This window comes from Bos indicus x Bos taurus, chromosome 6 (genome assembly GCF_003369695.1).
Source record: "Bos indicus x Bos taurus breed Angus x Brahman F1 hybrid chromosome 6, Bos_hybrid_MaternalHap_v2.0, whole genome shotgun sequence".
Classification (NCBI taxonomy): Eukaryota; Metazoa; Chordata; class Mammalia; order Artiodactyla; family Bovidae; genus Bos; species Bos indicus x Bos taurus.
The window spans coordinates 114783473-114850869 of NC_040081.1; the positions used below are offsets into that span (position 1 = coordinate 114783473).

The 67397-nt window shown below is 62.6% G+C and overlaps 2 protein-coding genes across 4 annotated transcripts; one reads left to right on the forward strand and one right to left on the reverse strand.

The window, feature by feature from the left end:
• The first annotated feature begins 6038 nt into the window (after window positions 1-6038).
• Window positions 6039-19862, forward strand: LRPAP1 (LDL receptor related protein associated protein 1). Of its 2 annotated transcripts, none has more exons than XM_027545160.1 (8): window positions 6039-6305; window positions 11812-11956; window positions 13858-13982; window positions 14929-15049; window positions 15450-15608; window positions 16390-16472; window positions 17212-17388; window positions 19387-19862. In XM_027545160.1, the coding sequence occupies exons 1-8, from the start codon at window positions 6090-6092 to the stop codon at window positions 19447-19449; spliced, it is 1089 nt and encodes a 362-aa protein (XP_027400961.1). In that variant the 5' UTR covers window positions 6039-6089; the 3' UTR covers window positions 19450-19862. The 2 variants fall into 2 exon arrangements, with proteins under 2 accessions (XP_027400961.1, XP_027400960.1); XM_027545159.1 differs by having other exon boundaries at window positions 6046-6305; window positions 15447-15608.
• Window positions 19863-26340: 6478 nt separating this feature from the next.
• On the reverse strand, window positions 26341-60554 carry DOK7 (docking protein 7). Of its 2 annotated transcripts, none has more exons than XM_027545163.1 (11): window positions 60381-60554; window positions 60242-60287; window positions 50923-51153; window positions 48726-48926; window positions 36655-36774; window positions 34826-34942; window positions 33336-34015; window positions 30011-30053; window positions 27215-27343; window positions 26769-26985; window positions 26341-26668 (listed from the first exon to the last, which is right to left on the reverse strand). In XM_027545163.1, the coding sequence occupies exons 1-10, from the start codon at window positions 60408-60410 to the stop codon at window positions 26849-26851; spliced, it is 1734 nt and encodes a 577-aa protein (XP_027400964.1). In that variant the 5' UTR covers window positions 60411-60554; the 3' UTR covers window positions 26341-26668; window positions 26769-26848. The 2 variants fall into 2 exon arrangements, with proteins under 2 accessions (XP_027400964.1, XP_027400962.1); XM_027545161.1 differs by having other exon boundaries at window positions 60357-60554.
• Window positions 60555-67397: the final 6843 nt, after the last annotated feature.

A 67397-nucleotide genomic window follows, 5' to 3' on the forward strand; every position in this document is an offset into this window, starting at 1 on the left:
TCTTTGCGACCCCTGGACTGTAGCCCACCAGGTTCCCCCGGCCATGGGATTTCCCAAGCAAGAATACTGGAGTGGGTTGCCATTTCCCACTGTAGGGGATCTTCCCAACCCAGGGATGGCACCTGCATCTCTTATGTCTCCTGCATTGGCAGGGAGGTTCTTGACCATCTGAGCTACCAGGGAAGCCTCCTAAAGGCATCCTCAGGAGTCAATCCCAGGCAGAGCAGAGACTCCAACCTGAAAGGCAAAGCCACAGGGTCTTTAGAAGCTAATGTGGAATGTACTCATCTCCTTGATGCTGGAAAGGCTTTACACAAAAGCAGTAACAAGCGAAGGAAAATATTGATCGTTACAGTTATATTAAGCTGCCTGTTCATCAAAAGAGGCCATCAAAAGAGTGAAAGCGAGCCCAAGGATGGGAGGAGATAGTCACAACACACACAACTGATGAAGCATAAGTGTCTGGGTTACACAAAGAGCTTCAGGAACTTCACGAAGAACATTGGAGAGGCTCGCGCCAGAGCCCCCGTCAGCTCAGGGGGTGTGTGAGCTGGGCCCAGAGCCAATTTCCCTGCACCTCGGCAGGCATCATCGCGAAGTTGAGTCACACGGAAAGTGCCTGCGTGCAGGTCTCTTTGGGGAAGGATGGAGGCGGGGGAGGACGAACTCTTACAAAAACGTCAACTTTTTAAAACGCGTTTTCAGTAATTGCTGTTCTGTGCCAAGCTCGGCCTGGTAGGAGTTCCGTTTCGGAGTCACTAAGTAGCAGGTCATAACGAACAGCTTAATCATCCTCGTGCAGCAATGTGGTGCTGAGCGATGATCCAGGGCCAGGTGAGGTGCTTCCCCGGGGCTGCCAGGGCAGGAGGCCACGGGCAGGGCAAAGGGTACAGGAACGGGGGGCGGGGGAGCAGGGCACACCTGGGCTGGAGAAGCTCCAGGCCAGCCCCCAAGCCCTGAACCAGGAAGCTGCAGTCTGGAGAAACACTGCAGGGGCAGGCGGCATGCGGACGGAGCTGTCTGGAGCCTGGAAAAGGAGGTTAGAGCCGCTTCTCTACCTCACCCCCACCCCAGCCCCTTCATCAGGCCCTGATGGCTGATGTCGCTCCCAGTCCCGCTGCGGACCTGAAGTCTGTATGAGATGCTCACCGTCTTTCCCTCTGCCCATCACCATCAAGGGCTTTGTGGCATCTTGTTGTTGAGAAAAGACAGCATATTCTAGGACCAGGCTGGGAACAAAGGAAGAATTCATTACGCATCCCTCCATTCGTCCATCATCCAGCAAATCACAGCTTGATTCCAGGCACCTCAAGCCCCTTCTGGAACATCACAGGCTACAATTTACTACAAAGTAACTAAAGTCGCTCAGTCCTGTCCACGACCCCACGGACTGTAGCCCACCAGGCTCCTCTGTCCATGGGATTCTCCAGGGAACGATACTGGAATGGGTTGCCATTCCCTTGTCCAGGAGATCTTCCTGACCCAGGGATTGAACCCTGGTCTCTTGCATTGCAGGCAGATTCTTTACCTGGAGCCACAGTAGGTGCTGTTCAGTTCAGTTCAGTTGCTCAGTTGTGTCTGACTCTGCCACCATATGGACCGCAGCACGCCAGGCTTCCCTGTCCATCACCAACTCCCGGAGCTTGCTCAAACTCGTGTCCCTTGAGTCGGTGATGCCATCCAACCATCTCATCCTGTCTCTGGAGGTGCTGTACAGCCATAAAAAAGAATGAAATGATGCCTCTTGCAGCAAGATGGATGGACCTAGAGATTATCATGCTAAGTAACTCAGACAAAGACAAGTATCATATAATATCGCTTACCTGTGAAATCTTAAAAAAATGATACTAATGAACTTATTTACAAAACAGAAATAGACTCACAGACATGGAAAATGGAACTTATGGTTACCAAAGGGGAAAAGGCGGGGAGGGACAGACTGGAAGCTCAGGATTACTAGTTACACACAAGAAGACTGGAAGCTCAGGATTATTAGTTACACACAAGAAGACATAAATAGATGAACAACAAAGACCTATGTGTAGCACAGGGAACCATATTCAGTGTCTTGTAATAACCTGTTATGGAAAAATTTGAAAAAGTATAGATACACACACACACATATGTATATCTAACTAAAATACTTTGCTGTGCGCCTGAAACTAGCACAACACTGTAAACCCACTATGCCTCAATTCTTTCTCTTTTAAACAATCACATGAAGAAGCATTTATTTGCGGTTTAACATATAATCATACAAATAAAGTTTGTATAAACACAAATCAACACAGACAGCAACAGACAAAGCTCAGTTCCGTCCACTGTGTCTCTACTTGCTCCTCGTCTGTATTTGTAATAAAGCAAAATCCTCTTCTTTCCTTTGTTTTTGTAACCACAGGAAGTTCAATAGTTTCAATCTCTCCAAAGTCTCCAAAATATTCTTTCGTTTGTTCCTCCGAAGTATCTGGGCTCAATCCACCCACGAAAATCTATTTTTGGAGGGGTTCCTTCCCCTTTAAAGCTTTGGACCTTCTCAGTTCAGTTCAGTTGAGTTCAGTTGCTCAGTCGTGTCTGACTCTTTGCGACCCCATGAATCGCAGCACGCCAGGCCTCCCTGTCCATCACCAACTCCCGGAGTTCACTCAGACTCATGTCCATCGAGTCAGTGATGCCATCCAGCCATCTCATCCTCTGTAGTCCCCTTCTCCTCCTGCCCCCAATCCCTCCCAGCATCAGAGTCTTTTCCAATGAGTCAACTCTTCGCATGAGGTGGCCAAAGTACTGGGCTTTCACCTTCAGCATCATTCCCTCCAAAGAAATCCCAGGTCTGATCTCCTTCAGAATGGACTGGTTGGATCTCCTTGCAGTCCAAGGGACTCTCAAGAGTTTTCTCCAACACCACAGTTCAAAAGCATCAATTCTTCAGCGCTCAGCTTTCTTCACAGTCCGACTTTCACATCCATACATGACCACTGGAAAAACCATAGCCTTGACTAGACAGACCTTTGTTGGCAAAGTAATGTCTCTGCTTTTGAATACGCTATCTAGGTTGGTCATCTAGGGTCTATCAATTTGCCATCCGGTTTGTGTTATTTCAGTTCCCAAACCTTATCAACACTAGCAGCATCCTTGAAAAGCACAAATCCAAATCCTCGTGATCTTCTACTAACAGGATCTGTTTTAACCGTGCAGTCCACCACGTCCCCAAATTGAGACAAATATTCAGTCAGATCTTTCTTGCTTGTATCCCAGCTCCAGCCTCCAATAAACATCTCACCGTCATCCTGCTGGTCCCTGCTCGCGTTGATCTTGGAGCCCTCTGCGAATTCCTCTATGTTGCTGTACTGTTCACGACTTCCGTAGCGGCGGAGCTGTCGGCAGAGGGTGCTGGCTCCCAGTCTGCGTCCAGCAGCAGCGGCGGAGCATTGTATGGAGCCGGATTTAAAACGGCAGCGGAAGAGCCTCAATTCTTCTTTTAAAAAAAGTAACTAAATACCAGTTCCTCCCAAGGTGCCCAGGTTTTCTCCACTCCCTTTTCCTTCACGGACCCTCCACTTGGAATGCCCTCCTGTAACCCCCAGAAACTGGGTTCATTTCTTAGTGGGCATCGAGCCAAACCAATCAAATCAAAAAGTGGGAGAACGATTTATTATCTGCAGCAAGTAAGGAGAATTTTGGGGGTGCTTCCCAAAGCAGTGTCTCCCAGGACAGCAAAATGGGGGAAGTTTCAAGCTGCGGGAGCACACATCCTCGTGAAAGGGCTTGTGCAGAGAGGAATTGAGCACAGAACTGGGGCAGGCGTCATCCTAGGCTGACAGAAGCCAGGGTCTTGGTTGACTGAAGCCAGCAAAGATCAACATCGTCAGTGGTCTGGCTGCAGTTAGTCTGGCGGCCAGTTGTCCAAGGGGGTTTGGACCCTGTTTGACAGCTCAGAGAATACGTATCAGACTATTCTTTATCTCGGAAACAGAACTGGCAGTCTCTATGACTGATGTAAGGCTTCCGTTGGGGCTCAGCAGTAAAGAATCTGCCTGATATCTTGAAGACTGCCTGCTATGCAGGAGATCTGGGTTCATTCCCTAAGTTAGGAAGGTCCTCTGGAGAAGGAAATGGAAACCCACTCCAGTATCCTTGCCTGGGAAATCCCATGAACAGAGGAGCCTGGCAGGCTACAGCCCATGGGGTCACAGAGTCAGACACGACGTACAGACTGAACTACCAGGACTGACGTATCATCTCCGGTTAAACTGTTAAATTATCTCCCTGGCCTGGTAATAGCTGTTCGCTCTCACGTGCTTTTGTTTCCTTAACATCATTCACTCCCGAGGCCTGCCCTTCCTCACAGGTACGCGTCGTGGCCAGGTTGAGATGACAATATGACCTGGGCCGACAGCGGCTTCTCTCAGGTCAAGAAACCTATGCTTGGCTCTCTTCCCTTGGGCACTCCCTCTCAGGCACGGCCCACCATCCTCACCACACGTGGCTTGCCCAGCTCCTTCTTGAAGCACCAAAGCACCCCCGTGGGTGCCTCTACCTGACCCCAGAAGCTGCTCGAGGCCACTGTCTGGCTCCCACTCTTTCCCTGTTCCCCCGTCTCCCCACTGGGAGAGCGGCCCTAACACGTTGGCTGTATTCAGGTTTGCTTGTTTACTAAAATGCAGCAGGTGGGGAGAGAGAACAGGTACACAAACATCTCTAATAACAGAACAAGTGCAGGGGGAGAAGAGGATGCAATTTAAAGTTGGTGTTGAGGTGCAGGCACTCGCTAGATGGCGGGCGGGGGGAGCTTTGGGGAGGTGGGAACCCCTGTGGCTCCCTGGGAAGGAGTGGGCTTGGGAGGGGGGATCTAGGCTTCCTGACAGAGACATGTACAGTGGGGTGCCAGCCAAGGCCAATTTCCAGAGTTCATAAGGACAGGGAAGGCTCAACACCGAGGCAGGGGACACAGAAACAAGCTAAGTTGTCAGCCAGACACAGTCCCGAGTTTTCAACTGTTTCCTCTTTCCATGCAGCTGAGGGGAAAATGCCCTTGTGGGGGTCAATCCAGGATGGGAAATCAGATCTCTGACCCACCTATAGCCCCCAGCAGTCTCCCGTCCCAGCTAGGGCCACCCTAGCTGCACTGGTGCTGAAGCTGAAACTTCAATACTTTGTCCACCTGATGTGAAGAACTGACTCATTTTAAAAGACCCTGATGCTGGGAAACAGTGGAAACAATGGAAACAGTGACAGACTTTATTTTTTGGGGCTCCAAAACCACTGCAGATGGTGACTGCAGTCATGAAATTAAAAGACACTTGCTCCTTGGAAGAAAAGCTATGACCAAACTAGACAGCATATTAAAAAGCAAGAGACATTACTCTGCCAACAAAGATCCGTCTACTCAAAGCTATGGCTTTTCCAGTAGTCATGTATGGATGAGAGAGCTGGACCATAATGAAGGCTAAGCACTGAAGAACTGATGCTTGTGAACTGTGGTGTTGGAGAAGACTCTTGAGAGTCCCTTGGACTGCAAGGAGATCCAACCAGTCCATCCTGAAGGAAATCAGTCCTGAATATTCATTGGAAGGACTGATGCTGATGTTGAAGTTCCAATACTTTGGCCACCTGATGCGAAGAACGGACTCACTGGAAAAGACCCTGATGCTGGATAAGATTGAAGGCGGGAGGAGAAGAGGACAACAGAGGATAAGATGGTTGGATGGCATCACCGACTCAATGATGAGTTTGAGTGAGCTCCGGGAGTTGGTGATGTACAGGGAGGCCTGGCGTGCTGCAGTCCGTGGGGTGGCAAGTTAGTCGGACAGGACTAAGACTGAACTGAACTGAGCCACACTTAGCCCTGGAGGCGCCGGGAGAAACCAGGCCGTGGCTGCGGTTGCCTAGGAAATGCCCCAGCGCCGTGCCTCCGCAGGGCGCCCCGGGCCTTGTAGTCCGCCCGCTGGCTCCTTTCGGGTCGGCTGCGCGGGGAGGGACTACAACTCCCAGGAAGCAGCGCGGCGGGGCCTGGTGGGCGGGGCGAGCCCGGTGGGCGGGGCGGGGCCTTTTCCTTCCCGCAGCTCCCGGGGCTCCGCGTCTGGAGGCGGAAGATGGCGTCGCGGAGGGTCCTGTCTGGGCTGCGCGCGGTCCGGCAGCCGCCGCCGCCGCTGCTGCTGCTGCTTCTGCTCCTCGGGCCGTGGGCCGCGGCGGGCCATGCCGGCAAGTACTCGCGGGAGAAGAACGAGCCCGCGCCGCCCTCGAAGCGCGAGCCCGCGGCGGAGTTCCGCATGGAGAAGCTGAACCAGCTGTGGGAGAAGGCCCAGCGGGTGAGCGGCGACCGGGTCCCTCCACCTCGGGGCTCCGCGAGCCGGGACGTCCTCTGATCCTGGGGTCCGCGGAGCGCAGGCCCGGGTCTCTTCAGTCTCGAGGGTCCACGGGGCGTCCTCTGATCCTGGGGTCCTCGGAGCGCAGGCCCGGGTCTCTTCTGTCTCGGGGGTCTGCAGGGTGTCTTAATCCTGAGGTCCGCAGAACGCGGGCCCGGGTCTCTTCAGTCTCAGGGGTCTGCGGGGCGTCCTCTGATCCTGGGGTCTGCAGAGCCCAGGCCGGGGTCTCTTTAGTCTCGGGGGTCTGCTGGCCGGGGCCTCAAGCGTTTGACAGCCTCAGACCCGCCGGCACATACAGGTGCGAGTCCCTCTTACTGCGTGCCCTCTACCCTTCATCAGGGAACAGGGACCCTGGCCTGGTGATAACAGGTGAAGACAGGAGGCCTTGGCCTGGGCAGAGGGGCTGCCCCGTCAGTTTGAGGCCGAGATTCCCTTTCAGGTTTGCAGGTTTTTGCCTTTTCAACATTCTGTTTGCCTATATGGAGAAACAAGAAAACGGGTGATGCTGGTCATGAGGACAAGTCAGGGATAGCAGAGGCCTGAAAGCAGACAGATTCTTGTTAAATTGGGTGAGAGGATGTGGTGAGAAGGGAACGGCTACCCACTCCGGTATTCTGGCCTGGAGAATTTGCAAAGAGTCGGACACGACAGAGCGACTCACTTTCACATGTGGTGGGAGGATGACACCTGAAACATAAATGAAGTGAATCCGACCTTCCTCAAAGCCCAGAGGGCAAAGGACGCCTCTAAGGTCACTCCACCTGGAGGCAGCTTGCGAATTGACTGACCTGCACCAGCAGCTTCCTCATTAACATAACAGTCCCTGCTGTCTTTTTCAGGCGGGGGTTTTTTTAGAGAAATGGGTATTTACAAGCTTCCCCCAGCCTCTGGGCCTCTGTCTTCATCTCTCAAATAGAGTCTTAGCTTCAGTCTTCCAGTTTTAAGCACTCCTGAGTCCTTGAAAGAGAGCAAAGTGAGGACTAAGTTTGGGAAAAGAAAAGAAACCGAGGGGGAAGAAAGGTGGGGAGGGATATGACAGAGAGCCGCCTGCGGGGCAGTCAGGGCCCAGTAGATGCCCCCAGGCCCTTAGCTTCCAGGCCCCGCGCTGTGCCCTTGAGGATTCCGCTTGGAGCCCCCAGCTGTCAGGGCCACTGTGTGTGCGGCCTGCCTGGTGAGAGAGCACTCTGGGTTGGAGAGGCTGGAGGGCTTCCTGGGAGAAGGGGCTCTTGTGCCCACGAACCTGCCCAGAGCCCTCCTGCCCGCAGGGCGGTGCTGGTCAGCCCCGTCTTGTCTGTCCAGATGCCGCTTCACATCTGCCAGCCTCCTCACGCCTCCTGGCTGTCGCCTGCCCTCCAGCTGCGCCTCCATGACCCTCCCCGCCCCGCCCCTGCGCTCAGTCCCCTGAGACTGACCTGGTGACTGTGTGTGCAGTGTGACCTGGTCAGTCTCAGGTCACATCCGTCTGAGAGGGCCTCCTCCGTTCTCTGGGAACCCAGCACTGTCCTTGGACGGGCCGGCCTTGCACTAGACGTCTTTTCTGGGCCCCTCGGCCCTGAAATTCTCCAATGGCGTGTACAAGTGTTTTCTGCTGAACGAAGGGCACAGGTCCTCAGGGTGGGGTTCGTGCCTGGTGGCATCAGTTTCTTGGCTCCCTGAGCAGACCTGTGGAATACAAGCTGGCCTGTCCCAGCCTTCCTAGACGGTGAAGCTTCAGGAAGCTCCTCAGGTGGTGGCAGGAGCCCGCAAGGGGGCACGTGGTGCGGGCCTTGAGCCGAGTCCCGGGGTCAGCACTCCCCCGCCCAGAGCCGAGCCCAGACGGGAGGCAGGGCCAGCCCGAGGCACTCGTGGTTCTTAGCCTTTTGGTTTTGTTCTCGGGATAATTTGCTCTCTGAAAACATCAAGACTTTGGCCACCTGATGCGAAGGACTGACTCCTTAGAAAAGACCCTGATGTTGGGAAAGATTGAAGGGGGGAGGAGAAGGGGACGATAGAGGATGAGACGGTTGGATGGCATCACCGACTCGATGGACATGAGTTTGAGTAAACTCCGGAAGTTGATAGTGGACAGGGAGGCCTGGCGTGCTGCAGTCCATGGGGTCACAAAGAGTTGGACACAACTGAGCGACTGAACTGACTGAAAAAATATCACGTGTTTCTAAACATAAGGTGATCTCAGGGTGTGTCTTGCATGGCGTGTGCTCAGGGTGGGAGAAGGCGTCCCCGTCGTCTCTCGCCAGTCCTTCTGTGGGCCGGGGGTGCGGCTCCCACCTCGGTCCAGGGTCAGCGTGCAGAGCTGTGGCTGGAGCTGACATGTGCGTGGACGCTGGGTCCCAGGGGATTTTTTTTTTTTTGGTTGGTTGTTGGTTTTGGTTTTTTGTTGTTTTGTTTTACCATTTTTGAGGTATGATTGACCTCTGAAAAGTTCTATGTTGCTAATTAGTTTGGAGATAAGTGTACAGGCCCACAGACACACCCACCACCTCCCAGATATTCTCCTGAGCTCTTGTGTGTTATTATTTGTGGTAAGAACCTAAGACCGACCCCCCACCCCCACCCCTTAGCAAATTTTTAAATAATAAACAGTTTAAATGGGATTCCCAGGTGGTTCAGTGGTGAAGAATCTCCTGCCTTGCAGAAGACCCAGGTTCGATCCCTGGGTTGGGAAGATCCCCTGGAGAAGGGCAAGGCAACCCAGCCCAGTATTCTTACCTGGAGAATCCCATGGACAGAGGAGCCTGGAGGGCTACGGAGTCACAAGGAATTGTACACAACTGAGTGACTAAAGGGAATTCCCTGGTGGCTCAGAAGATAAAGCTTCTTCCTGCCATGCGGGAGACCAGGGTTCGATCCCTGGGTTGGGAAGATTCCCCTGGAGAAGGAAATGGCAACCCACTCCAGTATTCTTGCCTGGAGAATCCCGTGGACTGAGGAGCCTGGCTGGCTACGGTGCAGGGGATCGCAAAGAGTCGGACACGACTGAGCTGTGTAGTGTAGTGTGAGTGACTAAACAGCAGAAACGTGCGGTTGCCAGGGTCACACTGAGCGGTGAGGCTCCGGGACTCACTCGAGCCGCACGGCTGGCTCCCCTTTGACCAGCCCTTCATTTCCTCTCCTCTGCCTCTTGTCCACTCTCCACCCTCGTGGAGCGCTGTTGTGGAGGAGCGTTTGCTGATGCGTCTGGCTCATCTCACCCAGCGCCTGTGCCATCACAAAGGGCCAGTCCCCTTCTGTTTTGAGGCTCGTATTCCGTTGTACGTCTGTCCCGCGTTTTCCTTCTGTATCTCGATGGACATCTTGGTTGAGTTGTTCCCGTGTCTTGGCCGTTGTGACTGGTGCTGCAGGAAGCTTGGGAGCACAGGGCTTTCTTCGAGATTCTGGCTTCGGGCCTCTGGGTCAGTGCCCGGCGGGGATTGCTGGGTCGCACGGCCGCTCTCGTCTCCGTTTCTGAGGCACCTCCTCGCTGTTTGCCGCAGCGGCTGTGCCCATTCGCATCCCACCAGTCGCCCTCGGGGGCTCCCTTTGTTATCCCCCCAGCAGGGGCTGCTTTCCATTCCCCAGAGTAACTGACCTGTAACCTGACCTGTAACCGCTGTGAGGCGGTGTCTCTCATGGGGTTTCCATTCCTCCTGATGATCTGCGATCTGGAGGTTCTGTTCATGGCCCTCTTGGCCATTCATGTGTGATGTCTGGAGAAATTTATATTCAAGTCCTTTGCCTGTTTAAGAATTAGGTTATTCTTTTCAACAAGGAGTGGAAGCTCCAGGCAGAACAGCCAGGCAAGAAAAAGAAAGAAAAGTCATCCCGGTCAGAAAGGAAGAGGTAAGGGGCTCTGTTTGCAGATGACGTGCTCTCCACTTGTAGCAAACCTGAACACTGCACAGTCTCTAGATCTGTGAACAAGCTCGCCACGGTTACAGGGCACAGGAGCGACACGCAGGCCTCGCTGACGCTTCTGTTGCCAGCATCCAACTCTGAGAAGGAAATTGAGTCTGCCCCCCTTCCAGTAGCAGCGGAAAGGGTCCGATAGCCAGGGACACGCAGCCGTGTCCTCCAGGCAGGTGCTTACCCTCCCAGGGGCCCCTGACAGGAGCGGAGGAGAGGGCCCCGGGCTCGCGAGGGCCCACCCGAGAGCACCTCCAGGGAGGCGGCCAGGACGCTGCCCGGTGTCCGCCCAGCCCGGCAGGCGGACAGCAGGAAGTCGGGGCGAGTGGGGCCCCGGCGCCTCTGCCGTGAGTCCTCACCCTGCCTGGCAGCTTCGGTTTCCTCTCCACACCGTCTTCCTGCCCCGACTGAAGGTTCTAGCCCCGAGAGGTCTCTCTCTGCCTTCCTGCTCCTGTGCACGTGCGGGCACGCGTACGTGTGTGCCTCCAAGCCCGACCTCGCAAGGGTCCCCTTCCTGCAGGACAGGCAGGCTGTATGGGGTCAGGTCCCAGCGCCTGCCTGGGGTAGCGGGGCCCCCCAGGGAGCCTACGGGGGTCGCGGAAGGGCTGCCTAGGGGGCCCACACTGCAGCCCCGCGTCCTCACCGTGTCACCCCGCACGCCCTTCGAGGGGACAGGTGTCTGCCAGGCGTGCTAATGTGTTCATTTTTAAAGTTGCACGTTTAACGGCCTGACCACAGCCTTCGCATGCCGGTTCTGGCCCAGAAGTGAGGAGGCGCCCTTGGGCTGAGCACAGAGCAACCTCTGCCAGGAGCCGCAGAGCCCTTCTTAGCCCCGCAGCCCGTATCCAGGGAGGCCCCGCGCCCCTCGGTCAGCCCCCAGCACGGGCAGTGACCCTGGGGAGCGTAGCTGTGCTTTTTGTTGTTTAATTCAAGTCTTCCATAAACATGATCTACTCTCCAGTCCTTGCGGTTTATTTTTCATCCGAGTTACACATGCAGGGAGAAGTTTCTTGGGCGAGCCCAGCATCCGTGCGCCTGCGTCCCTGCGCCCAGGTGTGCACAGGTGCCCAGGGTCCAGGCTGGAGGGCGAGCCGGCCTGTCTTCCTCAGGACCAGTGCTCAGGCTGCTGATACCCCAGGGCTCCCTGGGGACGTGGTGTCCGCCGAGGCTGGAGGGCGAGCCAGCTTGTCTCCCCAGGGCGGGTGCACAGGCCGCCGATGCCCTGGGGCTCCCTGAGGACGCGGTGTCCGCTGAGGCTGGAGGGTGGGCTGGCCTGTCTCCCCAGCGCCCACGCTCAGGCCGCCGAAGCCCTGGGACTCCCTGGGGACGCAGTGTCCACCGAGGCTGGAGGGTGGGCCTGGGGCCTAAGGGCCGGTGGGCTCCACGCAGTGCACAGAGGCCCCTTTGACATTCTCGTGCGGGAGCGTGAGTGGGATCTTGAGCACCCAGGACCCGGGCTCCTCCTCCCCGCCTCTGGCGTCTCCTCTCTGAGGTCAGTTTCTTCTGGGCTGTCATTGGTCACAATGCAGCTGGTGGTCAGGCGTCCTCTCTTCTCCTCCTCCCGCAGCTGAATCTTCCTCCTTTGAAGTTGTCTGACCTCCACACTGATCTGAAGATTCAAGAGCGGGACGAATTCAAGTGGAAGAAGCTGAAGGCTGAGGGCCTGGATGAGGACGGGGAGGAAGAGGCGAAGCTGGTCCGCAGCCTCAGTGGTACTTCCCTTCTCGCTCCCCTCTCCTCTGGCCAAGGGCAGTGGTCGCCCCGACTCAGGCTCCAGCTTGGTGTTCTGACTTGGTCTGTGGGCAGGACAAGAGTCAGGACCGCTCCTGTGAGCCTGAGCCCTGCAGGGTGACCCTCAGCTCCAGGCGGGTGCAGCTGCCAGGCTGTCCTCGATGGGCCTTGGTTGGTGGGAGGGGGTCCAGGGCAAGGGCATCTGGCTGAGCGAGCTCCCAGTGGCCGAAGCCCCGGGTCTGTCTGGTCCGGGAAGACGGCCGGGGCGGCCTGGAGTCACCTAGACGAGGAAGCGGGGTGTTCCTGGGGTCTAGTCCCCTGGGAAGAGCAGAGCCCTCACGGTCCACGGCCGTGCCCAGGCAGGCCGCCTTGTTTGTCTGGGTGACACTGGTCTCTGTGGGCGCCCAGGTGACCTGGCAGGAGACTCAGCCGGCCTGGAGAGCTGGGGCCTGAGCTGGGCCCGCCGATCTGGGGGTGGTGTTCCCTGAGCGGCTGGCCGTCTTCTGGGTGTGGCCCGAGACCCCACATCCCACCCCCACCCCCAGCCGACGCAGCCCCTTTACAAGGCAGATGCCACACCTGGGTGTCCACATAGTGTGGCATCCAGACAGGACCCAGCGGTGGCCAGATCTGCCCTGCGCCCTGCAGACGGTGGTCACCCCTGCCCGGCGTCTCAGGGAGCTGGCGTGGAGGGTTGGCCTGGAGGCTGGGCTGACGGCAGACCCGCCCCCCCAAGCCAAGTCCTCACGGACGGCTGGGCCACCCCGAGGGCTGCACCTCCTGTGGGTCTGGCTCCCGTCGTTGGGTGAAGGGCTTCTGCAGTTTAGGAAGAGGGTCACACACGGGTTCTTAATGTTTCAAAAACCACAGGCTGGACACCAGGAGCACAGCCTCTCCACGGCTTACTCAAGACCCCTGTGGGCTGAGCCCCCAGGCAGGGTAGACAGGGCAGTGTAGCCCCACGAGGTGAGCTCAGTCTGAACGGGGCCCAGGGTGCCTCCAGCAGCAGGCCCAGGGCCAGGAACTGGGTGTGGGGGCTGCACAGGAGGCCGCGGGCCCCTCAGGGACCACGCGTGTCCAGTGCTCCTGGAGTCAGGCCAGAGGAGGGTCTGGGGGTCAGGGGCCAGGTGGCCTCAGCTTGAACGAGGACGCCAGGGATGGAGGTCAGGGGAGAGGAAGCTCAGGACCCCAGGAAGCCCGGGGGTGAAGCCTGGAGGGTGGATCCTGTCTGCAGCCTGGGGGCCCCATCCCTCTGAGCAGGGAGGGCAGGGCAGCGGGGTGGTTGATGGGAGTGGGCAGAGATGCCAGGAGGGGCGTCCAGGGCAGACCCAGCAGCCCAGCCCCGCTGCGGAGAGAGCTGCCTCCAGACCTCCCCAGGTACCCACCCTCCCCGACACAGCGCGGAGATGCAGGCCCCTGTGTGGTGTGGAGGCCGTGGGTGGGCGCTGTGTCCTGGGAGCTACGGAGAAACATCAGCCAGTCGCTGACCTGCAGTGACCAGCCAGCAGCGGCTGAGCCAGTCCCCGCTCCACTGTCGTTAGTAAACTTTCCCCTGGCAGCTGTTGACAGCAAGGTCCCACCGTTAGAAATCTTCTCCAGATTTAGACATGGGTTGTGGGGGGGCTGCCCCTGCCCACGTGGCCCCGTCCACTTCCGTCCCAGCTGGACCTTGCCCCTCGACAGGATCAGATGGCGAACCTGTGAAGGCGGTCCCAGGTGCCAGGCCTGTGCGCGGCTCTCCGCACGGGGAGGGGTGGAGGGGTTGGCTGGAAGCCGGCCGGGGCGGGGGAGCCCCAGGTCCCTGCTCCTCCCCAGGTCCTGAGCGGCAGAGGAGGGTACTGCCCCCAGCCCACCGCCCTGACCCCGCCCTGTTCCCTCCTAGTCATCCTGGCCAAGTACGGTCTGGACGGCAGGAAGGACTCTCGGGTCGTGAGCAGCAACTTCGTCGACCACGGCCCCGATGACGAGAGCCTGGAGGACCCCCGGCTGGAGAAGCTGTGGCACAAGGTACCCTCTGCCGAGAGCCACCCTCGGCCCTGGCGTCCTGCCCGGGGCGGCCCGTCTCACCCCGCGGGCCTTCCTCCCCGGCCCCGCTGGCCTGTAGTCCCGTGTCTGCCCCACCTGGAGTGCTTGCTGCTGTGAACAGGAGCTCGCAACGTGTGTTTGCATGGGAGTTTCTTGTGGTACATGGGGGCCTGAGCCTCGCGCGTTGCAAAGCGTGCTCGTGAACCTGTGGTTAGAAACGCAGGCTTGGGGTGTCATGAGCGGCTCTTTTCACTTGGTGCCTGAACTGTCAACCTGTGAACAGGGCGGGCAGCGGGGGCACTGACCGTTCCCTGCCCAGGGAGAACCCGCGTGTAAGTAGGAGTCAGCCCTCTGTCTGCGGAGTCAGCCAACTGCTGATCGTGTAGCAGTGCAGTGTTTTTTTTTAAATAACCTGCATGTAAATGGGCCCACAGGGGTCAGACCTGTGTCCGGGGTCATCTGTGTGTGATCTGCGCTTGGATCCTGTGGATGGTTTCTGTGAGCTCGGCCAGGGTGGGGGTGCCAGCTGGCCGGGGGCCGTGGGGGTCTTCTCTCTGGGACCTGCCATCCTTGGTCATGAGGGGTGGGGCCGGAGGGGGGAGCTTCCTCGGGGCTGAGCCCAGGACCCGTTATTCCCTCGTGTGTATGCACCCTGCACCCCTACCCCTGGGCGGGTGGGGCGATGCCCTGGGGAGTGGCCAGGACTCCCCTGGCCCCTGCCCCGGCCCAAGGTCCTGCTGGGGTCCATCCCCATGCCCGGCTCGCTGGGTGGTCTCCCCGCCATCTGCCCTGGAGGCGGTCAGGTCTGGGCTCCTGCCCTGCCCTGCGGTAAGGTGGGTGAAGGCGGAGAACCGGGCCTGTGCTGGGGTCCCGCTGGCCCGGGTGAGAGTGGGCCCCGGGGCGTTCACCGGAGGCGCTACCCTTGCAGGCGAAGACCTCTGGGAAGTTCTCCAGCGAAGAACTGGACAAGCTGTGGCGGGAGCTTCAGCACCACAAGGAGAAGGTGCAGGAGTACCACGCGCTGCTGGAGACCCTGGGCGGGGCCGAAGGTGCTCCCTGCGCCGTCGGGGCCCAGACTGTTCCAGAACGGTGGTGGGGGGGGTGGCGAAGGTGCTCCCTGCGGCAGCCCGGGCCCAGAATGTTCCAGAACTGGGGGGGTGGGGGGAGCACCACGCCCTCAGGGGTGGGGCCGAAGGTGCTCCCTGCGCCGGCAGGGCCCAGACTGTTCCAGAACAAGGAGGGGGTGGTCCACGCCCTCAGGCCTCCCGGCTTCTGAGCAGGAGCGGCTCGGGCCCCATCAGGTGCTCAGATGGGCTGCCTCTCCTGTCGCCTCGGGGGTAGCCCCCAAGGGGTGGTGGTCTCAGGTCCTACCTTGGAGTCAGCAGGGCGGGGCGCGGGGCGCAGCGTCCCAGGCCGGCCCCTCACAGGCCCCTGGCCTGGCTCCAGCAGAAAGCCACGAGAACGCCATCGGGCCAGTGGACCTGCGTGGCGTGCAGGCGGAGGCGCTGGCGAGCAGGCATGCGGAGCTGAAGGACCGGCTGCGGAGCATCGGCCAGGGCTTCGACCGGCTGCGCAGGGTCAGCCACCAGGGCTACGGCGCCGAGACTGGTGAGCCGCCACCCAGCTGTGACACCTGTCCTGGCGTTCTCCACCCTCTGTTCCCCGAGCGCTGACCACGGGGCGGCCACTGCTCTTCGCCCAGGGGCACGTCAAGGCCGCGAGACGGGCTCCCTGCTCCTCGGCCCAATGCGGGCGCCCTGGGCTTGCTCAGCCCGCAGGGGTAGGGCGCCCGGAACATGCCGCAGGCCCACTGTGCCGACCTGCTGAATTTCCGGGGAGCAGGGACCCCCGCGGGCCCGGCCGTGCGGAGGGGTGGGGCCAAGGCTGGCCGCGGTGCCTCAGCCCCTGCCCTCCAGGGGCGGCACACTGGGTGGCTCCTCCTGCTGGAGCGCTTCCTGCAGCCTCGGGCAGCAGGAGGGGTCTGCAGGGGAGGGGTGGGGAGCTGGCCACGTGGCCCACGTGCTCCCAGCTTCCTCCAGGGCTGGAGGAAGGTGGCTGACAAGCGCTGGCTAAAGGGTCCCCTCCATTTGGTTTCCGTTGCTCCAGAGCTGTGAGGACAGGCAGCAGCCTGAGTCTCAGCCTAGAGCTGCGGGTGGGGGACCCCGCAGAGTCAGAGGCGCCCCCCAGCCCTGGAGTGCGCCCCCTGCTCACTCGAGCAGCGGCTCCTGTGCCCTGGGGAGTGGCGGCCTGACCTGGGAGCTGCCGGCTGAGCGCGGGCGCAAGGAGTGCTTCCCGAGGACGCTGGCACACGCCCTGTGCCCTGCACAGGTGGCACGTGGCCCCTGGGCGTCCCGGGCAGGAGTCACAGCCCGTCTTCACTCTCGTGCAGAGTTCACGGAGCCCCGGGTGCTGGATCTCTGGGACATGGCCAAGTCAGCCAACTTCACCGAGAAGGAGCTGGAGTCCTTCCGGGTAAGGGTGGCGCCCCAGCCCCGTGGGGTGGCAGCGTCTCCTTGGTGGACACGCTGATGATGCGGGAAAGGCCCCCTTCTCCAACCCAAGCAGACCAGCGTGTGCACAGCACCGTTTCCAGGCCCCCTGCTGCCCTGAGTCCTGGTCGGCGGCCCGTGTGAGACAAAGCCGACCTCCAGCAGCGGACACTTTCACTTTTCACTTCCATGCATTGGAGAAGGAAATGGCAACCCACTCCAGTGTTCTTGCCTGGAGAATCCCAGGGACAGGGGAGCCTGGTGGGGTGCCGTCTGTGGGGTCGCACAGAGTCGGACACGACTGACGTGACTTAGTAGTAGTAGTAGCGGCGGGCGCTGTGACTCCAGCTGTCTGCTGAGTTTGGGGCTCACCAGGTGTGAGGAGTAGGTTCATAGGACAGGTGGATTCAGAGGGTTATGGAGGCACCCCTGAGGCCCTGCAGGGTCTGTGCTGGACCCAGAGGGAGGGAGGGTTTTGGGGTCACTCACCTCCACATGGTCCTGTCGTGGCAGAGCCACCACAGGTCAGGGGTCAGGGAAGGGCACGGGCCCCGGGCCTGTGAGGCTGTTGGTTCCCTGGACAGGAGCGCGGGGCGGGGTGGGCGCTGCGCTCCAGGGGCCTGCAGAGCGGAAGGTGGTAGACGTGTGTGGGAGGCGTCTGTCGCGGGCCTGGAGGCGGTGGGGCGTGTCGGGGAGGTTCAGTTGTTTCAATCTCATCCCAGGAGGAGCTCAAGCACTTTGAAGTTAAAATTGAAAAGCACAACCATTACCAGAAGCAGCTAGAAATTTCTCACCAGAAGCTGAAGCACGTGGAGAGCTTTGGGGATCAGGAGCACGTCACCCGCAACAGGGAGCGCTATGCCACGCTGGAGGAGAGGACCAAGGAGCTGGGCTACAAGGTGGGTGTGCGGCGCCTGCTGCCCCGGCACTCACCGCACGCAGGGGCGTCGGACACAGGGTCAGGCCCCCGCCCCTGCCCGGGGCTGCACAGCCCTGGGGGGGTCGGGGCTGGGCTGTGGGGCAGGGGCCTCCCAGGCCTCCCCTCTGCCCCACCACCCCGCCTCCGGGCCCCCCACCCCGCCTCCGGGCCCCCCACCAGGTGACCAGCAAGAGTTTTGGTGCGGCCGCACCCACGGGGGGCGGTGGGCAGGCAGGACGGAGCCGGGCTCTTCCAGCCGCACAGCTGGGACGTGTGGCCCGCCCCGGTCCTGAGTGACCTTCATCCCCGTGAGCTGCCCGGTGGCTCTGGGGGCTCCTGAGTGGCCGCAGGAGCCGGCGGAGCTTCGGGCCAGGGACACGTGGGCTCCATACTCGGCGCCACGGGAGATGGGCCACAACAGACGGCCTTCACAGCGTCACTCCCCGTGCGCGGCGGGCGCCCTCGGTGGGGTGACGTGAGAATCCCGGAGGACGTGCAGGACGCAGAGACCGAAGCCCCCTCGCTGGGGCACCTGACCCGGCAGGGCCTCCCTCTGGTCATCAGCCGTGAGCCCACAGCTCAGGGCACCTCCCAGGCACCAAGATCTGAGGGGCCCGTCTCCGGAGGGGGCTTGGGTTCAGGCTCAGTGAGGCAGCGAGGGGCAGGCGGCGTGGACCCACTGCGGAGCCAGCGGCACAGGCGTGGACACCACTGTGGGTGCATAGGGGAGCCAGGCCCGCAGAGGGCTCTGCAAGGGCCTGCTCTGTGCCTCCTGTATAGGGCACCCTCCCTATTCAGGGTAAGTTAGACGGGAAAGAAAGGAAAGTACCAGAATAGGGGGGGACGACCAGGGAGAAGCCAGACCCTGCTGTGACGAGAGGAAGAAGAGAGAAGCTTCCCCAATGGTGCTCCGTGGAAGCCCCAGCTGCTGCCCCGCTCCAGGCCCCACCAGCCCAGGGGGCTCCCACCCTCGGGCTCTGTGTGCCCGGGGAGCAGGGCAGAGCCCGGGGAGGAGGGCAGAGCCGGGCCCTGAGAGGCCACGGAGGCCCCCGCCGCTGTGATGAGGACAGAGCCTGGGGAGCCAGGGGTGGGCTGGGTCTTCATTCGTCGTTTGTTTTTGTGTATTTTTTGTTGCACCCTGAAACCGCGTAGCTTGAGAATCAGGTTAAACTACAGGGAAAAAAAGAGCAAAGACCACAACACAGAGGCCACACGGTAGGCTCCTAAACAATCAGTGGGTCACGGAAGAAATGGAGGAAGAAGTCAGAGTGACCTGGAGACAAAACCCAGAGGACGTCGCAGGAGCAGTTCCAGGAGGGCGGTTTGTAGCCACACAAGCCCACCTCAGGGGGCGGAACATGCAACCTGACTTTACACTGGAACCAGAGAAAGAACAGACAAACCCAGAGTCAGGAGAGGGACGGGGACAAAGGTCAGAGCAGAAACGTGAGGAGGAAAAAAAGACTAAAAAAATGAGGAAAGGTCAACGAAACGAAGAGCTGGTGTGTTAGAAAAACAGAATTACGTGGGGGCTCTGCCCGCAGCGCGGGAGACCCGGGTTCCATCCCTGGGTCGGGAAGATCCCCAGAGAAGGCAATGGCAACCCACTCCAGTACTCTTGCCTGGAGAATTCCATGGATGGAGGAGCCCGGTGGGCTACAGTCTGTGGGGTCGCACAGTCAGACACGATTAAGGGACCTTACTTTTACTTTCAAACAGAATTGATAAACCTTTAGCCAGACTCATCAAGAAGAAAAGAAGTGAGGATGCTGGGTGGAGAGAGAGGCCCTTCGCGGGGTTCCCCAGAGGCTGTTTCTGGTTAATGAACTGCTCCAATAGTTTATCTTATGGGTTATAGATGGGGGCTCAGTGGGGAGGCACTTGGAAAGCGAACCGCCGAGCTCTTCTCTGCAGCAGTAGGCTGAGCCTCGGGCCGTGCGCAGCTCTCCCGTGTGACCAGCCCGCGCTGTTCCTGCAGGTGAAGAAGCACATGCAGGACCTGTCCAGCCGCATCTCCAGGGCCCGCCACAACGAGCTCTGAGGCCACACAGCAAGCTCTGAGGCCCCGCAGCGCAGCCAGCCGCACGGAGGAGGAGGCAGCGGCCTGGGGTTCCCGAAGAGGGCCCCAGACCCTCAGGAGTCACTTGTCCGCCAGCAGAACCTCAGGGAAGGCGTGGAGGGGACCGGCCAGGAGGGGCCGTAGCCGGAAGGACGGACAGACTGCCGCGGGTGCCCCGGGGCCGGGAGGAGCTCCACAAGCCCGCGCCCCCTGCCTGACAGCCGGCTGCCCCCATGTCAGGAACGCGGTTCCCAGCTGCCCCTGGAGCGGTGGCCGCTGTGCTACAAGGCCGCGGTTTGCATTGAAATCCTATGACTGCCACTGGAAATGCCGTGTACAGAAGTCCTTACACGTACGTGACAGTATTTAATTAAACCTCGCCGTCACAGCTGTCACCGGCCCCGCCTTGCTGTGTCTGCTGGGCCCGGGGACTCCAGGCCCCTCTCCTGCCCTGTCCCCATGCCCCCAGTCTCTGTGTTGGGAGATGCGGGAGGGCTGCTGGGCTTGGCTGGGCCTCCCTGGCTTGGCGCTGAACTCCTTGGGTGGGTGGAGTACCACCCTGGCCTCTGACGTGAGGTCCTACCCCTGCGGGTCGGAGTTGCAGGGGAGCCCAGCAGCCTTCCGGGCTCACCGACCACTCTGGACTGTTCCTGGCCCCTCGGCCAAGGGCCCAAGGCAGGGCCGGATCCACAGGGCCCGTGGGCCCCAGACACTGCTGGGTGCCGTGTCCTGCTCTCGGCCATGTCTGACTTGCCATCATCACTGGCACCCTGGGGGCAGACGCCCTGTTAGCTGGTCTTAGAAGGAAGGCCAGGGCAGCCGTCCCGGACCGTCGCAGCACTGGGAAGAGCAGGGAGGGGGTCCTATGGCAGGAGGTCCCCCCTCCAGGTCACTGGGCCTGGCGCCTGTCCAGCCTCGGAGACCCACCCAGGCCCTCACATCGTGTCTGCCCCCGACTGCCCACTGCCATGTCCCTCCCAGCCGGGGCCAGGCTGCGGGCAGGGCTGGGGCCGCTGCACTGAGACAGCCGTCTGAGGACAAAGGAGGACCTTTGCCTTCCAGGGTGGAGCCCAGGTGTCCAGAGTGCTTGGGTGCCGGGGGTGGTAAGAGCCCCCAGCCACACACTGAGGGCTGAGACCCCCTCTGCAGGAACATCCTGGCCCTTGTGGGCTCACAGTGGGGGACAGAACAGGGTCCGCCCGGGACGTGGACGCTAACGGGGACTCAGTTTACTGTCCGAGGAGCCGACAGCCTGGAGGCTGCTCCTGGCTCAGACGTGCCGGAGGAGCGACGGGCCCTCGCCGGTCTCTTGTTGGCCCTGGAGGGCGTCGGTGAGGCGAAGGCCCTGCTCAGGGGCAGTGGCTGCTCTGTGCAGCTGTGGCTTCTCAACGATCATTTGGGGCACACAGTGTTCATACAGGGCAAAGAACATGCCTGTGGCTCAGCGGGCTCCCCACGAATGCTGGGGACCCACACCAGCCCACCAAGTGCAGGGCCCCAGGGTTCCCCCAGCACTCTTCTCTGAAGCAAGCCACTTAGGGTGTCCCCAAAACCTCCACGTTGGAACCTAACCTCCAAGGTGATGGCACCTGGAGGCGGGGCCTTGAGGTAATCAGGTCAGGAGGTGGGGTCCTCATGAAGGGCGTCGGTGCCTTTACAGGAGAGACCCCAGGGAGCACCCTTGTCTCCTCTAACATGAGAACACGGTGAGGAAGAGGAGGCTGGCCCCACCAGACCTCCCCCAGCATAACCTGTCCTTCCAACCTCCAGAACCGGAAGTAAACACTGTTAAGCCCCACCCCACCCCCGCCTGTGGTTTTCACAGTGGGCCTGCCTCAGCTCACGATGACACTTCCTCCTCCCGACCCCCACCTCGCAGACCCGGGCCCTGGGCAAGGGTGCTTGTGTGTGAGCCCACAGAAGGCTGCCAGGCCGGGCCCATCCCCACGCCCAGCTCCTCACTTGCCTCCCTTGGGCTTGCCTCAGGTGCCTTAGCCCTGCCGATGGATACTTAGTACCAGACGTGGAACAACGGACTGGTTCCAAGTTGGGAAAGGAGTATGACAAGCCCTGCTTATTAACTTACATGCCAAGTACATCACGCAAAATGCTGGGCTGGATGAAGCACAAGCTGGAATCAAGATTGCCAGGAGAAATATCAATAACCTCAGATATGCAGATGGCACCACCCTTATGGCAGAAAGGGAAGAACTAAAGACCTTGATGAAAGTGAAAGCAGAGAGTGAAAAAGCTGGTTTAAAACTCAACATTCAAAAAACCAAGATCATGGCATCTGGTCTCATCATTTCATGGCAAATAGATGGGGAAACAGTGCAAACAGTGGCTGACTTTATTTTTCTGGGCTCCAAAATCACTGTGGATGGTGATTGCAGCCATGAAATTAAAAGACGTTTACTCCTTGGAAGGAAAGTTATGACCAACATAGATAGCATATTCAAAAGCAGAGACATTACTTTGCCAACAAAGGTCCGTCTAGTCAAGGCTATGGTTTTTCCAATGGTCATGTATGGATGTGAGAGTTGGACCATAAAGAAAGCTGAACTTTCAATTCAAAAGAACTGATGGCTTTTGAACTGTGGTGCTGGAGAAGGCTCTAGAGTCCCTTGGACTGCAAGGAGATCGAACCAGTCCATTGTAAAGGAAATCAGTCCTGAATATTCATTGCAAGGACTGATGCTGAAGCTGAAACTCCAACACTTGAGCCACCCGATGCGAAGAACTGACTCATTGGAAAAGACCCTGATGCTGGGCAAGATTGAAGGCGGGAGGAGAAGGGGATGACAGAGGATGAGATGGTTGGATGGCATCACCGACTTGACGGACATGAGTTTGAGTAAACTCAGGAGATAGTGGAGGACAAGGAAGGCTGGCGCGCTGCAGTCCTTGGGGTCACAAAGAGCCGGACACGACTGAGCGACTGAACAACGAGGGCACTGCTGTAAAACACACAGATGAGTGGAACAGAGCCAAGGTCAGAAGCAAACCCCACTTACGTGGTCAGTTAACTTGTGACAGAGGAGCCAAGAATATACGATGGGGAAAGGATAGTCTCTTCAATAAACGGTGTTGGGAAAACTGGGCCACTGTCTCACACCAGGGCCGCTGGTGGTGAAGAACCCGCCTGCCAGTGCAGGAGATGGAAGAGACGTGGGTTTGATCCCTGAGTCGGGAAGATTCCCTGGAGGAGAGCATGGCAACCCACTCCAGTATTCTTGCCTGGAGACAAGAGGAGCCTGGTGGGTGACAGGCCACAAGGTCACAGAGTTGGACACGAATGAAGCAAGTCAGCACATATCTTACACCATGTATAAAAATTAATGGATTAAAGAATGTAAGACTGGAAACCATAAAACTCCTAAAAGAAAACCTAGGCAGTAAGCTCCCTGACATCGGTCTTGGTGATAATTTTTGGACCTGACACCAAAAGCAACAGTAAATAAGTGGGGCTACACCAAACCGAACCGCCCCTGCTACACCAAACCGAACTGCTCCTGCTACACCAAACCCAACCGCCCCTGCACAGCAGGAGAGGCACGGGCAGAGGAAAGGCAGCCTGTGGGATGGGAGAAGAGCCCTGCAAACCACGTACCTGAGAAGGGTTAATACCCAAAATGTGTGAACTCTTATTACTCGGCAGCAAAAACAAAGCAACAAGAAAGACGCTCAACATCACTAACCACTCAGTGCAGTCTCAGTCGTGTCCCACTCTTTGCGACCCCATGAATCGCAGCACGCCAGGCCTCCCTGTCCATCACCAACTCCCAGAGTTCACTCAGACTCAGTCCATCAAGTCAGTGATGCCATCCAGCCATCTCATCCTCTGCCGTCCCCTTCTCCTCCTGCCCCCAATCCCTCCCAGCATCAGAGTCTTTTCCAATGAGTCGACTCTTCGAATGAGGTGGCCAAAGTACTGGAGTTTCAGCTTCAGCATCATTCCTTCCAAAGAAATCCCAGGTCTGATCTCCTTCAGAATGGACTGGTTGGATCTCCTTGCAGTCCAAGGGACTCTCAAGAGTCTTCTCCAACACCACAGTTCAAAAGTATCAATTCTTCGGCGCTCAGCTTTCTTCACAGTCCAACTCTCACATCCATACATGACCACAGGAAAAACCGTAGCCTTGACTAGACGAACCTTTGTTGGCAAAGTAATGTCTCTGCTTTTGAATATGCTGTCTAGGTTGGTCATAACTTTCCTTCCAAGGAGTAAGTGTCTTTTAATTGCCTGGCTGCAGTCACCATCTGCAGTGCTTTTGGAGCCCCAAAAAATAAAGTCTGACACTGTTTCATTAGGGAAATGCAAACCAAGACCACAGCGAGACATCACCTGGCACGGGTCACAGGCACTATTACTAGAAATACGACAGGGTTTCCCTGGCAGCTCAGGGGCAAAGAATCCGCCTGCCAATGCAGGAGCCGGGTTCCATCCCTGGTCTGGGAAGATCCCACATGCCACGGAGCAACTAAGCCCAACAGCCACAACTCCTGAGCCCCCAGCCGCAACTACAGAAACCTGCGCTCCCGGGAGACATGCTGAGCAACGAGAGAAGCCGCTGCAGTGAGAACTCCAGGCTCCACAAGTAGAGGGCAGCCCCTCCAGAGAGAAGTCCCTGCAGCAATGGGCCCAGCGCAGCCGAAAACATAAAAGTAAAATGATATAAAAGACAACAGATACCAAAGGTCGGCAAGGATGTGGAAAAAGGCGGCCCTTACGCACTGCCGTAGGTGGGTGCAGCCTCCAGAGTGAAAGCGCTCAGTCATGTCCGGCTCTTTGCAACCATGCTGTCCAGGGGATTCTTCAGGCCGGAACACTGGAGTGGGTCGCCTTTCCCTTTTCCAGGGGATCTTCTCAACCCAGGGATCGAACCCAGGTCTCGTGCATTGCAGGTGGATTCTTTACCAGCTGAGCCACAAGGGAAGCTTATTCCTAAGTGGAATATCACTCGGCCGTTAAGAAATGAAACCCTGCCATTTGTGACAACTTGGATTACCTAAGAGGGCACTAGGACAGAGAAAGCCAGATGTATGGTCTCACACATACGTTCAACCTAAAAAGAAAAAACTGAACGGGTGGAACAGATGAACACGGTTGCCACAGATGGAGGACGGGGAGTGGATGATGACGCAGAGGGAGTCAAAAGGCTCCCGGTTACAAACCAGGCCACGGGGGCAGCGCCCAGCACGCGGCTCTAGGCAGCAATGCTGTAAGAAAAAAAAAAATCCTGAAACTTGTAAGGTGACTAGACTTACTGTGTTGCTCATTTCACAATATATACAAATATAGAGCCGTAATGCTGTACATCTAAAACTAATACAATTTGTCAATTACACCTCAACAAAAAGCATTAAGCCTTCCGGTCTGACACTGATACTCCAGAATTAGGGTGCTAAGCCCTTCCCGGCCCAGGAGGCCCCCAGGCTGCAGGGCACCCCTCCGCCGGCTCTGTGTCCAACACCCTGTGGGGTCTCCCTGAGGGCTGGGGGCGCGACAGGACAGGAGTGGGGCGGGCAGTGACGGGGCTGCCCACGGGGGCCAGGCCAGTGCTCCTCTGTCGGCAAAGTCGAGGCGCCCTTCTCAGGCCTCATTCGGGTCCAGGGCTCCCGAGACCTTTCACAGCCACAGTGGCCCGCGTGCCTCAACCCTGGTGGCTGCAACAGTTTTGCCAAGGTGACCCCAACGGACTTAGCCACCACCAGCCACCCTTCACGGCTCTGCAGGAAGGGCAGGCATTTGTTTGGTTCCCACTTGGCTCCGTGTGGCTTAGCCCCCGCACCCCAGAGCCTCGCTGGGCAGAGGGTGGCTGTCATGTGTCAGGACAAACCCCTGCCTGCCCCTGGTATTCTGATTCCTGGCTCCTCAACTGCCCCTCCAAGGTGCCCGTGGCCAGGCCTGGAAGACCCCCGTAGGGAACTGCTCAGCTTCCCATGGCCACGTGCCTCCAGGCAGGTGCTGCCCAGGAGACCCCCGGCCACCCATGGGGCAGAGGGCCAAGGGGGTGCAGGGGCCCTTCCTGGGTGCCCCCACATCCTGGGTCAGCATCACGAAGCCACGGTGGGCTCCTCTTATTCCAACAACAGGAGAACCCAGACGCCAGCCACCCGAGGCCACGGGTAACACCTGGACCCTGACCGCCTGTCCCCATGCTGCAGTGTGTGGCCCGCCCAGACCCCAACCCCCAGCTGAGGGGCCCCAACACAGCAGGAGCCCCAGACTGGGTGCTTGGCCACACTTTTCCCCCACTTGCAAAGACAGAAGCTTGCTCCCCCTGGAGTGCTGTCCATGGTCTGTGAGACTCTGACCTGCGTGTGGAGCGGCCCCGGGGCCTTTGCATCTCACTGGGGGCGTCTGCTGGCTCAGGCTTGGTGGGGGAGGGGAGCTACATCAACCCTGGCCACGTCAACCTGAGGGACCCTCCCCCAAGAGGCAGAGCACGTGGCGGGTGTCCCACAGGCTTCCCATGGTCAGACTAACCGAGGCCTGCTGGGGACTGGGTGGGATCACGGCAGGAGGCAGTAGGCATGGGTCTGCGGGGGGCGGGGTTAGGGGGGGTGGTTGGAGCCCCCACCAGGCAGAAGAGCCCTATCACATCTCTGAGACCAGGGTGGGTGGGTCCGGCCCAGCAAGGAGGACAAAAAGCCCACCACCAACTCCAGGAACTTTCCAGCACCCAGACCACCCGCACTGGCCAGGGGAGCCAGGACCACCCCTCCTGCCCACTGAGTCATGGTCAACCCCCGTCAACGCCGGTCAACCCCCAAGGCCACGGGAAACCCCCGCCCGCCGGCCAGGGGTCCGTCCTGTGCCCCCAGAGGGACACAGCAGGAGCCCGGGCGCTCAGGAAATAACTGGCCATGTTGACAATGGAACATAAGAGATTTTAAAGATCTAAACCGTTTACAGGACTAACTCAGTGGGTCCCAGGAGGCCGACAGTCGCCGAAGGGCCTAAGGGCCACGCCCTCCAGGCGCAAGGCAGTGCTGACGGGACGGGAGGTGGAGCCCTGCAGATGGACGCCCCACACCCCCGTCGGGGTTGGAGACGAGGGTCCTCGTCACTGGGCCGCTGCCTCCAGGGAAGGTTGCGGGCAGGTCACATCCCAGGGCCAGAAACTGCTAGCCAGACGCTGCCTCGGGTCCACCGCAGCCGCTGCGGACACCTGTCCAGGCGGCACCTCCCGCCGGCCTGGGGGCCAGATCAGGCGTCAGAGGGGCAACCAGAGCCGTCCGTCCACCCGCCGCCGCCCCCCACCCCCCACCCCCCGGGCCCGGGGAAGCGCGCCCACCCTCGGTTCCGAGCCCGACCGCCGCGATGGCGCGGGGCCGCTCCCTCCGCCGTCCAGGCGCGTCGCCGTGGTCCGGCGCCTCACCGCGGGGCCGCCTTCGGCCTCTGCTCTGGCGCAGGCAGCCGCTCCTCCCGGGCCTGCGCGTGCTGGGCCCCCGCCCTGTGCGCCGCCTCGGTGGCTGCGACGTCAATCAGCGCGTAGCGGGAGGCGCCGGCCCCTGCAAGTACACGGGGTGAGCGCGGCCGGGCCGAGCCCCCCGGACCCCAGACCTCCTGGACCCCAGGCCCCAGACCCCTGGACGCCCGGCCCCCAGCCTCCCAAACCCCGGACCCCCAGAATCCCTGGACCCTCGGGACTCCCGAATCCCGGACCCCCAGACCCACGGAGGCCCTGGCCCCTCAGACCCCTCGGATCCCCGGGGGTCAGCCCCTCGCCTGCACACCCACCTCGCACACCTGCGCCCGCCTCTGGCAGCTGCAGGCCCAGGTAGTGAAGCCGCTCGGCAGGGCAGGGGCTGGTGGGCACATTCACGTAGGTGGGCGTCTCCCCACGCGGCCTCCCAGGACCCCGCGCTCCTGTGGGGACAGCAGCCATCAGTCCCCAGGCGGTGACCCCCTAGACGGTCCAGAAAAGAGCTCCCCACCGCTGCCCACCCCTCTGGCGCCTCACCTCCACCTCTCCACGGCTTCCCCGACTCCCCCCATCTTCCCGACCACCTTTGCCCACCCCACCCAGGTTTCTCCCTGCCCCTCCTACACACACACAGCGGGCACCCAGGGGTGGCCCCGATGGCCCCACTGAGCCCAAGAGACCACACTTCTGTCTTCAGCCCCTGGCCACCCAACCGTCCAGCGTCTCTCCCCACCACTTGCTCCTGGGCTCCCCAGTGCCCAATCCCCTCCCAGGCCGCCGCCTTTCCCTGCTGACAACCCCCAGCCCTCCCCCTCTCAGCTGTCCTCCTGGGTCACCCCACCTGTGTCAGGGACCCTCTCTGGGCCAGTGAGTCCTTCCCTGAGCACAGGCCCACCCACACTTTCAGTCACAGTGACACCTCCTCCAGGATGGCCCCCGGGCACTTCAAGTCCCTTCCCCCATCAAAGAAACTGCTCCCAGCTGGCCCTCATTGGGGTCCAGGGTCCTGGCTGTCTGCGGCGTCCACCGGAGGCGTGGCCAGGTCAGGGGGTGGCCCTGTTCTGTGGGTCAGCTGGCTGAGCGCCTTCGTCAGGCAGAGGATGGGAGTGAGTCCAAGCCCCAGACGTCTCAGCTCTGAGGCAGGGCTCAGAGCTCAGGGCTCTCTGTGAATCCACTGTGTCTGTAGCACAGAGCCCATCACCCCATCGCCCCCGAGAAGGAGACGTCCTCCCCGAGGCCCAGCGGGCAGAGAAAGAGCCTTGGTGGGTGGCACTGGGCAGGGCCCTCTGCACGCCCCCGCCCAGGGCTGCAAGGAAGAACCTGGCCTTGCCAAGCTCACGCTGGCTACAAGCTCCCACCCAATACACCCAAACAGCAAGGCAGGACCCCACTCTGGCCAGGCTTGGGTGGGCACTGACCCACAGAGGGGTAGACGCAGATCCTTGCCCGTGTAACCCAAGATAACAGGCAGAGGCGCCTCGGAGAGGCTCTTAGACCAAGGGGCCCAGGGGAAATCTGGGCAGACTGCCTGGAGAAGGCGGCATGTGCCAAGGGATGAAGTTGGGGGGTGTAGGGGGTGGCAAAGGCCTGGCTAGAGCGAGGAGAGCCCTTGGGGGCTGAGATGGGGTCTGAGGGGAGTCTGGGAAGGAGGCCCAGCTCCTGAAAGCCAAGGGGAGGGCTGGGGTTTGACCTGAGGCCTGGGGGACAAGCTCCCTGTTACTCAGCGGCTGGCCTTAGGTCTGGGTCCGGTGGGCGCAGGAGTGGGAAGCAGCCCAGAGAGGCTGGTCTGCCTCGCCCCGGCCGCCCGCATGGGGTGAGGGTGCCCCCCGGAGGCCACCACCTGCCCTGGCGCCGCCAGACTCCCCTTGGCCTCCTGTCTCCCTCCCTGAGCCTTCCCTCTGAGCGTCTCGCCAGCATCTCCGAAGCCGCTCCGAGTCCTCTCCGGGCCAACCAGAGATGGAGCGGGGCTGCCCTGGCTTCTCCCTGGCTGTGCAGCAGGCCCGGCCAGACCACCCTGAGCGTCTCCTCCCCGGCCTGGGTCCGACTGTCTTCTGCTGACCCCCAGCCCCCTGCCCAGAGGAGAGCTTCCTCGCCCCCCAGCAGATCCTGATGCCGCTCCCGGGAGCACACCCTGTGCTGGGGGCAAGGGGCAGGGGGCGGCATGCAGAACCCTGCTCCGTGTCATCGGAGGATGGTCCCGAGAGCCCCATCCTGACCGGGGAATCCCCACGCCGCCTCGCATGGGGCTCCCCCATGGCCGCTCTCTGACCCTGCATGTCCATGACCTTGACCCTCCCCTCCTGCTCCCTCCACTGCGGGCGGGCCTGAGCCCTGCTTGGCCTACAGGGGCCAACCCCAAACAGGGGGCACACCCCCTGAAGAGGAGAGGGAAAGACCTAAGCTTGTAAGGACCCCGCCCCCAGGCTGGAGGTGGCCTCTATGAACCAAGAGGACCAAGCACAGAGTGGACCCCCAGCCGTGCCAGGCCAACCGCCCCACCCGCGGCCCCTCCCACGCGCCCAGGCCTTCCCAGCCCAGAGCCAGCTCTGCCCAGCTGGCCCCATGTACTGGGATGTCCCCCTAACTCCCTGCCTGGGCCCCCTCCCACCACGCTCCCCTGGGCCATCATCACCTCCATTCTCTATCCCCCAGGGGACAGGCTCCCTCTTAAAGGTTGGGGCTCCAGGCCAGCTCTGGACCCGCCCGCCTGCCCACACACCCTCCACGGCAGGCTGGACATACTCGGCCACCTTGACCCCAACCGCTGCCTGGTGCCCCCCAGCTTCAGCCAGGGCCCACCCAGCCATGGGCTGCTGTTGGGCTGTCTACCATCCCGCTCACTGTCCGCCGTCCCCCCTCCCACCGTCCCCCTTTCCCGCCGTCCCCTCACTGCCTGCCGTCCCCCTACTGTCTGCCGTCCCCCTCTCCCACCGTCCCCCTCTCCCGCCGTCCCCTCACTGCCTGCCGTCCCCCTCTCCCACCGTCCCCCTCCCCTGCTATCCCCCAATGTCCCATCTGGCAGACACTCTGGCTGGGCCGTGACCATGGCCACTGTGACCACACATCCCTTCCCCAGGCTGATGGGCGCCGGTGCCCAGGCTGAGGCCTACCTGTGTGCGTCACCAGGAGCCCGGGGGGCGTGGCAGCAGCTGCCTAGACCAAGGAGACACATGTCAGCCGGCAGCCCAGCCCCACCCCGGGCAGAGGTCGGGCTCCTTGGGTCCACCCCCTCTCAGGGCCCCACACGCCTGCCCTGACACGCACACAGCCCATGTGGGGCGAGGCGGTGGCACCTCGGGGCCCTGGACGTGGCCCGCAGCCGCGCCATGCCACACGCTCACAGCAGGTGTATAGCCAGCTGAGGTGCTCAGGGGCTTGTCACGCCACCCCTGAGCACTGCCCACCTGCTCTAAGCAGAGCACCCTGGGTGAACCACTCCTGGGGGCCCTGTGAGATAAGTCAAGGCCCCCAGACTGCAGGGCGGCCACTCTGGGCCGGAGGAGGAAGGTGGTTTGGAGACCTCAGAGCCGGGGGCTGAGCGGGTGGGGCGGTCACTGCTACCTGGGGCTCCGCTTCGCACACCCAGGAGGAGATGGGCCCCCGCAGGGCTGGACCCAGCACCCCGGCGCGGCTGAGGGCACAGACTGGCAGTGGGGCCTCCCGGGGGGCCGTGAGCTGGAACGGGTGCAGAAGCCGACCCGCTATTCAGGGGGGCAAAGGTGGTGCCCACTCTCAGGACGCAGCACCCCAGCCCCGGCCCCAGGCCGGCTCCTGTTGGGAGCCCCGACCCGCCACCTGTGAAGAGGCCCCGGCAGGCTTCGGGACTCGGGGAGGGTGTGTCTGACCCCCGAGACCCAGGACGAGAGCCGGCTGCCCTCGGGGGTCTGGGAGCTCCCCACAGCGGCGCCTGCTTCCCGGGGCATAGCCTGCAGCCCCGACGGTGCAGCCAGGTGCTGGTGGGGCGCGAGAGCAGCCCCTCCTGTCCGCCCTCCCTGGGGGCCGGGACCAGGTGGGGGCAGGCGGGCACACGTGGCCCGTGGGGTGCGGAGGGCTCTCTGGTGGCCCCGGGGGCGGGGGCGAGGAGCACGAGGCCCAGGGACCCAGGCCCATCCTACAGCCTCACGCTAGACTCCCCCTGGGAACGGGGGCCGGGGGATGTCTTTGTCACCCGCCCCATGGGCTCAGAGATGAGCACAGGTGAGCTGGAAGCCTTGTGGTGGGGAGGCGCTGTCCTGGGGCCCACCCAGCCCCACCAGGCGAGACGCCCCCCGCCCTCACCGGTCCCCTGGGCCACGCTGGGCTCAGGGAAGACCAAGACGCAGCCACCATGGGGGCCGGGCCTCCTCCGGAGCCTCCCCAAAGGGCCTCCGTAGTCAGGGGCCACCGCCATGAAGGGCCCTGCCTCCCCTAGCCCAGGGCCCCCACTGGAAGGCCTGGGCCGCCCGCTCCACCCCGGCCTGGGTCCCCCCACTGAGCACTGCCCGCAGTCCACCCCGCCTGCCTCGCCCCCGAGACTGCCCTTCCCTGAAGTCCCAGCCATCAGCCTCAGACGAGGAGCCCAGAGCTCACAGCCAGGACGCCCTCGCGGGGCAGGGGGCCAGCAGAAGGGAGGCCCAGCTTCCAGCCTTCCCGGCTTCCTGGCAGTTCCCTGGGCCGCCAGGGCCTCCGCTGGCTCTGCTGGAGGGGCGGCCCGGTGGGACGGAGCCTGGACGCCCCCCACCCATGGCTCCGGCCGCTCCCAGCGCCTCGCTCTTTGGCAGCAAGGCCAGCGGGCCCGCTAGGGGGAAATGGAAGCGGTGTGTGTGGTGAAGACTCCCACGGAAAAGCTCTCACTAGACGCGTTGTCTCGCCAGTCCCTGGCCCCCCAGACCAGCAGCACTGCCATCCCATGTACGGGGCAGGGGGCTCCAACGGGAGAGACCCCCCAGCCTGCCTTTCCCACTGCAGTCCTGCAGGGGCCGGGTCAGAGGCTGCTCTCAGCACCCCCAGGGAACCTGGGACCCGGGTCCCCACCAAGCAGTGACCAAGGCTGAGACGTGGCCCCCCAGGACATGCAGGGAGCCTGTGATGGGGGAGTCCCGGCTGCTCTGCCGCCCACACGGGGCAGACTGGGGACAGGGGTGCTTCAGGCTCAGAGCCAGGACTCTCGCTGACCCAGAAGGTGGGGGGTCCACCCTCTCTGGACGCAGGGAGCCACCTGCCTGAGCCCAAGCGGACCACTGAGGACTGCGCTGTGGTCTCCAGTGAGCGCGCGCAGACACGGGCACACGCGCGGACACCTGGCACACGTGCATCACACACATCACCTGGACATGCAACACGTGCACACAGGACACACGCCACGTGCAACTGCATGCATGTGTACACACATGTGCACGCCACATGCCACGCTTGCGTACACGCCTCATACACAGTGCACGCGCATGCACACGTCACACGCGGACACACACCACACACGCATGCGCGGGCCCTGGGGGCTGGCCGAGGCCACTCTCCTGGTTCATGCTTCTGGCGTGTTCAGGCTTAAGGCCGACCAGACAGGCAGGGCCTTGTGCAGCTGCGACCTGCGGGCCAAAGGAGGCCCCTGGATTTCAGAGACAGCGAAAGGCCCCAAGCGGCAGGGCTGGGGCAGGAGGCGAAGAGAGCCGGCCACACGGAAAAGGACACGACGGTAAGAAAAAACAATTTTATTTCCAGTCTAAGAAGGTCTTACAAACGGTGTCAGGTTTTAAAAATGTGAAAAGAGCAACAAACAGTCTTCAGCCGACACTGAAGGTACAAAGCGGAACATTTACAGGTGAGCTGAGCGCGGGACGCCCGCCGGCCGGAGCCCAAATGAGCGGCCACGGGCCTCGCCTTCCACGGGGGCGTCCGGAACCAACCGCGGCGCCAAGGGACACAGCAGGCCACGCAGCCAAAGTCCATGCAGGTGAGCAGGCCGCCCCCGAGGGCGCACGCGGTGCCTGGGGCCCCAGAACGGGAATGGACAGCCCCACCCTGCACCTTGCGGTCCTGACCACCGACCTCCAGCTCGGCCAGGAGTGGGAGTGGGGGGGGTGGTCCTGGGGCTTCTGACACATGAGCCTGACCCTGCCCTTCCCCGCCCACAAGAGGCCGCTGTGAGTGAGCCACGGAGGTGCCAGGGTCCCGAGAGCAGACCCCCGCCAGCCAGCAGGCCCCCTGAGCCTCGGGGTCCTGTTCAAAGGTTGGGACACCTGCGGGCGCAACTTCTGCCAGAAGGCGCGAGGGCCAGGCAGGTGGAGGCCCCTGGGACGCACGTTGTGGGGCACAGGGAGGTCCTCGGGTTCTGCCTCCCTGAACCTGCCCAGGACACAGCCCTCCCTGCAGGCTGGGCCCCCACCCTCAGCCCGGGCCCGGCCTACCAAGCCCAGCGCCCACCCCGGGCCACCACCACCCTCAGGGAGGGGGCTTTACCTTCAGTCCTCCGCAGATGGGACACGCGGAAAAGAGCGCGGGAGGGGGCCCGGCGTGGGGGGCGCCGGCTTCCCAGGACTCGCCGGCCCCTGCCGCTGCCTCTGGCGCCGGTCCCCGCCGTCTCTCACCAGGCCAGCCAGCGGTACACCCCGAGTCCCGGGCGGTGCCCTCCTCGGGGCTGCCCGGCGCAACGGGGGGCTGGTCCCGGGGCGCCTGGCGCAGGCTGCGGGGCGTGTCGTAGTGCGGCCGTGGGGCGGCGGGCACCTGGTACTCAGACACCCTGGGCGGGCAGGCGCACAGGCCGGGCTCCGGGGCCCCAGCCGCCGGCAGGCTGAGTAGGGAGCCGAGCTCGTCGCCGGCCCGCCACACGTCCAGGCTGCTGCCCGCGCATGACGAGAAGCTGCCCGAGTAGGAGGAGTGGCTGCCCGTGGCGATGCCGCTGTCCGAGGAGCTCTGGCGGCCAACCTCCTGCAGCTGCCGTGGCCGCAGCGGCTTCGGGGCGGGCCTGGCGGTGCCCGGCGTGGCTTCCCCAGGGGCCTGGGCGGCGGCCAGCCCAGGGCCCTCCTGCGATGTGCTGGCCGAAGACAAGGACGGCTCTGGCCACGGCGTGAGCCGGCTGCTGGCGCTGACGTCCGAGTGACTGGCCTCTGATGACGAGCTGGACACGCTGCGGTCGTCCCCTGGGTGGGAGAGCCCGGGGCTGAGGCTGCAGAGGGGCTCGGCCACTCAGGTGGGCGGGGGGTGGGGGAACCTGGGTGGGAGACTGACACCCGGCCCCTGAGGCCCCCCGCCCTGCGGAGGGCTTGCGCTCATCACGCTCATCACGCTGGGACGGCTCACACTTCCCCTCCCCAGACTCCGCCCCCAAGGGTCCGCCCCCCAGGACGGCCCCCTCCCCACGTCAACGCTCTCCCGACTGTTGCCCTGGGAACCAGACGTGAGCCCCCTTCTCTAAGGAGATGGCAGCCCCGGGCACACCTGAGATCCCCTGCTAAGGGGCCTGAACGGGCCGCTGTCCCCAGCGTGCACCCGTAGGGCTGTCGAGGACAGAGAACCTGCAGGGCTCCTCTGCTCTGGCCCAGGAGAGCCCGGTGCCGCCCCACCTCTGGAGAGCTGCAGGGCCCCCTCAAGGGTCGTCAGCCCCTTCTGTCCCTCTCCCCATGAACCACAGCAGCGGGGGCGGGGTGGGGGGGCTCTGCTCCCAGCAGCTGACACCTCGGGCCCCCGCTCTGGACACAGATGGTGCAGCCATGCTCGGTGTCGCGGGTGGGCGGGAAAGAATTCAAGCCCAGCCCGCCAGCCGACTCCGCGGCAGCACCACACCCCAGTCGGCATCCAGGCTGGAGCTGGGTGAGTGTGGCCCCTTGTGTGAGCGGGGCAGAGGGGTGGACAGGAGCTGGGGTAGGGGATCAGGGAGGGCAGCTTAAAGGAGCGGCCCCAGCCCAAGGGCCGCCAGACCTCCCCCGACCTCAGCCGGGTCACTGCCCTACCTCCGCTGCCCGGCCGGCCGGGGTGAGAGAGGAGGCTGAGCCGCTTCTCCAGCTGCAGGGCTTCCAGGGCCTCCTGCGCCACCCTTTCCTCCAGGGCGGGGCCCCCAGGGCTCGGGTCTGCAGCAGAGCAGAGTGTCAGTGAGGACGCGGCCCCAGGCCTGAACAGGCAGCGTCCTCCCCGTGACCCCAATGCCGTCGAAGCCCTGAGGACCCTGGTCCAGCCCCAACATCAGGACAGAGCCCCTGGGAGCCCCTCGCCATGCCTGCACACCAGCCACTGGAGCCCGAGATCAGGGTACCCCAAACATCCCCATGCAGGTGCCCCGGCCACCATCCTGTGTCTTGGGCCCAAGAAAAGGACAGCCCCTCAACCACCAGCTGATGGCCCTGGCCCAGAGCGGACAGTCCCTCCAGGGGGGCGGTCAGGACGCCAGGACACCCTCCTGCGGCTGGCGGGTCTGCAAGACGCTAGCGCTGGACGACTCGCGGCCCCACCCCTCGCCCTCCCTGAGCCTGGCATCCGCGTCTGCACCCCAGTCACGATGGGGCCCAGGTAGGAACGCACAGGGCAGGGGAGCCTCGGAACTCTAATCTCTCCCTTCCTCCTCGCAGCTCTGTCTGTCTGAGGCAGGCCCTGCCTCCGGGCCTTGATGTCTGCACGGCCCCGGGAGAGCCGCTGTCGGCTGGAGGAGACACTCCAAGATCCCCGAGGGTTAAGGCTGCACACCCAGTGGAGGCCGCATCTCAAGAGTCCCTGACGATCACGGGCCTCGGTGGGACGCCAGCCAGGCTCAGAGGGCAGAGCCCCACCAGCTCCGTCCACACTCCATGTGTCCACCCCTGCTCTGCCCACACCCTCCCCATCCATGCCACCCACACCCACCTGTGGCTGCAAGGCAGGAAGGTGCCAGCAGAGGGCACAGCCGTGCCATCCAGCAGAGCCTGGGCAGCGGGGCTCTGGTCCCAGGAGCCCCGTCCCTGCAGCTCATCTCCCCGCCTTCCCCCAGCTCACTGCAGGGGTTGGGGGCCCAGGGGCCGAGGTAGAGAAAGGGGGGACCTGGCACAGCCCCAGCCTCCCGAGAAGGCCCACCTGACCCCTGTCCAGCTGTGGGGCTCAGGCAAGGAGGCCACAGCTGGGAGCTCAGTGACTAGCTGCTGCCCGACGCAGGCCTTGGTCTCCCACCTGGACCAGGGGACAAGCGCCCCTCACGGGGGCCAGGGCAGCAGCGGCAGTCCTGGGTACCACCGCCCGGAGGGCCTCGGTCCCAGGGAGCGGCGATGCCCAGGGCCCACCTTTGTCCCTCCCAGGGCGGCTGTCCCCGAGCTGGTGGGAGGGACAGAGCTCACCCGGTGTGAGGAAGTGCCCGGCTAGCATGCCCTCCGGGGGCCGGCAGCATTCCCGGCCCAGGACTCTTGAATAAGAGGGGCGCCCCGCCCACACCAGGGAAGCGGGGAGAAAGCCAGGCCAGCTCAGTGCGGCGGCCCCCGCCCCCACCACCCCGACGTGTGGACACTGAGACCCCACCTCACAAGGCGGCCTCCAGCCCAAACACCGGCTCAGTTGGGGCCAGAGACCTGACCCCAGCCTCCTGGGGCAAGGCTCCCAGCCAGGTCTGGGAGGCAGGCCCCGCTCAGAAGGTCTCAGCAGGGCGCTTCCAGGCTGTGGTCTCATGCTGGTCCCCAAAGCCACGGCCTCTGAGCGTCTTGTGGAGGAGGGGCTGTGCAGGTGTGAGCGCCCCCCATCCTGGGAGCCCAGTGGGGGGTCACAGCAGCAGCACCCCCAACCCTCCTGCCAGGTCAGGCGCCCCCTCCACCCACCATGCACTCACCTGGGAGAACCGGCCGCAACCCGAAGGGGCCCTTGGTGGGGGAGATGCCTCGGACGATGCAGTCGAACAGGAAGCTGATCTGGTCTCCCTCGGTGGAAGACAGGAAGAAGACCCCAGCCCCTGCACAGGGAGGATGGACGCCACTGTCAGCCTCTCCCAGGGCTTTGGTGGTGTGGGACCCCCCGAGGTGGGCGTGGGACGCCAGGTGGAGGCTGCCACAGAAGCCAAGCAAACCCGCAAGCCTCCCCAACCCCTGCACCAGGGCGATGTGAGCCTCTTCCCCGCCGGAGGAAAACGCACAACTCGCCCAGGAGGCTGCGGCACACGCAGCTCTCCCAGGCCTGCGGGCACCAGGCTGGGCTGAGCAGCCTGGGTGGGGTGGGGGAGGGTGTCCTGCCCGCTGGTCCCCGGCCGTCAGCCGTCTCCCGACTCCCAGGCCAGCGTGAGGAGCCGGGTGACTTCTGAAGGACGAGGGCCATGGCGGAGGGTGGCCGGAGGCCGAGGGGGGCGTCCTGCCTGCACAGAGCGCCCGGCAGCCCCTCCCCACGGCCCGCGCTCCTCTGGGGCGGGCGGGTGCACCCCCGAGGAGGCAGCTGTGGGGCCCGGCTTCCTTGTCTGGGGCTGTGCTGAGAGGCCTGGCCCCCTCTGAGGCCTCTCCTCTTCCTGGGCATGTCCTCAGGGTGGGGGGCCCTGGAGCACCCCCACCCCGGCACTCTCACCCACAGAGAGGGTCCAGGGAACACTCATATCTTGAGATAAAGGAAGGTCACTGTGGCTCAAGCAGAAGTCAACTTGAATTTGATGCTAACTGAAGCCGCCTGTTTGCAGCTTGTCAAACATACACTGTACATCTGCTTTGATCATAAAAAAGGGCATCCTGACCAGACGTAAAGAACGTCCATGTTAAAAAGCACAGTGCTGGCCCTCCGTCCAGGGTGAGATCCCTCCCCAAGTGCCAAGGCCACGCTGACTCACTGCGCATGGGCCGGTCGTTCTTTTGGGGGGAAGAGGAACCGTGAAAACATGTAACCCTGACTTCTTTAACGTTCTTTGTTCTGGCGAGATAAACTCCAATAAAGCCGCTGAAAACCCCTGCTTCTGCAGAGCCGTTTGGCCAGCAGGCTTACGGGTCAGTCCTCGGGTGCGGTTCAAACAAAAGTCTTCTTTGTTCTCGTGACTGAAGTTTTGTTGATCACTGTTGTTGACGGAGGGGGAGGCTGGCTAGGATCCTAGCCCCCGGGAGCGGGGCAGGGGAGGGCTGGGGAGGAGGAGGGGGCGCCTGGGCCTGCAGGGAGCCTGGATGAAGAGCGGCAGGCGGGGAGCCCGCCAGCGTGAATGGAGTCCCGCGGCCTCGTGAATGGGGACGCCAGGTCCCGCGGGCCGCACGCCCGGGCATGGTGTCACCGCCCAAGAATCCCTCGTGCCTCCGCCGTCTGCCCAAAGAAAGGCCAGCCCCCCGCGCGGAGGAGGAGGGCACTCGGGGTGGGGCGGGCGGGCCAGGGAAGCGGCACAGTGAAGCCGGCCTGGTGACGCTCGCCTGCCCCGGATTCCATGGCCCCGGGCCAGCCCCACACGTGGCGATGCTGCTGTGCCCCAGGGCGGCCCCCCAGGGCCCTAGCTGGTGACACGCCTGCTGGAGAGACAGGAAACAGAGGCCCCTGGGGGCGGGGCATGCCTGGGCACCACGGAGCCCCGACCTTAAGCAGAGTGAGGGCACCCCCCTCCCGCCCACGGGGCCCCCTCTAGGGCCCCCTGCGGCTTGCTGCCTGCAGGGCTGGGCGGGGTCTCTCTCTCCTGGCCCCGGGGGAGGGGGGGTGGTGCTGACCAAGAACTCAAGCCGGGACCTTGGCCGACAGCAGGCGGACAGGGAGGAGGCCCTGTCCTGGCCGCCCCGCTCAGCTGGGGCCAGGCCTCTAATCCCGAGCTTACGGTCAGCTGGCAGCGGCGGTGGCACAACCAGTCCCCCGACTATAAAAAACTGCATCACAGGAGAGAGCGGAGCCGGCGGCATTCCAAGGGCGTCTGCGGGCTCCTGCTCCCGCACCGGCCGCCACCCCACCTCCTTGGCAGCCCCAGGGCCTCCCGAGGGGGACGTGAGTCTCTGAGGGCCCACCCGAGCCTCGTGACCAAGAGACGAGGCCGCCCAGACCCAGCGCCGACCGCCCACTGACCCGGGCTTTGAGGAGCGAACACACCTGGCCCGCCTGGCATACCTCCCCGGGGGGCGGCCACATCCGCAAGCCCCCTCCCCGCCCCCCTGCCTAGGACAGCCCTCAGCCACACGTCACCACCCTTCTCCTGTTGAGACTCTGCTCCTGTGACGTGGCCTTCCCTGGCCCCTGACCCCCGTGCTCCTGGCGACACTTTCATGGGACCCCTCCTCTGGGGCAGACCCGGGACCCTTCCCCTCCCTTGTGTGGACGCTGTCCAGGCCGCCAGGCCCAGCACCTTGAGGCAGGACCACTTCTGGCCCTTCTGTGGCCTCCAGTGTCTAACTCAGGGCCAAGCCCCAGGAGGGGCCCCCACTGAGCGTGGACGGAAAGAGTGGGGTGCGGAGGCAGCCAGGGCCCTGCCCCTTCCCAGACGCCCCTCCCCAAGACAGGGTCTCCACGTTTCCTGTTTGCTTGTGTGTCCGCGAGGAGGGCGCAAAGCTAGAGCCTGGCCCCGTCTTGCCTTGTGCAGGAGGGCTCCAAAGTCACTGAGGACGGCGACCACGGCCATGAGACTGAAAAACGCCTGCTCCTGGGAAGGAAGGTTATGACCAACCTGGACAGCATGTTAAAAAGCAGAGACCTTACTCTGCCAACCAAGGTCCGTCTAGTCAAGGCTATGGTTTTTCCAGTGGTCATATATGGATGTGAGAGTTGGACCATAAAGAAAGCTGAGCGCCGAAGAATTGATGCTTTTGAACTGTGGTGCTGGAGAAGATGCTTGAGAGTCCCTTGGACTGCATGGAGATCCAACCAGTCCATCCTGAAGGAGATCAGTCCTGGGTGTTCATTGGAAGGACTGATGTTGAAGCTGAAGCTCCAGTACTTTGGGCACCTGATGGGAAGAGCTGACTCATTTGAAAAGACCCTGATGCTGGGAAAGATTGAAGGCGGGAGGAGAAGGGGACGACAGAGGATGAGATGGTTAGATGGCATCACCGACTCAATGGACACGAGTTTGAGCAAGCTCCAGGAGTTGGTGATGGACAGGGAGGCCTGACATGCTGCAGTCCATGGGGTTGCAGAGTCGGACACAGCTGAGCAACAAATGAACTGAACAGATGTGGTCACTGCCACCATGCCCCTCCCACCCGCCTCCTCTCATCCATGTCCGTGAAGCCTCCACTCCACCCCGAAGCGGGTCCAATCCCCTCCCCTGAGCTCTGGACCACAGGAACTGGCAGAAGGGACACTCTACAGGGTTTGGGGCCCAGGCATGAGGGGCTGGCAGCCCCCAGATTCCCTGTCTTGGAACCAGCCACCCGAGTTGTCCTGTTGGAAGGTAAGGCCCAGAGGAGAGCTGAGGCATCCCGGCCAGTAGCCAGCACCAGGGCCCCAGGCCATGCCTGAGGCCACCCACCAAATGCCACTGCCCAAGTGACTCCGGCCCACCGCGTGGAGCAGAGGGAGCCCTGCAGACCGCTGACCCACAGAGTCGCAGCCAGGAAACGGCGCTAAGGTTTGGGGGTATCTGTCTCCCAGCAATACGTAACATGGAAAATGAAGATTCAGAGGAGCGCGTCCTGCCCAGCAGGAAGCGGCTACCTGCAGGTTCACAGCCACCTTTCACTCTGGAGACAGATGCTATGGGTCATAGGGGGTGCAGCAAACCTCACTCCTGTCATAAATGCAACTGCTCCTGGGGAAGAATATCTCCAGGGGAAAGCATCACGTTCAACTTGAAGATTCACTAGCCGTGAGAAAGAAAACCTTCCTTCAAACGTCCGATGAGCCCGATTAGATCCAGGCTGATCCCTCTCTTTAATCTCCAGTGTCCAGACCTTTGTCCCTGGATCTCGGTGTCCCCAGCTCCTCAGAGAATTCCATTCTCTGCTGGCAAAGACCACACAGCAAAGGCCAGTCGGGGACAGAGCCTCTGAAGGACTTTCCTGCTGAGAAGGTTCTACAAAGCTCCGTCCACACAGCACTGGTTATCAATCAGAAAGCTGGCAGAGCTAAGCTGGCTGAGCCTTGGGATGTTATTTTGCAGTTTCCTAATAGAGTGAAACATCTACTGATTAAAGTTTCATTTGTCTCTGCCTCTATTTTGGGAGAAAGAAACAAAGTGTGATGAAATAAGTTCATGTGAAATGAAGTTTAAATCTCACCTGATCATTTCATCATACCCACTAGGGGTGGGTATTTAAACCTATTTAAACAACAGGTGTGCTATTTAAACAACACGCAGAAACAAAATGGGAAACAAGTGCTGGTGAGGGTCTGGAGACACTGGGACCCTCGCACACTGTTGGTGGGAGCGTGACGTCGTACAGGAGCGTGGAAGGCAGTGTGGCCATTCCTCAAAACATTCAACCAAGAACCACCATCTGATCCAGCAAGTGTATTTCTGGGCACGCACCCAAAAGATTTAAAAGTAAGGTCTGCAAGAGATATTTGCCTGCCCGTGTTCACAGCGACATCGTTCACAATAGCCAAATGTGGACACAGTCCAAGTGTCCATCGACAGATGGACGGATGAACACAATGTGTTCCGTCCACACAGCGGAATCTGATTCAGCCTGAAAAAGGAAGGAAAGTCTAACACCTGCTGAACGCGGATGAGCCGTGAGGATGCTGAGCCAAGTGAGACAGGCCAGTCACAAGAGGACAGATCCTGAGTGATTCCACTCAGATGAGGTCCCCAGAGTTGTCAAACTCAGAGGCAGAAAGCAGAATGAGGGGTGTGGGCTGGGCGGGGAGGGGAGCACGGAGCTGGTGTTTGATGGGGACAGAGTTCTGGACGATGACGAGGTTCTGGGGACGTCGGTGGTGATGGGGGCACAACCATGTGAACGGACGTGCTCACTGCCACTGAACTACAAAGCGGCTTAAACGGTGCAGTGTGCATCGTGTGGGCTTGGCCAGGGTGAACCGAAACCAGGGGCAAATACCAAACAAGCTCTCCAGAGAGTAGGCTCTGTCCCACCCTCCAGCGAGGCACCTCCCCACCCCACCCTGCCACCACCCAACAGGATGCAGCCACGCGGTCCAGGCACCTCACATCCTCGGAGCAGCTCCCGCTAAACGCCAGGAGCTCATCACCCTGACAATGCCCCCTGCACACGGGAAGGGGGGCACCCAACCCCACCCTGAGCAGACAGCAGGGGCGTCAGCCTTGGCCCTGGACTCTGTCCCTGGGTGGATGCTGGCCTCCAGCTCCCAGTCACCCACCGACACCCTGCTCCAGCCAAGGCCACTCACTGGTGACCCACCTTCCTCCAGCGCTCCCCCCACTGCCCCCACAGGGATGCACTGGACACCTGCCCAGGTGAGGGGCCCCTCAGGCGAGCCTGGGACCTTGCTTTCCTCTGCATCTCCCCAAGTGCTGGCTGAGGGTCCTGCTCTGAAACGGTGTCCTGAATGACTCAGCCACGGAGAAGGCCTGCCCTTCCCCACCTCCACCCTGTCCCCCAGGGGTGCAGGAGGACAGTGGACTAGGTCAGCTGGTGTCCCCACCCCTACATTGGGACAGGGAGCTGAGGTGCAGGCCGGGGAACAGCAGGTAGAGACCCACACCCAGGCCCCACTCACTGCATGGTGCCTGCCGCCCGCATGGTGAGACTCGGAGGCCCAGGTAGGAAGGACACTGTTCAGACAGAGTGCCCACCTCTGGGAGAATTCTGCCAAGCACGCCTGCCAGCCCGGAGCCATCACGGAAGTAGGGGCTGGTGCCACCCACCCAGTCCCTGCAGGGCAGTCTGGCCAGCAGAAGAGTCTCTCCCTGGGAGAGTGAGACTCGGGGTCCCCTCTAGGGGACGCTGTCACCCCGGCCCAGGCGCCTGGCTGCGCCAGCAGCAGACACTCCTTGGCCAGAGACCAGCTGGTGCGGTCAGTCCCGACCCACAAGAGGCTGCGAAGCTGGGTCCAGGTCACCGCGTGGTACACGCCTCGCAGGCAGGGGCACAGGAAGCCGGGCGGTGCAGATGAAGGACTGAGGCTCGGAGAGGCTGAGATGAGTCAGACTCATCCTTGGGGGCCTCGGGAGAGCCGCACTTTCTGCCCACGGACCACCTTTCTCCCACGTGAAGATGTGGGACACGGCTCACTGGCCATCACGTGCAGATGGTCCCACGAGGCCACCCTGCCCGTCCCCGAGGATGCACTGGGCCTGCTTTTTGGCCTGGGAGGAGACAGACTGAAGCCAAATGCCCCGAGAAGGAGTCCTGGAGGCCGCTGAGAGCCAGTCCTGGTGCCAAGAGGCGCTGGCTGGGCACCGAGGGGGGTCACCTCGCTCAGACAGACTAGGGCAAGTCTTGGGCTGCTCCGTGCCTCAGTGTCCCCATCTGTAAATGGGCACGTGCACACACCGCTGAGGGTGGGTGTGTGGATCTGGGCCCCACCAGGTGGGCCTCCTGCAGGGGCCTCCTGCTGACTACCGCCCTTAGGCCCCTCTCTCCCTGACCCGGAGTGACCTCGGCCTCCCTGGACATGCAGAGGCTCCAGAACCGTCCCCGGCTGCACATGCCATCGTGGGCTGCAGAAAGGTGGCAGATCCCGCTCCGACTCAGGCCTGGAGAGCACAGACCTCGAGGCAGAGGGCTGAAATCGACCGCAAGTCTGTCCAAAGTGTGACAGGGCTCTAGACCCAAAGGGAGACTCCGCCTCCAGGGGTAAACCTGATCTGGCTCTGGACGGGCTCTGAACCCTGTCTGGGGGCCTTCCCCTCCCATGGGCCGAGCCCGGGAGCTCAGCCCAGGCCCACCTCCGCGGACCCTCCGCTCGGTGTCCTCGCCACCCACCCTAGCCGGCCCTCCTCCCACCCCCTTCCTAAGGCTCCTGAACCTGCAGGCCCCGCCCCCAGCCTCCTCACACCCCGCCTCCCTCCTCCCAGCACTCTGGGGCCAAAGCCACCACCCTCGACAGGCTTGCTGCTGGCACCATCCCGCTCCAGCACCTTCCAGGGCTCCCTGCTACCCAGGAACACAGCCCAGCTCTGGTCCAGCCTCCAGGGCCTCCCGTAACCGGGACACGGCTTCCGCCTTTGACCTCACCTCTGCCACTCTACCAGGGTCCCCCCACACACTGTTCCTGCCACCAGCCACGCTAATGTCTGTCTGGAACCCCTTTTCTCTTCCCTCCACTCTACCCTACCTTCAGCAGCCAGGCTCATTTGAACTCCTATTTAACCTGCAGAGGCCCTATTCAGGCTCAGCCCGTGAGGGCCTCCCCAGCCTCCCCAGCCTGTGCCCCTTCCAGGCTCCCCTCGCACCCCTGAGGACTCTGAACGTCCTTGTCTTCTCACATAGCCTGAGCCTTCGCGGCGCAGCATGGGCTCCCCACTCCGACCCTGCACCCAGGGCCAGGCACAGAGAATCCCCTGAACACATTCCCCCCTCCTCCAGACTCCCAGGCTGGAGACCACGGCTCCAGCAGCTCCAGCAAGACCAGCATCTGGACCACAACGCCCACCAGAGGCGGCCGAGGGCTGTTCGGCGCTGGACACGCGAGCACGGCGGTCTCTCCTGCTCCGGAGCATCCCCCTGTGCCCACTTGCTTGTTCTCGTTGTTCAGTCGCTAAGCCACACCCAGCTATTTGTGACCCCATAAACTGTCCTCCACTATCTCCCGGAGTTTGCTCACACTCATGTCCATCGAGTCAGAGATGCCATCCAACCATCTCATCCTCTGTCGTCCCCTTCTCCTCCTGCCTTCAATCTTTCCCAGCATCAGGTCTTTTCCACTGAGTTGGCTCTTCGCATCAGGTGGCCAGAGTATTGGAGCTTCACTATACTTGGTTACATATATATATATATTCACTATACTCACTTATATATCCATGAAGAATTGATGCTTTCGAGCTATGGTTTTGGAGAAGACTCTTGAGAGTCCGTTGAACTGCAAGGAGATCCAACCAGTCCATCCTAAAGGAGATCAGTCCTAAATATTCACTGGAAGGACTGATGCTGAAGCTGAAACTCCAATACTTTGGCCACCTGATGCGGAGAACTGACTCACTGGAAAAAGCCCTGATGCTGGGGAAGATTGAGGGCTGGAGGAGAAGGGGATGATAGAGGATGAGATGGTTGGATGGCTTCACCAACTCAATGGACATGAGCTTGAGTAAGCTCCGGGAGTTGGAGATGGATAGGGAAGCCTGGTGTGCTGCGGTTCATGGGGTTGCAAAAAGTCGGACATGACTGAGCAACTGAACTGGACTGAATTGAACACTCACTTTATAAAAATGATTTACAATGCTCGCTGCTCCCCAAGGGGCCAACAGGATGGGCTGGACCCCAGGAGCCGGGAGGAGGAGAGGTGGAGCCGCGGGCGGAGGCCTGGGCGCCAGCCTCGGACTCCGTCGTCCAGCACCCGTGGAGTCCCTCCGCAGTCAAGGACCCTGATCCTTGGGGCCGCAGCCGGCTCACGCGGGAGTGGAAACGCCTCGGAAGTGTCCTTGACAGGACCTGCCGACGTGAGAGACAGGGGCTTCCCCTGGCCCCTGTCCTAGAAGCTTCCACTCCCCCTTAGGCCCTGTGCAAATGCCTCCCAGACCTCCCCAAAGCCTTCCTGGCTCTGGCAGGACGCCCGCCCCCCCTCCCCGGGTCCACCACTCTCCCTGCGGCTGAGCCTGTCATGGGTGAAGGGTGCCCCAAATCTCTGTGCCACCCTCATCTGCGTGCCCTGCCCCTGCCTGGGAGCCCTAAACATATCACCGTGATCACCCCAGAGACAGAGACCTCGGGCTCCTGTTCAAAGAATCTCATCAGGCTGCCGTCCATGTGGAGGCCACAGAAAGAACACATCCACCCATGGGGTGCCCAGAGCCGCACGGAGCCCCCTCCCCTGACCCCTCCCCCACACTCCCCAGGGCCCTCTCTTGACAGCCAGTCACTGGTGTCTCAGTGTGGGTGAGGGGCCAGGGTCCCGTCGCTGCTCTCCGGAGTGGTCTGGGGGCGTGGCTCTAGGGCCCAGGGGCCAGGCAGGAGAATTTAATTCCTTCATCCAGAACCTTCCAGAGCCTTCTGGTGACTCTAACCCCTGCTCCAACTCAGGGCCCACAGGCTCACTGAGATCTGAATTCTGACACCTCCAGAGTTGGGGTGACCTTGTCATGGGCTGGATGGTGGCCCCAAAGAATAGGCTCACATCCTGTAGCCTGCGACTGGGCCCTTATCTGGAAAAGGCTCTCTGCAGGTGTGCCCAAGTGAAGGCTCTCAGACCCTCCTGAGTATCGAGGGGCCTTGACTCCAATGACCTGTGTCCCACGTGAAGTGGGACCTCGTGAAGCCAGAGCAGACAGGAGGGACGTGGCCACAAGCCTGGGAACACTTGGGACCCCTGGGGACTGGAACAGGCGGGGAGGACCCGCCCAGCCCCGGCCGAGCTTGATTTGGACAGAACGGTGAAGGGGCAGACTGTGCTGTTCTCAGGCGTGGGATGCGGTCATTCGCTACGTGGCCCCCGGAGCTGAACCAGCCACCCTCCTCCCAGGAGGCCCGCGTCCTGAGTGGACTGCTGCTCTGACCACACACACAGGGCTGCACGGTCCCTGCTCACCCCGCCTTGAGTCACCCGAGCTGGTGACAGTCTACAAACCGGCAGAGCCGCGGCCCCTGCCAGGGGCAGAGGGTCGTGTCCCTGGAGAACTGCGCCCCGTGGGACCCGCCGGGTGGCAGAGTGTCGGGAAAGGCTGGCCCAGCCACCCACTGCGCCCACCGTGTTCTCTGGCCAGCGCTGGCCAGGGGCCTCCAGAGAGTCTGGAGGGGAGAGGAGGACCCCCAGGAGGGACTTTCTGTGGGAGGGAGAACCCGCCCTGGAGCCCTCGGGTCCGGGCAGACCTGCCGGGCCCGCCCAGGGCCCAAGGCCCAAACTTGGGCCTTGCACAGAAGCCCCAGGGCGGCCAGCCACGGTTCACGCTGTTGGCCTGCCTGCCCGGGAGAGGACTCAGCAGCCTGAGTTGCAGCTTCCGCCCTCCCAGGAAGCCCTGCGACTTCTGATGCCTGGACTCGTCGACGGTCGGAGAAGGAGCCCACCCACACCAAGAGCTGGAATTTTAAACCCTGAGGTCTCTGGTGGAAAAACATCCAGCGGACTCTATTACATTACGTCCGGGCAAATAAAACAGTCTCCAAGGAACTGGTCCTCCCGGCCGCCCCCGCTCGAGGGCACACACCAGCGCCAGCCGCGGCCTGCACCCCAGTCCTCACGGCAGCCACAGGCCACCCGCCCGAGTCTCGGCCCCGGGAGTCCCACTAGTCCAGCCAGGACGCTGGTCTCTGTCCCACTGGGGCCCCCAGCAGCTCCAGGGCCCCTGCCTTCTCAGGAGGGAAGGGCGGTCACACACACCAGGTGCGCTGCAGCCTGGGAGGGGGTCGGAGCAGGGCCAGGGCCCCTACCCACCCACTGCCGGCACCTCTCAGGTCCAGCGGAGAGGACTCTGGACGGTAACCCGGGCGGGCCTTCCCCGCCAGCCCTGGGCGGACAGGCCAACAGCTGCGCTCACCTCTCCTTCCTGCTCGAAACCCCCGGCAGGAAAACGCACGGGCCAAGCCTCGTGCAAGGCCTTCCGACTCCGGCTGTGGCCCCCCTGCCAGCCCCGGGGCCACCGTGCCACAGCACCCACTCCCCCAGCCCGCCTGCACCTCCGCCACGTCACCCCTCCCCACCTCTCTGCAGCATCTCAGAGCGTCTAACCTCCCTGGAGCCCAGGACGAGCCATCAGCACGAAATCCAGGGGCTGCAGGCAGTCGGCTGTCTCAGCTGCAGCTCCCACCTGCTTGTTCACTTGTCCACCCAGCTCCCCGTCGGAACCGTCCTGCCTCACAACCCCCAACCCTTGCGGAATGAGGGCCTTAGGCCCAGCCTCCAGTATGACCATGTCCTCAAGTGCGTTCCCTGTACCCAGAGAAATCCGGGCACGATCGAGCTCCCGAGTGCAGGCGGGGCGGGGGGCACCCCCTCCCGCTGACCACACTGAGTGCGCACCGGGCCCTGTGGGCGCCCCTGGCCGGCTCTGTCCTCTCCAGGGGCTGTGGGTTGGGGAGCGATCTGTGCTTCTCTAAGAGGGTCGGGGGGAGGTGGAGAGAGGTAGCCTCCAGCTCAGAGCCCCGATCGCCCTCCACACGAGGGAGGAGTCTGTGACCCCCCACCAGCGTCTGGGGTCTTGGCTGACCAAATTTGTTAGGCACAGCCCCTACCCAGGCCGCACCCTCCAGCCCAGCTCAGCGACCGTGGTCATCGAGGCGGCCCAGCAGGCAGCACTCGGCAGGACAACAGCCCGGGGCGGCCACAGACAGGCTTGGACCCTCCGGACAGAGGAGCGGAGGGACTGTCCCCCGCCCCCACAGCAAGCACAGGCCCACAGTGGCCCCCTCCACTGGGAGAACAGCGGGCTGGGGCGCTAGAACACACCCCCGCTGCCCTGCACCCCAAACTCTCCACCCGAGGGCCTGTGCGTTCTCCCAGCTGGAGGCCAGCTCCCTGCAGCGCTCACCTGGCCTTGGACGCCACCTCGGCCCTGGGGGCCCCCCAGCCTCACTGGTGGCCCCCGCATTCAGCCCTCATCGCTGATATCGGCCTGGGTGGGGGGCTCAGGGCCCACGGAGCCGATGCGTCTGCTAAGTATAGCCTCAGTGGACACGTCTGTTCTCTTTTTTCCCGGCTGAGCGGCTCTGAAGCCCTGTGACCAGGCCCTGAACCGCCCCCCGGGCGGCCCTGCACCGACTTTGTTCGGGAGGGTGCTGCTCGCAGCCCCCAAGCCCCTGCCTCCAGCCAGAAGCGCAGGGTCTGGGCTGGGGGCTAAGCATCAGTCTCTTTGAGACCGCAGGCCGCTGCGGGCCTGAGAGAGGCCAGGGCAAGCGGGAGGGCTGGCTCTGGGGCCACGGCCCGGCCAGCAAGCCCGCGGCCCACGCCTGTACTTACAGAATCCACACCTGGTCCCGCCTTCAAAGATGAACCCGTTGGGCACGGCCCCGTAGCGCCGGAGGTCTGACAGCTTCCACTGCCCCGCCACGGCTGGGGGGACGTCCCTGGCCACCACAAGGATGTCGTTGCAGAGGTGCAGGGTGGCGGGGCCGCTCTCCAGCTTGGTGCCCGGAGCCACGATCACGGGGAACCTGTGCACTGGGGCGGGGCGGGGGTGACAGGGTGTTGCTGGGAGCGGACGGCGGCCAGGAAGCACGAGCCCAGGTGTCAGCTCCCGAGGGCAGGGCCACTCGGTGCCATGGCCCCGCTCTGTCCGGTCCTCAGGGAGCCCACCCTGATCACCCCCACCTCCCACCCTAACAAGGCTGGACCAACCCCAGCAAGCTCCAGGAGAAGCACACAGGCCACGGCTGGTAAGTCTGAGGCCTTGGGCGCCTCCTCTGAGAAACCCCGCCCCCACACAGCGCAGCTGCTGTGGTCCCATTCCAAAGATGGGAACACAGAGGCCTAGGAGGCCCAGCCTCCGGCCCCTTCTGGAGAGTCCCAGCCTGGCCGCAGGGACATGCAGGAAACCCCAGGCCCTCCCCGCTCCAGTGAGAGGGTCTCCCCAGTGCTGAGCATGACAATTAGCTCCCCGAGACCTCCTCTCCACCTCAGGCTCAGCCCTTTGCCCCTAAAGCCCCTCAGGAGGGCAGTGGTGGGCTCTTCTGTTCTCACAAGGCGCCCCCTAGCCTCGGAAGGACCTTGGAAGAGGATGCATCCCAGAGCAGCCAGGCCCAGGAGCGGACGGCAGCCTCCTGGCTGGTGCCCATCGGCCCCGTGTCCACCCCGAAGCTGAGGGGCCAGCCCCAGCCCTGCCTCCTCCTCCCGCCCTGAGCCCACCCAAGCCCCCGTGGTGGGCAGCAGCCCCTGGGCAAGGACCCTCGTAGCCTGGTCCCAGGGGGCCAGGGGTCAGCAACCCATCACCGTGTCCTGGTGATTTCTATTTAAGGTGCCAGGACAGGGCACCGGCTGCCTTGCACCAGGCCCCTGCCCACTCCCCCACCCCCAACCCTAGCAGAAGTGGAGTCACACGCTGAGCCAGGCTGAACTGGCAGGAACCCCGACGGGAGAACTTTCTGGAAGAGGCTCTCCCCTCCTGCCCCTGCGCCCCCTCACTGGGCCTCCACACATGCCCCACCCTAGACGCCTGATCTGGGGGCTCCCGGAGGAGGGACGAGCCGCTGACCCCTAGCTGGGCTGGGCTGAGGTGAGTGAGGCCCCTTACTCAGGGTGCAAAACAGGGGCCAAGGTCAGTGATATTTTAACGATGATTTAAACAACAAAAATCAGTGCAAAAAGTCCATGGTGAGTGAAACAGCTTAAATAAAGCCCAGGCTGGCTGTGGCATTGGGGAAGGTGCGGACGGGAAGGTTTAAAGACGGCTCACAGACCAGCTCCGCTTTAGACTTTGCCATTTCTGTTCATCGTGGGCTTCGAGCTTTCATTTTTAACTGTTTAAATATTGTGTTAAAACATCACAGCTTTTGAGATAACGCGGGGCTTTGGGACTGAACACACACAGCGCTTCGTGCACGTTGGGTAAGCGACACGGTCCTACTGGACCCGCACAGGGAGCTACACTTGGCATCCTGCAGTGAACTGTGATGTGCGAGGACCTGAGAGAACACACACGTGTGCCCACACACACACACGTGCTCACACACACACACGTGCCCACGCGCACACACGCACAACCTGCCCGCAGCCGACGCAGCACTGTGAGCTAGCTGCGCGGATGAAAGATGCCAGCCGTGGGTTCTGACGACGCAGCTGGGGGCCGGCCTGCCTCTGCTTGACCAGCCGGGTGGGCATGTGGGGGGGCTGGGTCTTGCCCTTCTCCCGAGAGCACCCCATCCTGTACCCTGCACCCCCCTTGTGGGGCTCAGGGGGGCTGGCTCCTCCTCCCCGAGGTTCCGGGGTCAGGCGGCCACCCGCTTGGGCTAAAGGCCCCCAGGTCATATGGATGTGGCCAAGTTCGGGAGCTCAAGAGGCATCTCCCCTGTGAACCCACCATCGCCCCAATCACGGCTGACCAGAGGGCGCTCAGCAGGCACTGGGAGTCGTGACCCGGCCTCTGCAGCCCAGCGGTGAGACCCCCGGGGACCCCTGAGGGCAGGAAGAACCCGTCCCCGTGGGCTCTGGGCGCACTCACCCTCGCCCAGCGCGTAGCGGATCCGGGCGTCCCAGGCACACATGGCCTCGCGGCTGTCGAAGCCCAGCATGACGGCCTGCGACAGACAGACGATGGCCAGCGTGTGGGCCAGGCCCTCGTAGGGCAGGCCGGGCTCCAGCCCGCAGATGTCCTCCAGCGTCAGGCTGCTACGCTCCCGAAGCCCCTTGGCGCGCTCCGACTTGTCCTTGTAGGCCAGCATCAGCAGGCAGTCTGCGGGGGGCGTGGGAGTGGGGGTCAGTGCGGCCACTGCCCCGAGTGCCCAGCACCACCCCGCCGCACCCCAGAGACCCAGGCTCCAGGCACGGCCGGCCCCCAGCAAGCCCCGGGCACCCTGAGCCTCAAGACCCTCGTGTGCAAAAGGTACCCCCACCCCACACGGCCACGGGCCACGCGGGCAGAAGTGGGCTTGGGACACTCCCTGGTGAGGACCCACCCACCCGGCCCGGGGCCCCCAGCTGGGGCCTGCACCCTGCCCTGGCCCTGGGGGGACGCTGCTCCAAACACAAACACGGCACTGAGCCACCTGCGTGGCCCTGGCGAGCCGCCCTGGGTCTGGGCCTCCATGTCCCTCCTGAGTGCAGGCACGCCCCGCCCGGCCACACCCAGTTTCTGCTGAGGGTGAGGGTCCTGGGCCTGATGCGAACACCGAGACCCTGGAGTGCGAGGTGGCCCCGAGCTCAGTGAACCAGCCCCCTCGTCCGGGCAGGAGAGGGCTGGGGGTGGGCACTGGAGGACCTCTCGGGATGGAGCACTTCCCCGCCCCACCCAACACTGGAAACACCTCCCTGCAGACCCAAGGGACACCCAGACCCCAGAGCCTGACTCCACACTCGGCTTGGCCAGCAGACGGAGACCAAGGTGGCGCCTCCTGCCTGCCCCCGTCAACCCCTGCCCCGTGAAGACAGAGGGCGGGCGGCGTGTCCCGGATGCGCACACCCACTGCGGTCAGGTGGGGACGCAGCCACAGGCAGACTGGACCCCAGCCTGCGGGACCGGCTGGCTCCGACAAGCCCCTATTAACAAGTCTCCAAAGCCTGCGATGGGGGCTCCGCTTCCTATCTGAGACCCTGTCCCTAGCATTTGAAATGCTTATGTCAGAAAAAAAAAAAAAAGCAAGGATGTTTTCATTCTCAGGGGAATACACAGAACCCTAGAGCCCACGGAAATCCACCTGCCCACCCCAGGGGAATACACAGAACCCCAAAGCCCACGGAAACCCACCTGCCACCCGAGGGTTCGGGCATGTTCTCTCCAGAACACAGCTCCCTTGGAAACGCGTGGCCCGGCCCAGAGAGAAATTAGTCACTCAGGAGGCACAAAGGGCACGTGTTGTTATGGAAATGCCCCCCAGGTGTCACCAGAGGCTCAAGAGGAGAAAGCCTTGGGAGGCCATGACCACAGAGAGACTCCCAGCAAAGAAGCGCGTGGACACGGGGGTGGCCACGGACGGGAGCCCAGCGTGCGCACAGCCCTGTCACCCACACCAGGCTGCTCCCCAGACACGCCAAGCACGTCCTGCCGCTCCTGCCCCCAGGAAGACCGGCCTCTCCCGTGGGTGTCGCCGTGCGGCTGGCCGTCCCGTCTCCCGTCTGCCCGCCCCCCACCCTGGGAGGCAAGCTCGCGAAGGCGGTGCTCTTCTACTGTGACAGTCCGGTCACCCAGCACCGATGAGCGTGAGGCCCTTCTATCTCAGGAACGACTGTTTGCTTCGGTCGTGGCCTGACCAGCAAAGGCAGGGCAAGCCTGTCACCTCCGTTGTTTCTAGGAGCTACGCTCCCTATGATGTAGCCAAGAGCAGGGTCTGTAAACTTTCCTGTGAAGAGTCAGACAGTAACTATATTCCACTGCGTGGGGCACGCAGTCTCTGTCAGTTTTTTCTGTTCACTATTTATTTATTTGGCTGTGCCGGGTCTTAGCTGCAGCCAGGGGGTTTTGGTCTTCGCAGCGGCAGGCAGGATCTGCAGGATCTTTCACTGCAGCCTGTGGGAGCTAGTTTCCCAATCAGGGATCGAACCTGCACCTCCTGCATTGGGAGCGTGGAGTCTTAGCCACTCGACCACCCAGGAAGTCCCTGTCACAGCTTCTTAACTGCAAAAGCAGCCAGAGACCACACACACGTGTATGACTGTGTTATGACAAAACTTCATCACAGAAGCAAGAGACGGGTGGATTTGGCTCAGGCCCCGGATTTTCCAATTCGTGGTCTGGAATCCAGCTTGCCACAAGGGCCCCTGGGCTGCCCCACGGCTCCCTGATGCCTCCCACTATCACAGGAGGAGGACGCCTGCCCTTGCAAGGCTGGTTTGGCTCTGTGTGGCAGAGCCAACATCTGTCCCCAAAACCCTTTTCTCCCGGCCTACCCAGTCTTCCTGGATCCGGGCTCTGTCTGAAATCAGCTCACAGCCTACTCCTTACAGAGATTTGAGAATAGACTCGTGCCCTCACCTGTCTGTGGCAGGGTAAATGGGGACCCCCTCAAAAAAACGTGTCCACATCCTGACTCCCAGAACCTGCAGGCACGCCCTCGTTTGGAGAAAGGGTCTGTGCAGATGTGGTCAGGTTAAAGATCTCGATGGATTGTCCAAGGGGGCCCCAAATCTAAAGATGAGTGTCCTCGTAAGAGACGGGAGGGGAGACACGGACACACAGAGAGGCCACGAGAAGACAAGTCACGGAGCGACGTGCCCATGAGCGCAGGAGCCCGAGCAGGCGGGAGAGCGCTCCCCAGCGCCTTCGCGAAGCACGTGGCCCTGCCGACACCTTGAGTGTGGGCTTCCAGGCTCCAGGACGGGGAGAGAGCACACCTCTCGTCTCGAGCCCCTGGGTTTGCGATGCTTTGCTACCGCAGCCCCAGGAACTGAGACACCAGGCCGGTCACTGTCTCCTTTTTCAGTATGAACGTAAATGGCGGCGGGGAGCGGACACGGCTGTGTGCCGAGCCCCACCTTCTGCCCGGTGGAAGCTGCCCGCAGTCACAGCCCAGTGACGGTGGCGGCCGGAGGAGTCACCTCCAGACCCTGCCGTGGTCTCCCACGAGCTGGCGCAGGACGCGGCCCAGGAGAGGGGCGGCAAGCGTGGGGCCGGGAGGGGCCCCGGGCCGGCAGCTGCCCTGCCCCTCCCCTCCCATTGCTCCAGCCATAAAGGGGTCCTGTCTTTAAAACCCATCCTGTAGAGAGTGCTGCTTAGTGAAAAGCTGTGGAAGGAACAGGCACCAGGGCAACGGCAATTCTCAGGTCTGGGACCTGAGACGAAGCGGGTCTCAGAGCTGCTCTGCACCCAGGTGAGCACCCGAGCCTCCAGGGGCAGCGGCCCGCCGGCCTGGGACACACCGCGTGGAGGACGCGGGGGCCCGCAGCAGCTGCTCAGCCCGACCGGGGCCCCCCGCCGTGAGCACCCAGGGCTGCACCCCTCACACGAGGCCCCACAAGTGAGGCCGGTCCCTCAGCAAGGTCTCCCGGTCACCAGTGAGGGAGCACCGCCAGCCTTCCCACCCTTCATCTCCATGCCAGGCTCCGTGGGCCCAAGGGCCCCGCTCACAGCAGCCAGCCTCAGCCAGGCGGCCACCGGGCCTGGAGCCACTGGGACCCCGGGGGCGGGAGCTGAAGCCTCCCACGGGGCCTGGAGGGCGGCCTGGAAGGGGCGGCTCAGGCAGGGGGTGGAGCGGACCAGAGTGGTCATGCTGAAGGGAGGCAGAGAGGGGCCGTCACCGAAGTGGGAAGATGAAACGCGGTGGTCCACACACACACACACACACACACCCGGCCACACATGCCTCGTGCTCACACACGCACACCTGCTCGTAAGATGAAACGCAGTGGTCCACACACACACACACACACACCCGGCCACACAGGCCTCGTGCTCACACACGCACACCTGCTCGTAAGATGAAACGCAGTGGTCCACACACACACACACACACACCCGGTCACACATGCCTGCGTGCTCACACACGCACACCTGCTCGCATGCACGCGCACACACACACACGTACTCTGTGCGTGGGCACTGTGGTGGGGACCGCCTGACTGGTCCAAGCCCCACGCCTGTGACCAGAGACCCCCCACTCAGCTCATAGAGCCTTTACTTTCAAATGAGAGCTCCGCAGAGTTGAGGCAGTAACACAGCCTTGGCCGGGCACGCAGAGGCCCTCAGCCACAGGCCAGCCAGCAGGGACCTCGGCCGGGAGCCGGACACCGTCCCATCACCGCCAAACACTGGGGAGGGTCTGCCTGTGGACCAGGCGCACCCACCCTGGCCTCCTACACCAGCCTGCACTGAGCCCAGCCAGGGGCAGGGGGCAGGTTCCTGGTGTAGAAAAGGCAAAGGCCCAGCGGCCCCGCTCACCGAAAGGGCCGCTGAAAGACACCCGCTGGGGCCCCTCGGAGCCCACCCCACCTCCTTTTCCGTCCCCCCGCCTGGCCTGCAGGGACCTGGGGACGTGGCCCAGCGTCCGTGCAGCCGAAACCCAAGAGGGGAGATGGTCGGAACGTGGGAAAAGTGGACAAAGAGGCAAACCCTGAGGACGTGCTCTTCAGGGGCCCGGAGCGGGCACCTGATGACAGCAGCTGTTCATGGGCCTCCCAGACGGGACACAGACTCCCGAGGGATGAAAGGCACCAGCCCAGCAGCACGCAGGGAACAGCACTGTGCCAGAGGGAACAGCCAGTGCAGAAGCCCAGAGGCCAACATGTGGGTGGGGAAGAGCCATCTGAGATGTAGGTGGGGTCCAGCCAGGTGGGCCTGCTGAGCCAGGCCGAGGCCTCATCCCAGCTCACGGGAGCCTGAGAGCTGTCATCAAGCAGGGCCCAGGCTGGCTGCGTGTGGAGAGTGGGCACAGCACAACAGCGAAGCTGTCCCGGCCAGGGGAGCTGCTGGTAGGCTGGGCAGAGGAAAGGGGGCTCAGGCTCTGTAGTAACCACAGTGACAGCTGGCAGGGCCTGCCCCCTGCCAGAGGCCGGCCAGCTCATGGGACCCCTTGGTGGGCAGAGGCAGGGCTGAGGGAAAAGAAAGAAGAGGATGATTCTGGATGGGGGCGGGGGGACCTAGGGAGAGGAGGGGGCAGCCAGGCGGGGTGGGGTTTCTGTCACAGACACATGAGCCCAAGAGGCCCAAGGGACGCCAGGCGGCCTGCACGCAGGCAGCTGGACACGGCGCCTGAAGATGTAAAAATAACCACGAGAGTCATGGGCACCCGGAGGCGTTTACGGCCCGGGGCTGAGCGCCTGGGAGGGCGGCCGGGAAGCCGCAGGCCCCCGGGCCTCATGGGGGTGGGGGCCGGCAGGGAGGACGGAACCGGCAGGGGAGACGAGGCGGACGCCCACCCACGGGGACACGGCCGGAGCAGCGCTGTGGGGCTCAGTGCTCATTGGTCGTGGTGACCTTGGGCTGTGCCTTCCGCAGAGCTGCTGGGCAACAGCCCCAGGGGCCGCCCAAGGGCTGGGGCTGGGGGCTGCTGACCAGGCCTGCCTGCCGGGGCCCCGGGCCACCTGACCCACCGGCCTCCTGACACACAGGCCCAGGCCTGCTGCTAATCCAATTCAGGGGGAGAGTGCCCCACCGTGTGTGTGTGTGCAGGATGCCACGGGGCTTCGCGGGGCACCAGGGGGCTTCACAGGGCTCCAGGGGCTTTGCGGGGATCCAGGGGGCTTCGCGGGGCATCAGGGGGCTTCGCGGGGCATCAGGGGGCTTCGCGGGGCACCAGGGGGCTTCGTGGGGCATCAGGGGCCTTGGTGGGGCACCGGGGGGGTTTTGTGGGGCTCCAGGGAGCTTTGCGGGGCACCAGGGAGCTTCGCGGGGCACCAGGGGCTTCGTGGGGCTCCAGGGGGCTTCGTGGGGCTCCGGGGGGCTTCGTGGGGCTCCGGGGGCTTCGCAGGCTCAGCACACAGGCGGCAGCAGGAGCAGTCAGGGCCCTGGGCCCCTGCAAACCCGCTGCCCATCCACCCTCTGCAGGGACTACCCTGCAAGCCCAGTGAGGACTCATTCTCATCATGCAATTGGTCAGAGCAACAGCCAGACCTGACCCAGGGTGCTCTGACTCCTGGTTGGACCCAGGGGCTGCAGGAAGCCTGGCCCTCCGTGTCAAGGGTCCACGGGGACCAGAGGGCTGGTCTCCACCCTCAGCCTGCGCTTGGGGGCTGGCCCAACCCCAGGACTAAGATAGGACACCCATTTCTGGGGGACATGGCCGATCTCAGGCCAGAAGGTGGGACCAGAGCAGGATCCTCCTGGGCGTCACCACCTGAGAGTCCTCTCGTCTTCAAACATGCCCGCCTCAGTGGGGCTGCCACTGCATGGGGTGGGACAGAGGCTGGTGGTATGGAGACTTAGGGGGCACGTGCCCCGAGGACCCCGTTCCTGGGTTTGTCTGCAGGACCCAGGTGTTGCTGAGAGCAGCTGGGCTCCCAGCCTGTGTCCCCTGGCAGGCCCTAGCCCCAGCATCACCTGTGAGGCTGTCAGGGTCCCTGCCCTCCAGGAACTCAGCACCAGGAGGGAGCGTAGACGGCAGGGGGAGCACTAGACCAGCCCTCCCCAGGACAGGAGTGGCGTGGACTGCCTGCTGGCCAAAGGGCAGAGCACATGGGGTCAGGGGAGGGGTCAGGAGACCACACCCACTCATCCAGGGCCAGAGCCCTTGGGTCACCAGGTCTCAGCCTGCTGTCTACAAGGCTCTGCCAGCTCCAGGACTCAGGGTCCCTCCTGCCGGCTTTTCTGGGCAGAATAATGCGGCCCCAGCAGCGCACACGGGAGTCCCTGAAGCAGGGCCCTCGGAGCCGGTGCCCAGGGAGCTGCCCTGGCTGCTCGCGACCCTCTGCACGCCTCGCCCATGGGTGGGCCGCCCTCCAGAGCTCAACCATGGGAGAGACCATCTCCCACCATCCTGAGCCTTGACCCAGGGAGGCGCAGAGAGAGGCTGCCCAGGGTCAGCTGGGGTGGGCCACACCACCCTCCTCTCATGGGGGCTTGGCCCGGGGAAAGGACCCGGACAGGAATTCTCAGGCCAGGACAGAGGTGGGGACCCCCGAGGGCAGTTCTCACTGAAGCTTCAGTAAAGCCCGTCCCCTCTTCCCATAGTCGTTCCCCTCCCTCTGATTCCCTAAACTTTATTACGAGCATAAGTGGTCTTGGCTAAAACAAAGCGCAAGCAGCAAAGCAGGGGCCAAGTGGAGAGGGGCCCTCTGTGCCCTCCGCCTGCCCAGAGCCTCCAACACCCCCTACTGCTCCCCTTGGGCCCACCTGGCAGGGAAACGATTTCTAAAAGCAAGAGCCCTGGGGTCTTCACGAAGAGTAGGCAGGGTGGCCCCTCCTCCCGTCCCCAGGCTCCCCTCTGCTGCAGCTGGGATCTGGGGAGTCTCCGCGGTGAGACTCCCACATGCAAGGGCCTGCCCCCCACTCAGGTCCACCGAGGGAGCCGGTCTTCAGGATAAGGGGGACCAGGCAGCTGCACCCCTCACAGCCAGGCCCCCAGCAAGCCGGAGAGGGGCTGGCTCACCGGCTAAGGGCCAGGGAGGAGAGACGGGAGTGGGGACAGATCCTCGGGCCGAATGGGGGACCACAGTGGGGGTCCCGAGACTCTGAGGACCAGGACGTGGGGTGCAGGGCTCAGGACGGACAGCAACCCAGAGGGGCCACGTGGACCGTCCTCCCGCCCAGTCCTCCCGCCCAGTCCCCTCCAGCCCAGTCCCCTCCCGCCCAGTCCTCTCCCGCCCAGTCCCCGGGCAAGGTCCTGCCTGGAGTGCCTAACCCTCTTCTCTGGGGACGTCCCCTCCAGCTCCACCACCCTAGCACCCTGGAGAGGCGGCTCTTCCTTCCCCTAAGGCCCGTGGCATGCTCCCCTCCCATGGGGCTGCGTGTGCGCGACCACCACAAGTCCACTCACAGACTCTAAGTCTGCGGTGGTGAGGAGCTGCTGCCAGAGGGCCCGGTATACAGGCGTGCCTGCTGGGGCCGGCCAGGGCACAGCCCTCACCCAGCTCTCTAGGATACGGACATGACACCCACCACCAGGGGCTGCACGTCACCACCCGCCCCAGCAAGAGCGACGAGGCCTGCCCGGGGCTGTGCTCGGGTGGGTCACCTTCCCCAGAGGCCCGCACAGGCCCTAGCTCATCAGCCTCCCCGCAAGCAGCCCCCGCCCCGGGCCCCAGCCGGCCCCTGCCCCCTCCACCAACACCGCCTGTGCCCCACCTCGGCCACCCACAGCCTGGCCAGTGCAAGGATTCCACTGTCTCCCGGCCCCTAGCCCCACCAGGCCTCCTTGAGCTCCCCGGGACTAGGGTCCCCCAGCACCAGGCACGGGGCTGGGCCTGCAAGACCGGTGAGCTGAGTGAAGGGGGTGCGGGGCTCAGGCCCCCTTGGCGGGGATGCTGAGCTCCAGGCAGGAGGAGCGTGTCCAAGGCCAAACGCAGGCCCTTGCCCCGCAACCGTGCGGCTCCCAGAGCCAGCTCGGCCAACGGATGGAGGAAGGGAGCTCCTTGGGAACTGACAGCACCCCTAGGTGTGCCGGAAGACCGACAGCCTCGCACGTGTGAGGCAGCGTGCACGCACACCCCCAGCAGCCCACACAGACCCCCGGGGACCTGGGCTGGCTCCAGGGCACCTGTCTCCGGGAACAGCTGCAGCCACCCGGCTCAGAGCCTCCGGGTCGCCGCCGCTCGCTGAGGACTGAGGCTGGAGATGCCCAGCTCCACGTGCCCTCCTCCCAGGGGGCGCACTGGCCCTGCAGGGGTTCCCAGGACACATCCCCAGGGGAGGCCGCTTTCCCCTTTCTCTGTTCCCACCTGGGTGGTCCAGCCTCAGCTCCACCTGGGAAAGATGGGGGGGGGGCGGTGGCGGCGCCTGGGGTCAACATGGCCCTGAAACCCCATCTGGATTTGGGGCCAGTGACACAGCTCAGTCCCCACTGGGCCGGGACTTTCTGGGATGCTCCCTGGGGCGCGATGGGGGAGGGGGCCAGAACAGGCTCCTGCCCTTTCAGCCCTCCCGTCTCCACGGCTCCCCCAACCCCCCCAGGTCCCTCTGAGGTACTGTCAGCCCTCCTGCCAAGGGGGGTCGGCCCAGGGATCTGGGGTCTGAGACGACTTCGGGGCTCCGGGCCGAGTCGGGGCGCCAAGAGGGTCCCCGCAGGCCGAGGCCGGGCGCTCTCCGGTTACAGCCCTCGCCCCGGGGCGCCCGCTGCCGGCTATTTCGGGCGAGCTGGCCGGCGCTCCGGGCCTGCCGGGCGCACGCAGGAGGCCGCCGGCGGCCGATCGCGCGCGCGGGGCCCCCGACCCCGCGCCGGCACCCCGCGCCCGCTCACCTGCCACCGGCGAAGGCTTGCGCAGCACCAGCCACCTAGTCTTCCACTGCGGGGACAGAGAGAGCGTGAGCCGCCGCCCGCGCCCGCCCCGCCCCGCGCCCGCCGCGGCCCCGACCTTCTTGCCGTCCCGCAGCTTGACCTGGCCCTCCACCAGCGCCGCCTCGGTCATCTTCTGTCATGGTTCCCGCGCCCCGCCGCGCCTCTCCCCGCCGCCCCGCGGGCCGCCCAGCCCAGGGTCACTTTCAAAATAGCTCCGCGAGCGCCGTGCGCCGGCCGGCGGGGCGGCGGGCGGGGCGGCGCGCGCGGCGGGCGGGGCCGAGGTGCCAGCCCGCCGGTCCTGCCCCACCCGCGCCCCGCCTGGGCGATGCGCCCCCGCGGCACCTGGGGCCACCTGAGCGCCCTGCCCTCCGGGACCGCGCGCTGCGGAAACTCGGACCCTGGGGCTCCGGCCTGCTCACCCCAGTGGGGTGGGCGGGGGAGGGGGCCCCGCTTCCTTCCGAAAGCACAGGCAACGACCACCGGAAGAGGCATCCGCCCTGGGTGGGTCCCGGTTTGCAAGTGTGCCTTCCTCTAAGCTGGCTCACCCTCGCGCACCTGTCCTTCCCACCACCTCTGAGCTGTCACCGGACACCACGGACCTCTGGCCAGGACGTCGCCTCACTCCCCAACCCAGCTCTCCTGCCTGCTCCCTGCTCCCTTCCAACCCCTCAGACCACCCCTGCTCCATAGGCAGGAGGATGGGGGGGGGGGGCATTCCTGTCCCCTGGCAGCAAGGACCCCAGTGTGGACTGCTGCCGGGGGTTAGGGGGCCAGTGCCCCAGTTTGAGTCGTCCCGGGCCTGCACGCGCTGCCACTGGCTGCTGGGGGGGTGGTCCGTCCCTCCAGGCTGCTCCGTAAAAGCCCATGAGAGAGCCCCCATTGCAGCGGGGGAGCTCTGAGCCTCGGGTTTCCCGTCCTTCCACCCACAGCCCCTGCTCAGCCGCCCAAGTTCTTTGGGAACCCAGGTGAGTCCACATCTCAGATGTCAGCCCCCGTTTCTGAGGCGACCTCCAACACTCACGCCTTTAGGAGTGTCGACGAGGCCCCCGGGGCCAGTGGCAAAGACAGGCCGGCGCTCTGAAAAGCAAAGAGAAGCAGTGCGCCCCAGCCGGCGTCCCACCCTGAGGCGGCTGAGGATCTGGCCGGGAGGAGGGGGAAAGGCTCTGCGGTGTCCTGTTACCCTGAAATCCGCACGGGTAGGAACGCGGGTGCGTGTCGTCATCCCGTCCAGGTCTTGCCTCTCACGGAGAAGGATCTAACACTCAGAACCACAGGCACCTCCAGGACTGACCTCCATTGGCTAAGCCCTGAGCAGGGCATGGGGTCATGTGGGCAGGAAGACCGCTGGGCTGGGGTCCCAGCTCAGCAACCACCATGCTGGGCACAGAGAGGGCCAAGTCTGTCCTCTCTGTGCACCCCTGTCCCCGTTGTCCCTGGGAATCTGAGAAGGCAGGGCCCTGGGGGGGGGGGGGGCAATGAGCTCAGTTCGAATGTCCTGGGAATGCATGCCCAGGGTGCGATGCAGAGCAGGGTCACCCCAGGCCCAGGAGGCGCCTCGCTCTCCCGTCCTCCAGGGGCACCGCCTCTGCAGGGCGGCTGCCCGCTCATCCCAGGCCCCCCAGCCGCTGGCCCAGGACGGCCAGCAGCGAGCCAGGCGGCGCTGGGGGGCTGTGGCCACCAGCACATCTGCCACCCCAGGCGCCTGGCACATGCTCATCCCCACGGGGAGGGGCAGTGCCCTGCCGCATTCCGCAGCACTGGCCCAGACCCAGGCTCCTGCCACGCCCAGCAGCTGCACCTGCTCCCACATGGGCCCCAGAAAACGCGGGCTGCTGTGGGGACAGACGGCTGCCCATCGCCCCCCCCCGCTGCAACGCTGGCGACTGAGAGGCAGGCCCAACTTCCAGCCTCGCTCTGGACCTGGGGTGGGGGGATCCTGGCCTCTCATTCCTAAGCTCTTGCTGTGGACCAAATGCATGTGTCCCCACCCCCCAAATTCATGTTGAAGGCCAACCCCCAAGGGGATGGTATGAAGAAGTAGGGTTTGGGGGGTGATAAGGTCATGAGAGTGGATCCCCAGGACTGGATTAGCATCCTCGTAAGAAGACGTGATCTTTCTCCGTACCCACTCTGAGGACACAGCCAGAGGCAGCCATCTGCACGCCCGGAAGAGGGCCCCCACCCCAGACCCCAACCAGGCTGGCACCCTGATCTCTGACTTCCGGCCTCAGCAACTGTTAAGAACCGCATCTGTTGTTTCAGCCTCGCAGTCTACAGTATTTCTGTCATAGCTGCCTAAGCAGACTCAGACAGTTCCTTCAGCCATGGCAGCCAGAGTCGCTGGTGGCAAGAGGCAGAAGCCGACTCTGGTCACTGAAGCGGGAAGGAATCTGTGGGAAGATCGTTAGGCCTCAGGTGGAACCCAGGGCAGGCGGGGATCAGCAGGACCTGCAGGAGGCCGGGGGCACAGCCACGCTCCAGAGACCTGACGCCACTGCAGCTCTGCACCACTGCCCGGGCAGACTCCAAAGCCACGGGCCACGGCTGCTGCCTTCCAAGAAGCCCACCGCCATCACGGGTCAGAGCTGGCTGATCACACAGCCGCGGGCGCTGCTGCTGGACGTCACCGCCAAGGACACTGCCACCACGGCCAGACCCTGTGGCCACAGGGCACGGTCACCCCATCAGTGGCTCTGCAGCCACGGGACCTGCCGTCTGACGCTGCACCTGACCCTCGACAGCCCAATGAATGTTAACTGTCGCACGACTTCTCTGGCCTGTTTCCTCTTCCAGCCTGACGTTGTGATGATGAGCTCCTGAAGGACAGGGCTGACCTGCTGGCTCGGACAGTCAAGAATCTGCCTGCAGTACAGGAGGCCTGGGTTCGATCCCTGGGTCGGGAAGATCCCCCAGAGAAGGGAATGGCAACCCACTCCAGTATTGTTGCCTGGAGAATCCCATGGACAGGGGAGCCTGGCGGGCTGCAGTTCACTGGCTGGCAGAGTCAGACGCGACTGAGCGACTGAGCACTCACCTGAATGAGAGGATGCGTGTGAGCGTCTTTCAAAATGATCGTGAGTTTTACAAACACGAGAGCGTGCGGGGACCGGGGACAGGCCGCCTTGTCTTGTGTCTCCAGGTGCTCAGTGAGGCTGGAGAAAAACATGCACCAGCTGATTGTGGCAACACTCCACCTGACTCCACCTGAGTGACTCCCTGAGTCACCCCTCTGCAGGTCCCAGCTCCCCCCAGGGAGGTGGGGCCACATGAAGGAGTGGTGGCCAGTGGAGCACGGGCGGGAGTGATGACCACCGCCTCCCAGCCCCACAATCTCCCACACTCCTCATTCACCACGTGGTGAGACAGGGTGTTATAGACCCACCTACGTGCCCGCTAATCCACCTGTTGAGGCCCTAGCCCCAAGGTGACTGTGTTTGGAGCTGGGACCTCTAAGGAGGCAACAAAGGTCAAATGAGGTCATAAGGGCGGGGCCCTGACCCCATAGGACTGTGGCCTTTCAAGTGGAGGGAGAAGCTCGCTCTCTCTCTTTCTGCCTGTGTCTCAGCACGCGCACGGGGCAAGGCCGTGTGAGGACACAGCAGGAAGGCCTGGAGGAGAGTCTCCTCAGAAACCCCCCTCACTGGATCTTGACTTCACCCCCAGAACCAGGAGAAAATCAACGTCTACTGCGTGACTCCCCCACCGGTGGCCGTCTGTTGCAGCAGTCCCAGCAGACGGGTACAGAGAGCACATAAGATTAAAAAGCGCCACAGTGTCTCTGGCCTGCATGCCCCTTGACACGCAACCTCCTTCCACTGAGAGTTGGAGTGTGTCTGTCTACCCCGGCTTTGACGAGTGAGATGCAACGGGAACACTCACACCCACTGTTTCTTTGGAGCCCGGCCTCCACCATGTGAATGGGCCCAAGGTAGCCTGCCAGACGACAAAAGATGTGTGTCCCAGTCACCCTGCCACCCCAGCCAAAAGCCAGTCGGCCCCCAAGGGCAGAACCGCCTAAGACCCACTGATGACCCACATACAACCCGGGCCACGAGAACCACCCTGTGAGCAAAACCAGGGACCAACAGGCCCAGCGTCGTGAGCTGAGCACACGGCTGCCTGTGTCACGAGTTTGGGTGTCATTTGTGACACTCTCGAGAGCCTCTCGGACTGCAAGGAGATCCAACCAGTCCATCCTAAAGGAGATCAGCCCTGGGTGTTCATTGGAAGGACTGATGCTGAAGCTGAAACTCCAGTACTTTGGCCACCTCATGCCAAGAGCTGACTCATTTGAAAAGACCCTGATGCTGGGAAGATTGAGGGCAGGAGGAGAAGGGGACGACAGAGGATGAGATGGTTGGATGGCATCACAGACTCAGTGTACATGAGTTTGAGTAAACTCCAGGAGTTGATGGACAGGGAGGCCTGGCGAGCTTCAGTCTACGGGGTCGCAGAGTCGGACACGACTGAGCGACTGAACTGAACTGAACTGAGCTGTGATGCCAGAGCAGTCTGATACAGAGTGTCTGTGGCAGACTCCAAGCCTTGTGCGACACTGGAAGCTCTGCAGAGAAGGAGCCTGGACCCTGAGTTGCCATGGCCACGGGCACCAGCAAGCGTCCAAGCCGAGCAGGGGTCGGCACACAGCAGGCACGACGAGACAGAGAGGCCCCCCTGCGCGTCCTGAGTGAGACCACAGCACATCAGAGACAAACACTCAAGCGCTGAGCATCACAGGGGAAGTGATGTCAGAAGAACCAGAATTCACAATTCGATTTGTTTTTTGGCCACGTGGCTTGTATGATCTCACTTTCACAACCACGGATGGGACCTGCGCCCCTGCATCAGAAACGCGGAGTCCTAACAGCGGGGCCGCCAGGGACGCCCCACGACTCCATTTAAAGCAGGTTTCTCAACAGTAGGAACGGAAGCCAGGGGAATACCTTCCAAGTGCTGACAGGAAATAGCTAGCAATACATGTGAGATGCGACGCAGAGAGAACAGCACGAACGATGCTCTGTCAATAAATGTGGACATGTAGACAGATAAATTCACCAAAGTGTAGCTTCCTAAACTAGCTCAAGAAGAAACAGAATTCTCAACAAGTCCCAAACTATTAAAAAAATGACTCAGTAGTTAAACATCATCCTGTAAATAAGACACCGGGGGCTTCCCTGGCGGCTGAGCGGTAAAGGCTCCGCCTGCCAACGCAAGAGACATGGGTTTCATCCCTGATCTGGGAAGATCCCATACGTCACACAGCAACGAAGCCGGGGAACCATGACTACGGAGCCTGTGCTCTAGAGCCCGGGGACCACAGCTAGAGAAGAGCCCACGAAGCAACAAAAACCCAGCAGAGCCAATACAGAAAGAAGAAAGAAAACACTGGGCCAGGGAATCTTGTAGGAGATGCCACCAAACTCTGAGTGAACAGACGACTGGCTTTCTACAGCCCTCCGGTGGACCGGGAAAGAAGGGCAGCGTCTCTTAAACTCGCTCTATGAGGTCTGAGGGTAGCCCTGCAGACAGTCACTCAAACAGTATAAGAAAGGGAAATTACAGGCCACTCTCACTCAGAAACATAAATGCAAAACCCTAAACAAAATAAAAGCAAATTCTGAAAAAGCCGCTACAAAGTCAGCGTGTTGGCCAGGGTTCCAGCTGCTGACATGTTAGGACAATTCAGAGAGGGTCTATTTACAAAGGTGTGGTCTTGGAGGGAACCACCAGCAGTGGTGACTCTGTGTGTGTGTGTGTGTGTGAGTTGCTCGGTTGTGTCCGACTCTTTGCTATCCCATGGACTATAGCCTGCCAGGCTCCTCTGTCCATGGGATTCTCCAGGCAGGAATACTGGAGTGGGTTGCCATTCCTTCCTCCAGGGGGTTTTCCTGACACAGGGATCCAACCCGCGTCTCTTGCATAGCAGGCAGATTCCTCACCGACTGAGCCACCAGGGAAGCCCACCGTGACTGTGTAGCCCTGGGCTGTTAGAGAGACGTGCAACTGCCTCGAGACCTGGGGGTGGGGGTCCCTGAACCACGAAGCGGCGGGATCTACACCTTGGGAGGAGTGTGACCTTCGGGTGAGGGATCCAGGTGTACCCTTTGCTGGGATACAGAGCAAGGCACCGCAGCTGCTGCTGCTGCTAAGTCGCTTCAGTCGTGTCCGACTCTGTGCAACTGCACAGACGGCAGCCCACCAGGCTCCTCCGTCTCTGGGACCCTTCAGGCAAGAACACCAGAGTGAGTTGCCACTTCCTTCTCCAAAAAGCACCACAGACTGGGGCTTTAACCAACAGGAATTGTCTCACCGTCCTGGAGGCCTGAAGTCCAAGATGAGGATATCGGCAGGGCTGGGTCCTTCCTGCCATCGTGAGGACCTGCTCCGGCCTCCGGCCTCGCCTGTGGACGGCCGTCTCCCCCTTACATCTCTTCACATCACCTTCCCCCCATGTGTGTCTCTGTGAGCACAATTTCCCTTCTTACGGGAACACAGTCATATTGGATCAGGGCCCACTGCAACGATCTCATCTTAATGTGACCCCTTCTCTGAAGACCCTCTTTCCAAATCAGGTCACGTTCTGCGGTCCTGGGGGTTCTGACCCCAGTCTATGAACTTGGGGAGGACACAATCCAACCTGTAACACTGAGGTCACCCCAGAAGAGGGAGCCAGGGAAATCAGCACCCCAATCTCATGCTACCCTCTCCCCGGCTGGGCTCCCCTCACCCGAGGGCACAGGAGCCCGCTGATGCAGCCCATCGGGATCAGCAGATGGGGCACAGCGCAAGGTGGGGAGGAAGTCCAGAGCAGCCCACAGAAGGTAGCTGGCTCCCTCCCTGACTCAGCACAGCTTGCTCCAGGAATACAAGGTTGGCTTGACGTCAGACCATCTGTAGACCCACGTCACCTCTTTAACATCCTCACTCCACACCCACAGGGAACAAGGTCGGGGAGAGCTCACACCAGGCAAAGGTTTGGGGGCACTGAACCCACAGTGTTCCTGGAGGCTGAGAGCGGGCGGTCAGAGGCCCCAGGTCCACCAGTGGGAGCTGCTGTGCCTTCCGGGGGCCGGGGGCCGGCACCGGCCTCTGCCAGCCCGGCTGTGGCCCACGAGTC

Excerpts from the sequence above, each read along its gene's own strand:
- LRPAP1 (XM_027545159.1), top strand. The coding sequence starts at position 6,090 with ATGGCGTCGCGGAGGGTCCTGTCTGGGCTGCGCGCGGTCCGGCAGCCG. Across the intron at positions 11,957-13,857 it reads GCTGGTCCGCAGCCTCAGTG|TCATCCTGGCCAAGTACGGT; the intron begins GTACTTCCCTTC and ends GTTCCCTCCTAG. Across the intron at positions 15,050-15,446 it reads GACCCTGGGCGGGGCCGAAG|CAGAAAGCCACGAGAACGCC; the intron begins GTGCTCCCTGCG and ends GCCTGGCTCCAG.
- DOK7 (XM_027545161.1), bottom strand. The coding sequence starts at position 60,410 with ATGACCGAGGCGGCGCTGGTGGAGGGCCAGGTCAAGCTGCGGGACGGC. Across the intron at positions 51,154-60,241 it reads CAAGCCTTCGCCGGTGGCAG|ACTGCCTGCTGATGCTGGCC; the intron begins GTGAGCGGGCGC and ends CGCCCCCCGCAG. Across the intron at positions 36,775-48,725 it reads CGGGACCAGGTGTGGATTCT|GGGCTGGGGTCTTCTTCCTG; the intron begins GTAAGTACAGGC and ends CTCCCTGTGCAG.